We start from the raw sequence: 72089 nt of genomic DNA, 5'->3' as shown, positions 1-72089 counted from the left end.
TTTCCTCAGCAAAAAAATGAGTGAAAATAATGCCAAATTCAATGAGTTGTTAATAAGATAATTATTAACAACTTGGAATTTGATAAATTCCAAAGCACTATGGAAATGTTAATTATTGTTACTAGTAGTATCGTGTAATTTTTCAAGTTAAAAAATACTGTTTGTCTCTCTGTGGAAATCTGGCAACCCAGATAGAAAGTTTTTTAACAGCGTACAAAAATGACCAATTTAATCCCTAGGAAAATCCATCCCCGATCATCAGCCTGTCAAAGGTGCCTTCTGTGCGTAAGAATGATCTATAGAAGCCCGAAGGTTGATTATAAAATCTCAAGTGTCTGCTTGCCTCGAGCCATTTTAGATGAGCTATTCAAAACGCATCCAAGTAATCAGTTTGCTCTGATAGACAGGAATAACAAGGAGGAGGGCTTGATTTCCCCTGCTGAAGACGAGACACGTCCATTGTTGTCTACCTTTCCATAGATCACATATTCAGCTCTTTGTTCTTACTTTACAATATGGCTTGAGGCTTAAAATCTGTGTTCAAATTTATATGCTAGGGAGGACCATGTTAGTTACTTTACAAAGAATTCCAAAAACTCACAGGCAGAAATGAAACCAACCAACTCTGTTGGTATGCAGTGTTTTCTACAAATTAAGGGCATATTTGGAGTTTTGGAAGTGAATTATTATTTTATATGCATATGTGATAGTAAGGTCATGAAAGTAGAATCTTACTAAATGCATCATCAAATATTTACTCTGGTCTTGTCTGTTCTGTCTTAATGAGAGAATACTTCCCATACAAATTATTAATATCCAATTAAAATCCCAAAATCTTGTTAACCGGAACTTGGGTGCACTGCGCATGTCCTAGTAGTCACGAGTCATCACAGTGCACTGACAGAGCACAGAATTCAGACCCAGACTGACTGCATGTTATGTCAACTTGAGGAAGTCTATGTCATTTCTTGAGTCTCCATTTTTTCATCTATAAAATACAAGTAAAAATGCTTCCTAACAGAATGAAATGAGAAAATGGAGGTGAAAATATTGGCATCATTATATAAATGTTAGTGATTGTTGTTGCTATTATTGGCAAGCCATAAGGACAAGAACTGTTGGCCCAATTATTCTTGGTGGCCCAAATGCAGTGATTGATACTGAGATTATTGTCACTGCTCTCACCACCTCAGACGAGTATGAAGAACCTTAGGGAAAAGATGGGTGTATTCTGCAATATTTACAGAGGAAACTATGTAATTCCTGGGATTTGCTTCACAAATGAAAAAGCAAGTTGTAAAACAATACAAGCTATATGTTTCCTCAGAGATAGACATAAACATAAAAACAGACATGAATATAGGTACATAGACCACAGAGAAATTGATGCAGAGATGATTGTAGGTATAATGTCTCATAATACACAGGGATTATATGTAGGTATAATAAGAGGAGAGTTCTCTCCTTTGTGACATGCCTATATTTTCCACCTCCTTTGTAATGAATGAACATTTTTATTTCTACAATTTTTAAATAGTTATTTTTTTCATTGTTTAGTTTCTTTTTCAAAAAGATATTAGAAAAAAAGTTTAAGTTACAATATTCATGATAAGAATGCAAAGCACTAACTCCACTCTGTCGTAAAACTAACAAGACCTCCTGGTAATTTTAGCTTTGAACAGGCTAGTCCCTCCACTTGGACCATTCTCCCAGCTTCACAATCAATCCTGTTTTGCCTTCACGTGAATATCTAAATGCATCTCCTCAGAAATCTCCTAGCTGGTCTCTCAAGTGAACCTCATTGACTTTACTCATAGTGCCTGATATAATTTTATAATTATATATTCTTTTGTTTGTTTCCTTGTTTATTGGTAGTCTCACTTACCTGTGAGACTCAAAGTGCCAAGGCACAGAGACTGTGGTTGTTTTCTTCATCACTGTGTACCCAGTGCCTAGCGTAGAGCCTGGTGCATAAATATGTATTGAATGAATGAATGAATGAATGAGCGAGCCAACCAGGATCCATGCAGGAAGGCAGATGTCTTCACCCAGATAGACCCAGGTGCATCAGACTCTTAAGGTGACCGCAGGGGTTAAGTCAACAGGCATCAAAGGGCTGGCATATCAATAAATATTTGCCTGCTGTACTAGAAATGAAAATTGAAGTGGTCATGAATGACTTCTATTTAAACTCAAAGTACTCCTCAGGGCAAGGCTTACTTGAAAATTCTGGAGCTAAAACAGACCTTTAAAACCAAACTCTCTCCTGCAGACGGAGAAACTGAAACCAGAGAAATCTCATAGCCAGGATCTCTGGTCCTGGTCCCAGGTCCCACCTGCCAGGCCAGCAACCTGTCCCAGCTGCCCCTTGCTGACCCCAGTGTGATGGCAATATAACCCAGGCACTCACAGACTGAGAGCCTCAGAGGTTCTTCTTGGCATCTGCTAGCACAAGGAGTCTGAAAGTAAATGAAGAGACTTCCTTTTCCAATGCCCTTTTTTTTTTTTTTTTTTAACGTTTATTTATTTTTGAGACAGAGAGAGACAGAGCATGAACAGGGGAGGGTCAGAGAGAGAGGGAGACACAGAATCTGAAACAGGCTCCAGGCTCTGAGCTGTCAGCACAGAGCCCGACGCGGGGCTCGAACTCACGGACCGTGAGATCATGACCTGAGCTGAAGTCGGACGCTTAACCGACAAGCCACCCAGGCGCCCCTCCAATGCCCTTTTTTTTATACGTTGTTTATTACCCTAAATACAGATTCATATCTAGTTTGACACCACCATTCTTTTTATTGTAGAGCTGCCTCAGATCCCAAACCAATACAAAGCTCACTTTCTCCCCAGACTTTTCTACCACACGAACTCGCTAGTGTCTCTCAGAGCCACGTCTGGGTTTAATCATTATTTGGCTTCTCTTGGCATTTAATAATATATTTAAATACATGTGGGGCGCCTGGGTGGCGCAGAATGGTCCGACTTCAGCCAGGTCACGATCTCGCGGTCCGTGAGTTCGAGCCCCGCGTCAGGCTCTGGGCTGATGGCTCGGAGCCTGGAGCCTGTTTCCGATTCTGTGTCTCCCTCTCTCTCTGCCCCTCCCCCGTTCATGCTCTGTCTCTCTCTGTCCCAAAAATAAATAAAAAACGTTGGGAAAAAATTAAAAAAAAAAAAAATACATGTAGTAAGTGCTTACTGTATGCCAGGCACTACTTTAGACCCTTCACGTGTTGTGATCATTCAACACCCACAACCGCCCTATAAGATAGGTGATATTATGTCTATTTGAAATGCGTAAACCGAGACAGAGAGAGCTTTAAATAGCTTGCCTAATCAGCAAGCAGTGAGCTGGAATTGGACCCAGGCAATCTGGCTCCAGAAAACACATTCAGAACTACACATGTTTTTTGGAGGCGGGGGTGGGGGTGAGGGTGTTGTTTTGTTTATTCCCTGTTTAAATAAAACGTGTTGATTTCTGTGTTGTGCATTATAGTACAGGGTACATGATCCAGGACTGCAGGGAAGAATGTTTTTTCCTCAACAGTGGCTTTTATCTCTAAATGCAAGGCTGTCACTCAACTCATTTCCACTTCCCAATCAGGGAAGGTGGGAGGAGGAAGGGGAAGGCAAACAGCTTCCCTCTCTTCCAGCAACTTCTCATTTTGAAACATTTTGAACCTACAGAACAAAATAGAAAGATTTTTTTTTAAATGGAGCCAAGAGCCTTTTAGCTAGATTTATTAATTGTGGATATTTTGCCATCGGTTTTTAACTCTATATAAGTAGGATAATGCTGAAAGTTACACAAAGGAGCATGTCTTACCATATAAAAGGAAGATCAACAAGCCAGTTAGAAACATTCCAATGGAAACGGTTGATTTGATAAGAAATGTTGTGGATGATTTTCCTTTTTATTCCCTTTATTATTAGAATGCTTGCCCCACAAACAAAAACACAAATAAGAGAGAAGATTTTTTTAAAGAAGAAAAGCATCAAATCCGCAGCAGAACGCTAGCAGCCTAGCCTCTCCAAGTGAAGAAAAAGAAGGTAGGTACCTGGTAGTGTGGAAACAGAAAGGGCTTCGGCTCTGGGTACAAACCCCAGCTCCATCACTTGCTGAGCTTTGCAATAAGCAGGCAAGTTATTTAGACTTTCTGAGCCTGTTTCCTCATATATGAACTATGTGAGGATTTAGTACAAATCTGTATTTCCAATGATTCTAGGGTGGAACCCAGCAGTTAGTCTTTTTAACAGATCCAGTGTAGGTGGTCCACAGAACAATATTCTGAGAAACAGTGAGTAGGAAGAGAACTAACTCGGTGTGTTTAATGGAGACCAATTACAAGAAAGAATCTAGAATGGGGGAAGAGGCCACCCCAACCCTTCACATGGTCTCCTCAGGTCTCTTCCTCCACCCCCTCTGCCTGCTCCCTTATCCTCTCCCACATTGGAGGCTGCACACAATTTTGCCTCTATGGCTCCAGTTTGGGCTTCTCCAGGTAAAGGCCTCCTATACCATTTTCACCACCACACCTCATCCACGTTTTCCACTGGTGTCCAACAAAAAGCTTCTGCTGCAGACAGCCCAGTGTGCTGGGCACCACTGGGACCCTCCCACCGGGCCTCACCCTCTATCTCCTATTCAGACCTCAGCTTCAGTTTTCTTCTTCCAAGAAACTCCCTACCACAGCCACTCTGAGTTCTCCCCTCGACCTTGCACTTAATTCTACTTTCCTTTATTCTCCACCTAGACCGTTATTTCATTCTGGGCATCGCTACATGTGCTCTGAGCTCCATCAGAACAGAAGCAGTGATTCTCCTTCCTCTTCTTTCTTTGTGACGCTTAGCACAGTAGTACAGTACACATAGTAGGCACGCAACTCAGCCTCTATTGACTGCCTGATTATTTAGATGACGTACTGAGGAAAATGAGATGGGATAAAGGATGAGCACAAATGTGGAGCCTCTTGTAGTCTGATGAACCCACACAGGGGCCCTTGAGTATGGCTGAACCAGTCTTCAAGGGTGTTTTAAATAATGAGCTATATGTGGCTGAATAAAAGTAGAGTTCAAGATAAAATCAGAAATAAATGAAAAGCAATTGGTAAACAGCTGCTGTCACATGCTCTGTTGTGTCTTTGATGAGTTTCAATTAAAAATAGCCCTAATACATCAAAAAAAAAAAAACCATGGTGAATTCCCTTTATTGTCCCTTTAATGTGTTACTAAGGAGTTATTGGTATCATTTCATGGCTCCAGCACAAATGCCTCTAGGATTTATTGCTGGGTTCACATCTCTGTTCTTTTATGGATTTCTTCCAAGAGGGGCTTGAATACGGGGCTCCCATTATATGTCCCTTGTGGTAGGTTGGCTAGAGCAAGCTGCATCAGCAAATGGCAATAAAGCTCACCAAGGCAACAACTGTTCCTCACCAGTGTAGTTTGATTTAGAGCAGAATGTTTCCAGATGGATTCTGATGTAACCCTTTTACTTCCATCTTTCGACAACACTGAAACTGAAAAATCAATTACAGCACCCAGGTTCTATAGAAGTTGCTGAATTTTGCTGAGGGTGGGAGGGGGTGGTAAAAAAAAATATACATACACATATATACACATAGATATATACATATACATTTCCCTGTAGACAAAAGCACATTTTGTAAATAACTAAAAAACAATGGGAGAACGTCCAGGAAGGTGATCGGTGTGTTTAATGGAGACCAATTACAAATAAGTACTATTAGAAAAGACCTTATTTATTTAAGAGCTTAAAAACAACTTTAATCACAAACTCTTAGTTTGTTATGTCAACAGGCTGTCAATAAAAATCTGGTTCCTGGGGTCAGTAGAGTCACTAGTGCATTCATCAGTCCTGCTTCTTTAACCAGAGGCAGAGGCCAAATCTCATTAGCTCGCTCTGTCTCCGGGAGGAGGGAGATCATCTATCAGTTACGTTACTGCGTGACAAACCATACAAAAAAGAGCTTTAAATCTGCTGGCGCTCTAAACCCAGGAAGGAGAGGATAAATGTCCTTGGATATCAGCTCTAACAGAAAGAATCTGCAGAAGGCGACCGGATGATTGCCTGTGGGTGGGTTGGGCTGTATGGCTGTTTTGTTTTAAATTAGCCAATGATTGTGAACTTCATACAGCAGACCTGACTTGCCCTTTCTGGATATTTTCTAATCTCAATCTCCATAGAGGGCTGCAAAACGAATGTTGTGAAATTAGCATGAGTTTAGTGACCCTGTAATTAGATAACTTTCTCCCATGGAAATCCAACTCCTGAATCACTAAACAGATGTGATGGGCTGTTCACTGTGCATCTGGCTATAAAAGAAGGCAACAGATACAATACGTTTCTAATTATGTAAGTGACAGTGCAAGGAAGGACCATGATCAGACTGCCTTCTTCATTTCAATACCCTTAGGTGACTTCCTTTAATAGAAATCAACATGCCATTTGACCAATATTTTATTCCCACCTTATCCAACCTGTATTGATCTAAACGACTACCAGTCAAAATTGACTACCCCACCTCCCAGATGCTTAGCAAAATCTCAGTTCATTTGATTGTCCATTTCATAGAGTGATGTTTCTCGAATGCATTTACAAATCACGTGGGTATCTGGGTAAAATGTAGATTGTGACTCAGGAGATCTGGGGTGGAATGTTGAGAGTCTGCATGTTCTCAGGTGATGCTGATGCTGCCAGTCTGAGAGTCACACACTGGACATAAATCACGTTAATAATATTCTCTAAAATTTCCAACAGGAAATATAAACACAGTTACATAATTTCATGTAATTTGTTTCCTGAAAGATAAGGATATGTTTACAGAGAAGTCAAAATGCGCCTGGGTGTCTCAGTCGGTTAAGTGTCCAACTTCTGCTCAGGTCATGATCTCGCGGTTTTGTGGGTTTGGGCCTCGCGTCAGGCTCTGTGCTGACAGCTCAGAACCTGGAGCCTGCTTCAGATTCTGTGTCTCTCTTTCTCTCTCTGCCCCTCCCATGCTCATGCTCTGTCTCTCTCTATCTCTCAATAATAAATAAACGTTAAAAAAAAATTTTTTAAGAGAAGTCGATATTGGGCATGAATTTTAAAACACAGTTGTAGTCGCCCTAAATGTTATTACCATGGATAAACATCTTTTGAGGCCTCAAAGAGGTCCTTTAAGGTCGATGAATATTGACTTCAGGAAGTGATCCAAAACAGAACACAAACTGATTCATTTAAAGCAAAGCTTGAATTCAATACTTTTCCCCAGCTGCTCTATTGATGACTGCTTGGCTTTTTCTTTGCAGTAAATATACATAAACAAATCGAAATATGCTCTCCTTATTTTTAAAACCTCTTCCTGAGAATAGGATTCAAGTTCATTTGCTTACCTACAGCGTCTGTTGTGCAACATGTGTTTAAATATGACATACTTAAATAAGATTTCTGTTATATAAACTAATTTCCTTTGAAATTGATTAACCTAATACAGATTCAGCTGTGGAGATAAATGTAAGACACCAGAATATTCTAGTTCACCTTTAATCATATTAGGGCCCTGTACTTAATAACTACTTTCTTCTGAGGCGCTCATTACACCTCATATTCATCCTCCCACTAACCTTTTCTGAGCTTGGTAAAAAAAAAAAGTTTTCTTTTTATAGATTTGGATTTGCAAGGCTAATACCTAAAGTCTATTTAATTTTTGTGTAATTTGAGAAAGTAGAACATAGTAACACCTTGGAGGTGAGTCTCTTATTGAGCATAACTCAGTTTTCCAAAAGCATGGTTAATGGATTCTTGGCCCTAGGACAATTTCCTATGCACAAAAAGAACACTGTAATAAAACAGCTAAATATACACACTCCACAGATATTTATTTAACATCTATACTACTACTATTACTACTAATAATAATAATTAATGCTTATAATAAACTAGGGACAATTCTAAGCACTTCACACATAAATCGTATTCTTTACAACCTACATGGTAAATACTAATATTATCCCCATTTCACAGATAAAGAGAGTGAAGTACCTTGAGACTAAAAATTTACCCAAGGTTACAAAGCTGGTAAGTTGCTGTTACGGTCTCAATGTTTGTATCTTCCCAAAATCTGTATGTTACAATCCTCACCCCCCAAAATTATGGTATTAGGAGGTGGGGCCCCTGGAAGGTGCTTAGGTCATGAGGATAGACTTCATGAATGGGATTAATGTTTTATAAAAGTGACCCCAAGTTTCTGAGAGACACCAGGAAGAGGGATCTCACTAGAACTTGACCATGCTGGCTCCTTGATCTTGAACTTCCAGCCTCCAGAACTGTGAGAAATATATTTCTGTTGTTTAAAACCCACTCAGGCTGTGGTATTTTGTTATAGCAGCCCAAACACATTAATCTGACTAATCCTGCTCAATCCAGAATTAAAACCTAAACAGCCTAGCTTCTGTGTCCAAGCTCTGTCACCATGCTAGATAATGATCACAACATAAGTGCTTATGGGGATAACAAACATGTGGTATCCACAATACCTTCATCCCACTTCTAACCACCAGTAGTCATTACATTCTATAAATTTAGGTCGCTATTTCCCACAATATAAGTACATTGAGGTTTTAAAATTTTGTGTTATTTCAAAAAATCATACTGAGAAAATATGAGATTTTAGTTTTACAGTCATGGGGAGAGGACACCTTTCTCAAGTGTGACAAGAGTCTATAAAATACACAAACAGATTTCATTGTTTAATATTGCAAAACTTCTGTACACAAGGATACTATAAGCATAATTAAAAGATAAATGACATTACCGAATAGTGCAGGTAATGGTGGCCACCTAAATCTGAATCTCTCTACACATACTCCAAAAAACTATACAGGTCAACAAAAAGAAAAAAAAAAAGCACATACACAAATCCTGCACCTTCATTGTAACTAGAAAGCCAAAAATACTACAAACTTAAAATGCTCTTTAATGCAGAAAAAACACAGGTTACAGCAGCACTACACCTGGATCTCCCACCACCAGCCTTTGGAGAGACCTCGGAGTGCATCTCCAGAAACTCTGCATGGAAGAGAAAAGAGGGAAGGAAGCTGTGATAGTTCCCGGAAGGAGAAAGGCCACCGTAAGTGTGAAAATAGTAGAAGAGTTCCGGTAGCTAAGAGCATTGACTACAGGAAAGAAACTGCAGAGTGACCTGAGATTCAAAAAAGCAGTTCTGGAAAGACTGGGGAAGGAAAGGATGGAAAAGTAGAAGGAATCTTCATATACTTCATAGAGAAGGCAAAAAGAAACATCAGAGAAAGATTCAAAGACTCAAGATCCTCCAAGACAAAAGAAAACAAACAAACAAACAAACAAAAGGACACACAGACACTATTTGGGCCAAATAAAATTTTTTTCTTATTGAAGTATAGTGGGATTTATTCTGTGCATTGAACAATGTTTGGCAATACCCTTGGCCTCCAGGCGTCATTAGTAGACCAACCCCCCTCCTGCCCCCCTGCCCCCCCCCCCGCCAATTATGACAACCAAAAATGTCTCCAGTCTTTGGCAAATGTCCTCTGGAGGCAAAACCACTGACATAGAGCAATGATTTATTGCATTGCTGATTGGTTTGTTTGTTGTTTGAAGACTCATCTTTTTTTTTTTAAGATTTATTTATTTATTTATTTATTTATTTAAAGAGAGAGAGAGAGAGAGAGAGAGAGCGTGCTTGCATAAGCAGGGGAGAGGCAGATAGAGAGGAAGAGAGAGAATCCTAAGCAGTCTCCACACTGTCAATGTGGAGCCCGATGCAGGCAGTCCATAAGATCATGACCTGAGTCAAAATAAAGAGTCAGACATTTAACCAACTGAGCCACCCAGGCACCTCTGAAGACTCATCTTTATTATTTTTTTTTTACTCTTATTATTTATTTTTTAAATTTACATCCAAGTTAGTGAGTATATAGTGCAATAATGATTTCAGTAGAATCCAGTGATTCATCCTATTATTTTTTAAGTTTATTTATTTACTTTGAGACAGAGTGAGTGAGCAGGGGAGGGGCAAGAGAGAGGGAGAGAGAAGATCCCAAGAAGGCTCTACACTGGCAGCGCAGAGCCCGATGCAGGGCTCTGACTCACAAACCGTGAGATCTTGACCTGAGACAAATTCAAGAGTCAGACGTTTAACCGAATGAGCCACCCAGGTGCCCCTTGAAGACTCATCTTTAAATGTTTGCCTTTTTGTGGTAAGTCGTTGAGAGGAAAAAAAGTAAAGAAAATCAGAGGAAGGAAAAGAAGTTCTACTCTCTCATTCATTTACTCATTCAACACATACCTATGGAATGCCTAAGTAATGTGCATTGTGTAAAAGATGAATAAGACATAGTCACAATCCAAATTTTATGCTTTCCATATTATTTCATTTAATAATATCATGGCTTGATTAACTTCTGTATGGCTTTGTTCCTTCTATCGTATCTTCTTCCTTCTATAGGCAGACTAGACTATGAATATTCTTCTCATGACAATGGCAAGGGCTCAAGAAAGTGGAATCACATGAGCCCTGGGCTCAGAAATGAAACACCATCACTTCTATGCTGTTTGCTTCAGTCAAACACAATATCACAGGGCAGAGAAAATGTACTTCACGAAGGGGGTTAAGGAGAACTACAAATTCACACAGCAAAGGACATGGACACGGAGTTGAAGAATTAGGGCCTATGCTGCAATTTGCCACAGTGGAGAAAAAAAACCTTAAATCTAGTTTTATTATCTCAAAGTTAAGATTTCTTTGTTTTTAAGTTCTTATTTATTTATTTATTTATTGACAGTACATGCATGAGCAGGGGAGGCGCAGAGGGAAAGGGACAGAGAACCTAAAGCAGGCTCCACACCCCGTGCAGAGCCTGATGTGGGGCTCAATCTCATGACCATGAGATCATGACCGGGGCTGAAATTAAGACGCTTAACTTTGATTAAGGTTAGCATGGCTGAGCCACCCAGGCACCCTTTAAGTTTTTATTTTAAGTCCAGTTAGTTAACATGCAGTGGTATGTTAGTTTCAGGTGCACTATATGGTGATTCAGCAATTCCATACATCATCCAGTGTGCATCACAAGTGCACTCCTTAATCTCCATCATCTATTTCATCCATCCTCCCACCCACCTCCCCTGGTAACCCTCAGTTTGTTCTTTATAATAAGGGTCTGGTCTGTTTCTTGGTTTCTCTCTCTCTCTCTCTTTCCCTTTGCTTGTTTGTTTTGTTTCTTAAATTCCACATATGAGTGAAATCATAGGGCGCTTATCTTTCTCTAACTTACTTCACTTAGCGTAATACTCTCTAGCTCCATCTGTGTCATTGCAAATGGCAACATTTCATTCCTTTTTATGGCTGAATAATATTCCATTATATATATATATATATATATATATATATATATATGCCATATATTCCATATATATATTCCATATATATATACACACCATATATTCCATATATATACACACACCATACATTCCATATATATATTTTGTATATATATGGAATATATATTCTATATATATATTTTTTCTATATATATATTCTCTATATATTCTAATATGTTCTATATATATTCTATCTATATATCTATATATTCTATATATAATCTATACTCTATATATTCTATATATAGTATATATATATATATATTCTATATATTCTATGTATATATTCTCTGCATATATGCTATCTATATATTCTATATATATGCCACATCTTCTTTATCCATTCGTCTATTGATGGACCCTTGAGCTGCTTCTGTATCTTGGCTATTGTAAATAATGCTGCTATAAACATAGAGCTGCATGTATCCTTTTGAATTAGTGTTTTTGTATTCTTTATGTAAGTACCATGTAGTGTGATGGCTGAGTCATAGGGTAATTCTATTTTTGACTTTTTGAGGAAACTCCACACTGGTTTCCAGAGTGGCTGCACCAGTTTGCATTCCCACCAACAGTATAAGAGGGTTTCTTTTTCTCCACATCCTTGCCCACACCTGTTCTTTCTTGTGTTGTTGATTTTAGCCATTCTGACAGGCATGAGATGATATCTCATTGTAGTTGTGATTTACATTTCCCTAATGATAAATGATGATGATCATCTTTGTATGTGTCTGTTGGCCATCTGTATGTCTTTGGAGAAATATTTGTTCATGTCTTTTACCCACTTTTAATTGGATTATTTGGTTTTTGGGCATTGTTTTGTAAATCCTTTATATATTTTGGATACTAATCCTTTATCGAATATGTCACTTGCAAATACCTTCTCCCATTCAGTAGGTTGCCTTTTAGTTTTGTTGATTGTTTCTTTCACTCTGCAGCAGCTTTCTATTTTGATGTAGTCCCAGTAGTTTATTTTTCCTTAGGTTTCCCTTGCCTCAGGAGACATATCTAGAAAAAAGTTGCTATGGCCAATGTCAGAGAGGCCAGTACCTGTTATCTCTTCCATGATTTTTATGGTTTCAGGTCTCACATTTAGGTCTTTAATCCATTTTGGATTTATTTTTGTGTATGCTTTAATAAAATGGTACAGTTTCTTTCTTTTGCATATTGCTGTCCAATTTTCCTGACACTGTTTTTTTGAAAAAACTGTCCTTTTCCCATAGAATATTCTTTCCTGCTTTGTTGAAGGTTAATTGACCATATAGTTGTGGATTTGTTTCTGGATTTTCTATTCTGTTCTATCTATCCATCTATTTATGAAAGTGATCATACAAATGGGAGGAAGAGAGAGAGAGAGAGAGAGAGAGAGAGAGAGAGAGAGAGAATCTTAAGCAGTCTCCCCACCCAGCATGGAGCCCAGTGCAGGGCTTGATTTCACCGGGGTGGGATCATGACCTGAACAGAAATCAAGAGTTGGATGCTTAACTGACTGAGCCACCCAGGTGCCCCTCTGTTCTATTGATCTATGTGTCTATTTTTGCACCAGTACCACACTGTTTTGATTACCAGAGCTTATAATATAACTTGAAGTCCAGAATTGTGATGCCTCCAGATTTGCTTTTCTTTTTCAATATTGCTTTGGCTATTCATGGTCTTTTGTTGTTCCATACAAATTTTAGGATTGTTTGTTTTAGTGCTGTGAAAAATAGTCTTGGTATTTTGATAAGGATTGCATAAGTGTGTAGATTCCTTTGGATAATATAAACATTTGAAAAATATTTATTCTTCCAACTCACAAGCATGAAATGTCTCTCCATTTCTTTGTATCATTCTCATTGTCTTTTATCAGTGTTCTATAGTGTTCAGAGTACAGGTCTTTCACCTCTTTGGTTAAGTTTATTCGTAGGTATTTTACTATTTGTTTTGCGATTTTAAATGGGAATATTTTCTTTTTTTTCTAAAGTTCACCCATTTAATGGGGTGCCTGAGTGGCTCAGTCAGTTAAGTTTCCGACTCTTGATTTCAGCTCAGGTCATGATCTCACAGTCGTGGAATTGAGACCCACATGGGGCTCTGTGCTGACAGTGTGGAGCCTGCTTGGGTTTCTCTGTCTCCTTTTCTCTCTACTCCTACCCTGCTTGTGCTCCTGTGTTCTCTCTCTCTCTCTCAAAATAAATAAATAAACACTAAAAAAATAAAACATTGCTCAAGTTCACCCATTTATTTGGGGGTGGGGGTAAAGGAGAGAGGGAGAGAATCCCAAGTAGGCTCTGTGCTTTCAGCACAGAGCCTGATATGGGGCTCAATTCCACGACTGTGAGATCATGACTCAAGTCAAATCAAGAGTTGGATGCTCAACTGACCGAAACACCCAGGTGCCCCTGGGATTATTTCGTTAATTTCTCTTTCTGCTGCTTCATTTTTGGTGTATAGAAATGCAACAGATTTCTCTACCTTGATTTTGTGTCCTGTGACTTTACTAAATCCGTTTATCAGTTCTAGTAGAGTTTTGGTGGAGGCTTTGAAATGTTCATTATAGTATCATATCATCTGCAAATAGTGAACGTTTTACTTCTTAATTGTGGATTTGGATGCCTTTTACTTCTTTTTGTTGTCTGATTGCTATGTCTAGGACTTCCAATACTATGTTGAATAAAAGTGATGAGAGTGGACATCCTTGTCTTGTTCCTGCCTTAGGGTAAAAGCTGTTTTTCCCTACTTAGGATGATGTTAGCTGTGGGTTTTTGATACACAGCCTTTATTATGTTGAGGTATTTTCCCTCTAAATCTATTTGGTTGAGGGGTTTTATCATGAATGTATGTTATACTTTACCAAATGCTTTTTCTGCATCTGTTCAAATGATCATATAGTTCTTACCCTTTCTCTTATTGATGTGATGTATCACACTGATTGATTTGTGAATATTGAACCACCCTTACAACTCAGGAATAAATCCCACTTGATCGTGATGAATGATATTTTAATGTATTGTTGAATGCAATTTGCTAGTATTTTATTGAGGATTTTTGCATATATGTTCATGGGGGGATATTGGTTTGTGGTTCTCTTTTTTAGTGGGGTCTTTACCTGGTTTTGATATCAGGTAGCTACTGGGTCATAGAATGAATTTGGAAATTTTCCTTCCTTTTCTATTTTTTGGAATAGTTTGAGAAGAATAGGTATTAGCTCTACTTTAAATGTTTGATAGAATTCACCTGTGAAGCCGTCTTGTCCTGGACTTCTGTTTCTTGGGAGTTTTTGATTTCTGATTCAATTTCTTTGCTGAGTATTGGTCTATTCAAATTTTCTATTTCTTCCTGTCTCAGTTCTGGTAGTTTATATGTTTCTAGAAATTTATCCATTTCTTCTAGGTTCTACATTTGTTGGCATGTAGTTTTTCTCTTATAATTGTATTTCTGTGGTGTTGGTTGTTATTTCTCTTCTCTCATTTGTGATTTTATTTATTTGAATCCTTTCTGTTTTTCTCTTGATAAGTCTAGCTAGAGGTTTATCAATTTTATTGATTTTTTCAAAGAACCAGCTTCTGATTTCATTGATCTGTTCTATTGTTTTTTCAGTTTGTATATCATTTATTTCTGCTTTAATATTTATTATTTTTTTCCTTCTGCTGGTTTTAGCTTTTGTTTATTGCTCTTTTTTCTGTCTCCTTTAGGTGTAAGGTTAGGTTGTTTATTTGAGATTTTTATTGCCTCTTGGTATAGACCTGTACTGCTATAAACTTTCTTCTTAGAACCACTTTTGCTGTATCTCACAGGTTTTGGACCATTGTGTTTTCATGTTCATTTTTTTCCATGTACTTTTTCATTTCTGCTCTTAATTCCTGGTTGAGCCATTCATTGTTTAGTAGCATGTTATTTAACCTTCATGCATTTGTGGTCTTTCTATTTTTTCTTGTGGTTAACATCTACTTTCATAGCATTATGGTCAGAAAAGATGCATGGTATGACTTCAATCTTGAATTTGTTGAAAATTTTTGTATGGGCTAATATGTGACCTATTCTGCAGACTGTTCTATGTGCACTTGAAAAGAATGTGTATTCTGCTGTTTTAGAATGCAACATCTGAATATATCTGTTAAATCCATCTCTTCCAGCATGTCATTCAAAGCCATTGTTTCATTCTTGGTTTTCCGTTTAGATGATCTGTCCATTGATGTAAGTGAGGTGTAAAGTACCCTACTATTATTATATATTATCAATTAGTTGATCTAACAGTTATTATTAACTGTTTTATGTATTTGGGTGCTTCTACGTTGAGTACATAAATATTTACAATCATTATATCTTCTTGTTAGCTCGACTCCCTTATTATTATATAGTGTCCTTCTTTGTCTCTTGTTACATTCTTTCTCTTAAAGTCTATTTTTTCTGATGTAAATATTGCTACTCCAGCTTTCTTTTGACTTCTATTTGCGTGGCACGTGTTTCTCCATCCCCTCACTTTCAATCTCTAGGTGTCTTTAGGTCTAAAATGAATCTCTTGTAGGCATCATATAGATGGGTCCTGTTTGTTTTTTTTTTTTAATCCATTCTGTCATCCCATGTCTTTCGACTGGAGCATTTAGTCCATTTACATTCAAAGTAATCATTTATATATGTATTTATTGCCATTTATTACTTGTTTTGGGTTGTTTCTGAAGATTTTCTCTGATCCTTTCTTGTCTTTCTCTCTTTCATGTTTTGCTGATTTTCTTTAGCAATATATTTGGATTTGTTTCTCTTTATTCTTTGCATATTTATTAATGGTTTTTGATATGTAGTACCATTAGTTTTGTATATAACCTCTTCTGCAAATAGTAGTCTATATTAAATTGATGGTAGTTTAAGTTTGAACCCATTCTTTTCTCTCCCATCCACATTTTAGGCATATGTTATTATATTTTATATCCTTTGTGTATGTGTGTGTTCCTTGATTGATTTTTTAGGAAATATTTATACTGCTTTTGTGTTTCCTTACCTTTATTTGTCACTTTTGGTCTCTCCTTCCCATTCAAAGAATCCCCTTTAATATTTCTCGTAGGGTTGGTTTAGTGGTCATGAACTCCTTTAGTTTTTGTGTGTCTGGGAAACTTTTTATCTCTCCTCTGTTCCAAATGATAAGCTTGCTGGATAGAATATGCTTGGCTGAAGATTTTTCCCATTTAGCACTTTGAATAGATCATTCTACTCTTTTCTGGCTTGCAAAGTTTCTGTTGAAAAATCTCCTGCTAGCCTTATGGTTTTTCCCTTGCAAGTAACTCACTTCTTTTGTCTTTCTGCTTTCAAAATGTTTTCTTTACCACTATATTTTACAAATTTAATTACAATGTGTCTTTGTGCAGGTCAACTTTTGTTGATTTTGATGGGAGTTGTCTGTGCCCCATTTCTCTCTCTTCTTCTTCTGAGACTCCTATAATATGAAAGTTATTACATTTGATTGAGTCACTGAGTTCCCTAAGTCTATTCTTATTTTGCATAATTCTTTATTCTCTCTTTTGTTCAGTTTGATTACTTTCCCTTACTCTATCTTCTAGATCATTAATTCATTCCTCTGTTTCTTCCATCCTGCTGTTCATTTCATCAAGCATGTTTCTCATTTCATTTATTAGGCCCCTTATCTCTGCTATGCTATTCCTTATCTCTGTGTTAAAGATCTCATTAATGTCTTCCATTATTTTCTCAAGTCCAGTGTGCATCCTTATGATCATTGCTTTAAATTTTCTATCAGGCATGTTACTTACATCTGTTTTGCTTAGATCTCTGGCCATGGCTCTGTCCTGTTCTTTCATTTGGAGTAAATTTCTCTGTCTCCTCACTTTGTCTACCTCTCTGTGTCTGTTTCTGTGTGTTAAGAAAGTCACTTACATCTTCTGTTTTTGAAAGTAGTGACTTTATGCAGAAAGGGTCCTAGAGTTCCCTGCAGTGCAGTGTCCCTGTTCACCAGAGCCTGGCACTTCAGAAGAGTATTCTACATGTGTTGCTTACACCCTGCTGCTGAGTCTGAGTCACTTTGCAGATTACTGCACTGACTCTCCGCCTGTTGTGGACTATGCTGGCTCTCTGTGTTGTTAGTGGGACCCAGGCAGACCAATCCTGAAGGGGCACGCCCATTGGGGAAGTTGGAAGCAGGGCAGCGGTGTTAAGAAAATTCGTGCTGGGCCACTAGTCCTATGCCATATTCCCCAAAGCTCTACAGTGGCTAGGGACTGCAGGCTGGGGTAGCTAGAGGTGTAAGGCTGTGTCCAGTGCACATGGCACCAAAATTTGCCCTGAGCTTGGGGCCAAGGCTAGCAAACTTGAAGTGGGCAAGTCCTCAAGAGAACTCATGGGAGTGGCACACTGCTGGCTGGTTAGGTACCAAGTGTCTGTGCTGCACTGCCTCCCACAGGTGGCTCTGTGTTTATGCTGCTGGGCAGGGGAGGAAAATGATGCCTGCCAGCTCCCTCATGGAGAAGTCCCCCAACAAGCTCCTAAATCAGTATGAATAGATCTGTCTCCGTTTCCCCACCCCCACCCCCGGTGTTGTATAAACTGTCATTTTTACATTGCCTCTCTGCATAGGCTGCTGTCTCTTAGCGAGTGGTGACCCAGCTATCATTCACCATCCTGGCTCACCCAGTGCTGAGTCAGCTGACTTTTAAAGCTCCTGGTGCCAAGTCCCACTGGTTTTACAAACTCACAGAATTCAGTCCCTCTGGTTAAAGCCAAATGTTATAGGGATTAGTCTTTCTCATGTCAGCTCCCTGATGCAAGGGCCTGTTTCCCTGCCCTCTCCATGGACGCAGCTCCCTCCCTCCTGCCAGTGGCTTACCTCCACCTTTCTGACTTTCCTAATCTTTCAGATGCAGCTTCTGCTGTATATTTAGTTTGGAGTTTGCTCTGCCAGTCCTCAGATTGCTCTCAGGTTTATTGACTTGGATGTGGATGATACCTAGTTGTAAATGTGGGACAGAGAGAGCTCAGGGTCCTCCTACTCCACCATCTTCCCACCAAATTAAGATTTCTCAACACATATCCTCAAGTTAAATGAATGACTACAATAACAGAATCATAATTTTCAATGATGCAAAAAAAAAAAGATTAAATAAGCCATCAACTTCAGAGGATTTATTTTTTCAGTGTATTTTTATTAGAAGAGCAGCAATACACAATTTACCTATATTAAAGCAATTCATTTCTAAAGACCAATGTTTCAATGACAGATGCCAGTAAATGACTTTTACTATCATATATGTTACACCTTTTATAGCTGTTTTAGCAAGAAACTTTTCAGATGTCTTCATTTATCTTCTCTATTTGTTCTTAAAAGGAATTTTTCTGAAACATAATACTTCTTAAAATCAAGTCCTAATCCAATAGATTTAAATTTCTACATTCTGTATACTCCAGGGGAAAAAATAATTGGATTATGCTTTCTCATTCATGACTATTTAAGTATTCTGTTTCTGAGGTTACATTTTAGTATGTTTTTATGTTTTATTCAGGACACAATGTTCCAGCAAATATCACAAACCCAAGTCAATGGCTTATACTGACATTAAATATGCTATTAACATGCTTGCTCCCAGAAAAGTTCAATGAGAAGCTGTCAACAAACCTGTAGAGAAAGCCTTACTGCATTCAAAATAAATGATAAAAGAGGAGCCAGAAATAACTTAAAACTTTTAGGATAATGAAGAGAAGAAAAAGTAGTATGAAAATATCTAGCTCTCTGCTTGGCAAACAAAAATTACTCCAATTTTCATATGCCTTGAGCCGACAACAAAACAAAGTTCATGTCATTTTCCACAGTAATCATGAGGCTGTTCCTTTCACCTCTGTGACCTGGGTGCTTACAGTGTAATGACTAACACCAGAGCCCTGGTCTTTAATGTCCCCATCACCATGAGCAGCAATGAGATCCCACACAGCAGCTCTCTAAAAAATAGCATCAGAAGCTCATCAACTTGAATATAGCAACAAAAAAGAAGATAGCATATCTCAGATTATAGAATTATTTAATTGTTTTTTTATTCATTCACTTACGAAACAGAGAATGTGTGCTGGCCAAGTCTTTGAAAGGCAATACATGGCCCACCAGCTGAGATTCACCTTTAATTATTCATTTTTTTAATGTTTTATTTATTTTTGAGACAGAGAGAGACAGAGCATGAGCAGGGGAGGGGCAGAGAGAGAGGGAGACACAGAATCCGAAGCAGGTTCCAGGCTCTGAGCTGTCAGCACAGAGCCCGACATGGGGCTCGAACTCACGGACCGTGAGATCATGCCCTAAGCCAAAATCAGGCGCTTACCTGACTGAGCCACCCAGGCGCCCTGAGATTTACCTTTAAAATTAAGGAGAAGGAAGGCTGGGGATAACCCAAGGAAGCTGAGTGAGTGAGAGCTTCTCAGTACTGGGGAGTGAAGAATGAGATCTTCTGCTGAGATGGCTTCTGAGCTCTTTTCTGTAGAAGACTTTGACAACACACCTGAGGCCAATAGTGCATTCAATAACGTTTCAGTTCAGAAGAGGATGCACTGTTGACAGAAGGTCATGGAATATATATATATGGAATTATATATAATATATATATTATATGTTTATATATATATAAATATATATATATGCAAGTTTATTTTATATTTGTTTTTGAGAGAGACAGAGACAGCACAATTTGGGGAGGGGCAGAGAGAGGGAAAGAGAGAGAATCCCAAGCACTGTGCACTGTCAGCACAGAGCCAGATGAAGGGCTCTAATTCATGAAACTGTGAGATCATGACCTGAGCCAAAACCAAGAGTTGTACACTTAACCGACTGAGCCACCCAGACACCCCTGTTTGAGTTCATTTTTGAGGCTGTCTAATAATAATTCGCATTCATAATGATGACCCCAGAGTCAATCAGAAGGTATTAATCATATTCATTTAACTCTTTTAAGAAATGCAAGATAAAGGAAATTCTTTTTTGAAAGGTTTTCATTAAAAAAATTGTTGCATATTTTTAACATCTTCATTGAGGTATAATTTATATACATATTTAAAGTATACACTTGGGAGTTTCGACGTAAGTATTTATCTGTGAAACCGTCACAACTAAGATAATGAAAATACTTATTAATTCTGAACAATTATGCATGCCCCCTTAGAATGCCCCTTTCTTGTATCTCTGTCCCCATGACCAATCCCAAAACAACTACAGATCTATCTTCTATTTCTGTAGATTAGTTTGCATTTTCTACAATTTTATATCAATGAAATCATACCTTACATACCCTTTTTTGTTTGTCATCTTTCACTCAGCATGATTATTTTGAAATTCATATATACTGTGTATATCATTAGTTCAGTCTTTTAAAATTGCTGAATTAAATAAAAAATATAAATAATAAATAAAAATAAAATAAAATAAAATTGCCAAATAGAATTCCATTATATGAATATATCACAGTTTCTTTGTCTTTTCACCTATCGTTGGATATTTAAGTTGTTTCCAGTTAGAGTTATTAAAATTAAAGCTCTAAGAACAATTTGGGTATAAGTCTTTGTATGAACATAAGATTTTACTTCTCTTGTGTTAATAGCTAAGATTGGGATGACTGGATCATACAGTAGGTGTTGTTTAAGTAACCACCAAACTTTTTGGGGGTTTTCTGGGGTTTTTTTTAGTGGTTGTACCATTTTACTTTTCTACCAGCTGTGCATGAGAGTTCTGGTTGTTCCACATTCACACCAACACATGGTAGAATCAGTCATTTTATATTTACACATTCTAATAAACAATGTAATGGTATCTCAATGTAATTTTAATTTGTATTTTCCTAAGACTAACGGTGTTGAGCACATTGTCATGTGCTTATTTGTCATCCATATATCTTTTTTGGTGAAACGAGTGTCCAAGTCTTTTACTCATTTTTTAACCCGGTTGTTTGTTTTCTTATTATTAAGTTTTTCTTATTATTAAGAGAGTTCTTTATATAGATCTTCCTCAACTTATAATGCGGTTATGTTCTGATAAACCCATCCTAAGTTGAAAATACTGTTAAATTGAAAATGCATTTAAAACGGATTTTGCTAAGCTTTCTTAGCCCAGCTGCCTTAAACATTCTCAGAACACTTATATTGGCCTTCAGTTGAGAAAATCATTAAACACAAAGACTATTTTAAAATAAAGTATTGAATTTCATGTAATTTATTAAATACTGTACTGAAAGTGAAAAATAGGATGGTTGTCTGGGTACAGACTGGTTACAAGTTTATCAGTTGTTGACCCTGGTGATCATGTGGTTGACAGAGCTGTAGCTCACTGCACTTCCCAGCATCATGAGGGAGTATCATCACTAGCAAGCAAAAAATCAAAACTCAAAATTCAAAGTATAGTTTCAGCTGAATACATATCTCTTCATACCATCATAAAGTGGAAACATTGAAAGTCAAACCATCCTAAGTCTGGGACCATCTGTACATTCTTGATACATAAAAATCCTTTGTCAGATATATAATTTGCAATTATTTCCTCCCAATGATTGGTTTGTCTTTTCATTCTCTTAACACTGTCTTTTGAAGAGCAGAAGTTCTTAATTCTAATCCAGTACATTTTCATTTGTTCTCTTATGAATCATGTTTTTGATGTTGTCTCTAAGAAGTCTTTGCCTATCTTAAGGCCAGAAAGATTTTTGTCCCATGTTTTCTTCTAGAAGTTTTTTTTTTAGTTTTAGGTTTTACATTAATGTCTGTTGTCCATTTTGATCCAATTAATTGAATAAATTTTTATATAGGATGTCACGGCTTTCTTTTTCATGTTCTATTGTGACAAAATCATTTGTTAAAAGGAGTACCTTTCTGGGGGTGCATGGGTGGCTCAGTAGGCTGAGCGTCAGACCTTGGCTCAGGTCATGATCTCATGGTTCATGGGTTCGAGTCCCACATCGGGCTCTGTGCTGACAGCTCAGAGCCTGAAGGCTGCTTCTGATTCTGTGTCTCCCTCTCTCTCTGCCCCTCCCTGGCTCACACTGTCTCTTTCTGTCTCCCAGAAATAAATAAACATAAAAATTTTTTTTTTAAAAAGGAGTTCCTTTCTCCATTGAAATGTCTTTGCTACCTTCTCAAAAGTCAGTTGACTCTATATCTATGGGTCAATTTCTGGACTCTCTATTATGTTCCATTGATTTATTTGTCCATTTTTATGCCAATACCACTATTGACCTGATTACCGTAGCTGTATAGTAAGTCTTAAAATCAGGTAGCATTAGCCTCCAACTTAATTCTTTTGGAAGTTGTTTGGCTATTCTAGTCCCTTTGCATTTTCATATGAATTTTAGAACCAGCTTATCAATTTATATTTAAAACCTATGGGAATCTAGATTTGGGTTGCATTGAATCTATGAGTCAATTTGGGAAGAATTGAAATCTTGAAAATTGTGAGTCTTCCAATCCATGAAGACAGTGTATCTCTCCATGGTTTTGATCATCTTTAATCCTTCTCATCAATATTTTGTAGTTTTCAATGCAGGGTCTCACCCATACTTTTGATGCTGTTGTAAATGGTATTTTTAAAATTCAATTTCACATTGCTTGCTGCTGGTATATAGAAATACAGTTCTATTTATATATTGATCTTGTAACCTACAAGCTTGCAAGCTCACTTACTAGTTTTAACAGCTTTTTTGTACAGTCCATAGGATCTTCCGTAAGACGTGGAAATGTGAATAAATGTACAATCCAAAGGATTTTCCATGAGACATGATCTGTGAATAAAGGCAATTTTACTTCTTCTTTTTTAATCTAGATGCTTTTTATTTCTTATTCTTGCCTTATTGCACTGACTGGAACATCCAGTTGTAGAGAAGTGTGATCCAGTTGTGTAGAAGTAAGATAACAACTTTGTTGCTTATCTTAGAAAGAATTTTGCATTTTTGTATTTAAGTATGATATTAGTTCTATATTGTTCATAAATGTCCTTAATTGGTTGAGGAAGTTCCTCTTCTATACCTACTTTGCTAACAGGCTATTTTTATTGTTGTTGTTATTGTTACTGTTTTTAATCAGGAATGGACATTGAACTTTGTCAAAGCTTTTTCTGCATCTTTTGAAATGATTGTATGGTTATTTTTTTAATTTTTTAAAAATGTTTATTTTTGAAATAGAGAAAGAGTGGGGTAGGGGCAGAAACGGAGTCAAACGCTCACCTGGTTACTGCAGGGGCGCCTGGATGGCTCAGTCAGGTGAGCGTTTGACTTCGACTCAGGTCATGATCTGGCGGTCTGTGGCTTCTAGCCCCGCATTGGGCTCTGTGCTGACAGTTCAGAGCCTGGAGCCTGCTTTGGATTCTGGATTCTGTGTCTCCCTCTATCAAAAGATGCAGAAAAAGCTTGGACAAAATTCAATGTCCATTCCTGAATAAAAGCAACAACAACAAAAATAACTAGTTTGCATCTGGGAGTAGTTTGCATCTGGGTGCCCCTTATATAGTTAATTTTAAGGTTGTTATTATAGTAAAATATATTGATTATATTAGTGTTCAAATGTTAAACTTGCTTTGCATTCCTGATATGATGTATAATCATTTTTTATATTGCAGGGTTTGATTTGCTAAAATTCTGTTAAGAATCTGCATCTATGTTCATGAAGGATATTAGTTTTAAGAGCTGAACTGAGCTGGAGGGAGCTTAGCTGCCAGGTGTCAACTAAGAAAAGCCAGAATGAAAGTCATAGTCAAGCCTGTAAATCAATTACTGTTAGCAAACTGCTAAACAGGAGAAAATGCCAGCTTCTTCAGTGTTCCACTTTTTTCCCCAGGAACATGGCCAGTGAGGGTCAGATTTATCAGCACAAACTGAGAGAATGGTCTCACTGCTGAGGGAGCCCCATACAAAAGACTGCTGCCATTTTATGGACCCAGAGAGTGGGGTTGAGGGAGGAGGGAAGGGCCAGGAGTGGAAAAGTACGGAGTACTAAGTCAGAGTGGAGAAAACAGTCCTTAAGTCTTCCCCTTCCTCTTTCCATCCCAGTAAAAAGAGTGATGTTGGCAGAGATACCTGAAGAAGGCCTTGGCCAAAGGACCCCAATAAAGAGGCCCTAAGTGGAGGCACCTGGGTTAGGAACGCATCTATGATTAAGAGTTTGGTCAGCGAGGGGAGTCTGAGTCCTTGATTGCAACTTCCTTCAGGGACTGCGGTGTCCTGTGGAGGCGGCAGCTTGTTTCCATAATGCCTGTGAGGTAAAGCCTTTGTAATTACCTATGGTCAGAGCTGGAAGATCTGGAATTCTGGTCAGGAGCCAAACCTTAGGTTTGTGATTTTTTTTTTTCTTGTAATATTTTTGCTAGATTTTGATGTCAGAGCAATGCTGGTCCCATGAAATGAGTGGAAATATTCTCTCCTTTTCAATGTTCTGGAAGAGTTTGTGTAGGTTTGGACTGTTTTTGTCTTAAATGTTTGGTAGAATTTACCAGTGAGGTTATCTGGGCCTGGAGTTTTCTTTCTGAGATTTATATACTACAGACCTGATTTTAGTGGCTTATAGGGATATTTAGGCTATCTATTGTTTTCTTGAGGGAACTTTGATAATTTGTGTCTTTTAAGAAATTTGTCCATGTAATCTATTGTTGACTTTACTGTCAAAAACCTATTCATGCTTTTCCCTTATCCTTTTACTGTTTCTACAATCTGTAGTGATGTCGCCTCTCTCAATCCTGATCACTCTGGCTGTACGGTTATCAATTTTATTGATGCTAATCAGGTTTTTGCTTCATTCATTTTTCTCTATTATTTTTCTCTTTTTTTTCTTGTCATTTCGTTTACTCTTGTTTTACAAGATTCTTAAGGTGGACATTAAGGTCATTGATATGAGACCTTTCTTCTGTTCTAACATAGTTAATTAGTGCTATATATTTCCTTTTGAATCCTGCTTAAACTGCATCCCACAGATTTCGATATGTCATATTTTCATTTTCTTCAGTTCAAAATGCTTTGTAGTTTCTTTTTTAATTTCTTCTTCTGGTTATGGCTTCAAATTCACTACTTCTGTAGTAGCTAATCTGCCATTAATATGATCTAGTATATTTTTCATATTATTGGTTTTTTCACCTCTAGAATTTCAATTTGGGTCTTTTTAAATATATTTCATGTTTCTAATTAATATGTTCAATCTTTCATTTAGCCTTTTGAATATATAGCATATAGCTATTGCTATTTTAATGTCCTTTTCTACCAATTCCATTATTTGTGCCATTTTTGGTCCATTTCTTTTGATAAATTTTTTATGGGTATTTTATTTTATTTTATTTTATTTTCAATATATGAAATTTATTGTCAAATTGGTTTCCATACAACACCCAGTGCTCATCCCAAAAGGTGCCCTCCTCAGTACCCATCACCCACCCTCCCCTCCCTCCCACCCCCCTTGACAAATTTTTTAACCTTATGAGTTGTATTTCCCTCCTTCTTTGATCCTCTTGTTACCAGATGCCAAGTATTTACCATGTTGTTTAGCTTTGCTCTGGAATGTAGTCCAGTTACTTGTACACTTCAGGTCTTACTTTAAGGTTTTATTAGGCAGGACCAAACCAACATTTAGAACAGAACTAATTTTGTTCTGCTACTGAGAGAAAACGTCTCTGAGTACTTCATCTGATGCCCCAAGAATTACGTTTTCTGCCCCTACTGGTGAAAACAGGCACGATTCCCTATGCTGGGTGAGCCAGAGAGATTGCTGCCTCTACCTGTTTTGAGTGGTTCTTCCCTCCATTACAATTGGTTTGTACATCTGCATGGGTGGGCCAGTACTCCACTAATCCTCAAGGAGACCCTGAGCAGACCTCTAAATTTCTGTGTGCATCTCCCGCTTTTCTGGTACTCTGTCCCTTGAATTCTTAACCATCTGGCCTTCCTGGACTTCTGTATTCAGCCCCTTATATTCAGGGAGTCTGCTCACCTCTGGTCTGGGTTCCCCTCCCTGCACCATACATAACCTAGAAACTATCTTAAGACGCTAAGTTGGGCAATTATAGGACTCATGTTGCTTCTGTATCATCTCTCAGAGATAACTGTTTTTCATTATCTAATGTCTAGTGTCTTGATAACCATTCTTTCATGTATTTTGTTCCGCTTGTCAGTTATTTCAGGTAAGAGGGTAAATCTAATCATTATCACCCCATTTGGGCCAGAAACAAAGGTCCAAAAAATAGGTAAATATCGTAATATCAGCAAAATAGCTTTTTTTTTAAGTTAAAGTATTTAAAAATAAACTTCCATTACACAAACATCTACTTTTTCCTCCAAGATGGCAGGTAAACCAGATTTTAATATAAATTGTCATTCATCATGAAATTGTCCAGCTGTAAACACCAGGAAATAATGGACTTTGCACTAAGAGTTTTATAGATCGTGATGCACATTTTCAAGGAGCAACAGGAAGAGATCAATAAACAATTAACTTATTTGAGAAGTCAACCTTTGAGATGTTACCAGACTGTTGAGCTTTGAATGTCTTCTCTAGATGGTGCCTAATAAACACGAAGGAAGCCTCCGCACCTGGACGCACACCCCTTGTGAGCACCTCCTTGTGAGGTGCCTTTCACCTATTCAATAAATATTTACTGAGTTCCTTCTATCTGTCAGCGACTTTTCAAGGCTATGAAGATAAAGTAGGGAACAAAACAAAGGTCTCAACCTTCATGGAACTTGGTAGATAAAACAGACTCTACACCAACAAAAGATAGTTCCATTGAGAAAAATGAAATCGGGGTAAGGGGTTAGAGAGCTTCAATTTTAGCTTGGGTTGTCAGGGAAAGCCTCTCTGAGCAGGTTACATTGGATGTGAATGAAGTGAGAGGATGCCATGTGAAACTCTACAGAAGAACATTCTGGAGAAAGGGAACAAGTGTAAATATCCTGAGGTACAAATGAGTTGGGCTGATTTAAGGATTCTGGTAGTAACCTAATCTAAAATCAGCACGAGGAGGAACCCCTTAGTTTTGTTTACCCACATCTATTCATTCATTTATACATATAAACTACATATCAAGCACTCTGCTGTATGTTTGAATGCAAGGATGAGCTTCCAAAAAAAATCATAAACACAACTTAATAGGAGATAATCTGATACATAAATAACAAGAATGGTCATAATAATGGATGTAATTGGGCTTCAAGTTTAAGGGTCTAAAATGTATACTAATTGTAAGAGATCTGCCTACTTGGCTATGTGTGACTGTCCCACAGGGCCCTATTTTCATGAAACGCAAAAGTGTGTGCTAAGCATGGGAGATTTGAAGGACATGATCTGTGTAAAGACGAGAAGCAGCTGTTCAAAGAGAAGAACAATTTTGACCAGAGCAAAGGGCATGCTAGTCAGAGCCCTTTGCCTCTCTGGGTCCATGCCCAAGTTCTTGAGAAGAGAGATAAAGAGCTTTATTGCTGAAATCTCTGTAAGAAACCAGAGCATGAAGCCATGCTGCATGAGGAATAGTTCACACTGGACCCCCTTCACTGGAGTGGCTGCTGGAGAAATGGGGACAGGGATGAGGCAGCCAGAACCACCATGGACAGAGACCCATACCAGCCAGGGCCAAGAGTCAGAGCAGCCCCATGGGACCACTATCTGGGAGAGGAAATGCTTTTGTAGCCAGTAGGGCTGTGCTTCTGAGGATCAGAGGACATTCCTGGGGACTCCTAAAATTAGTCCCTGAATTTTTTCCTGATGCAAATATGTGACTTTGGGATTATAAAATCTTTGGTTATAATCTTACAACAGCCACTTCTCACTTATTAGCTGTGTTATCTTGGACAAATTACTAACCATCTCCAGACTGCATTTTTTCATTTGTTAAGTATAAATAATAGTATCTGTTAGGTGTTAGGATTGCTATGAGGTTTAAAAAGCATGTGGTTGGGGTGCCTGGCTGGCTACGTCAGTAGGGCACACGATTCTTGATCGCGTTGAAAATTCAAGCTCAGTGTTAGGTGTAGAGATTACTTAAAAATAATAAAAAGTTCTTAAAAATAAAATAAAAAGCATGTGGTAAGTGTTAAAATAATGTTGGCTGTGCTTTTATTATAATTGCTATTATTATTAGTAGTATTAGTATTACTAAATTTTAGGAAACCTGGAATCCCCAAAAGTTGGTGAGTAAAGATTAAATTAATACTACTTAAAGACTACTATTAGGATCCAGTTCTCCCCTCAGGCTCTTGTGCCCTGGGAAGCATGGGATAACATTACAAGTAAGTACATGGCTTGGGCAATTTATTTAAGCCCCTTGAGCTCACTTTCTATGTAACAGAGTATTAGTAATATCTGCCCTTTGTCCCTCCTGGGGTTGTTGTGAGGTCCACTTCCAACAATGGGCACGGAAAGCATTTTGTAAAGAGCTGTTCAAATATCACTGATGTCCAGCTGTCGTCTCTCTCACCAGCTCTGCCTTATGTAGCTCTTGGGACAGAGAAAACTCATTTTCAGGCTATTTTCAGGTCTGCAAGCTGCAGCTGCTCAGAGTCAATCACTATATGGCTAGAAGGTTCTATAAGCCACCTGTTAAGGCTGCTGCATGCAGAAGCCTTGGGACAATCTTCCCTTAGCTCCTGACTCGTGTTGCTCAAGGGACCAAAGGTAAATATCTTTTTCCTACTGTTTTGTTGTATTTACTTCTTGTTGCCTGACTACTTGCCTCTAGCATCAGTAATAGCCTCTAGGCCCTTGAGTATATTTATTTTCCATCCTCTCCTTCCTTGCTAGCAACAGCATTAAGGTGCCCCTAAAGATCCACATTCTGGAAATTATAGCCCAGAAAAGCACTCAAAATACTAGAGTGATAATTTTCTCCCTTGGGTTCTCATACACTGAATAGTGTGACTCCAGCCCTCAGGACCCAGAAAAACCGACTTGATATCACTGGGCTCACTTTTCTTGCTCAGATGCATACATGCAAAAGGGACAATACTGATTCCCTGAGAAGAAAATTAAATCCAAGTCAAAGGAAAAAAAAAAACACTTGAACTTTAAATAACATTTAAATTTTGAATTTGTAGAAGAAGGAACATGTGAAGAAGTAAAAAATGCAAGAAGGGAGGTTGTAAGAACTTACAAATTTGAAATATGAGTTAGGGAACAGTAAACCAAAAAAGATGTGTGTTTATATAATTAGAAGGAAACACTGAAGATGATGCATAGCTATTCGGGGGCTTAAAAAAATTACAAGAAGGAAGAACCAGAATGATAGAAATCGTGGTCAGAGGTGCTGAGAATAGCTGAGAATTTGGAATGGAATACAGATTTGGGGACAGGGAGGGCAGACTCAGAAGTTCCTTCCAATCTTTCATGAAACTGAAAGAAACAGCAGACAGCTGGTGTCCACGCAAGGAGGGGCTTAACTTTCAATAGGAGGGATTTAGGATAGACGTTAGAAAATATCTGGGCATAAGAATTGTGAGAAAAATGTGAAAACTCCATCTCTGAGGGTGTTAAGAATTAATAAGGGTAGCCACTGTCTTTTAGTATTGGCTTAAGGGCAAACCTGGATACCTGAGCTTTCACCGATACCTCCATCCATATGCAACCATGATTCTGTGTTAGGTTTTCTGCACTCCAGTTCCTTCTTTATCATAGTATAATATAAGGAGAGTCTCTTAGAAGTCTTTGCTATTTTCTGAGTTTATCTGTCCTGAATCAACTTTTAAGTCTAGTCTGCTTCGCTGACCATCATCTCAAGTTCTCCTTAAAAATGTTTCCCATAGATCTTCAAGGGCAAGAGTCTGTGTTTCACTCTGTATCCCTGGTCCACACTGTGCCTGGCACACAGATAGTACTTGATAAAGAGCCCCCAAACAACTTTCGACTCTGAGAAGAAAAGAAAATCACTACAATAAAATAAAATAAGGGTCATGGAAACAACAGCAACAGCAAAGAGAAATGGATTGATTCCTGCCTCCTCCACAGAAAGTTGGCTGAAAAGAGCCCTTGACTTTCACCCATAAAAAGGCTGCAGGGCAGAGATCCCAGTAATTCTGCCTAAGTCTTTATGACTGCCCATCCTGAAGGGGAGAACTGACACATCAGGGGCCCGGTTTTCTGATTCAGACAACTTTATTGCATTCTTGAACACTCCAATCTGGAATAACTGAAGTTGCAAGAAGACTGCTAAAGTCCCAGAAAGTGAGTGAGCACTGATCCAACAATAATTGACACAGACCAGCACATACCTCTGGCCTTACCTCTAGACCTCAGGCCCGGCAGGGACCCCGTCTCCCCAGTGCCAACTGCTCACATATCATCTTCAAGATTTTGTCTTTTCTTGGGGTGCCTGGGTAACTCAGTTGGTTGAGTGTCCGACTCTTGATTTCGACTCAGCTCATGATCCCAGGATTGTGGGATTGACCCCATGTCAGGTTCCACGCTGAGTATGGAGCCTGCTTGAGATTCTCTCTCTCTCTCTCTCTGTCTCTCTGTCTCTCTGTCTCTCTCTCTCTGCCTCTCCCCCTGCTCACATGCTTTCTCTAAATAAATAAATAAGATTTTGCCTTATCTTTATAATACCTGTTCCTGTTCCTTACTCAGTATTCATATTCATTACTTAACATTTGTCTTTACATTGTCTTTAAGTCAATCACCTCTGGGTTTTGGCTTCTACTGATCCTATGTAATAAGAAATTGTGGCTTTATATACTGATCACAGTTTTTTTTTTAATGTACCTTAAATTAAACACATAATTTTAAAAATAAAAATATATATGAATGCACTACCCAGTATTTCCCCCAGTGGTAGGAAATTCAAACAGGGCTAAATTTTACACTATAGCCTAGCCCTTCTCAATTCTTTTTTCCCACCAAGATATCTGTAGGTGCTATTCACAAGCCCACCATACTCCCACATGAGTGCCTGAACTTCTGGGTAACTTCTAACAGAAAATCTGGAGCACCACTCTATTTTTCTCTCATTCAAGGAAGTGTATTAGAATGCAAGTGAATAAAACACAATTATACGGATAACCATGAAATCACAAGTATCTTCCTCACAGAACTGTTGAGAGGCTAGAATAGAACAATGAGCATTTAGCATTGTGCTTAGCACATAGTAGATACTCAATAATTTGTTCCTATTTGTTTACATGAATTATTCATCAATTTTGATGATTTTTATTCAATTAAAAAAAATTGAGATGACCTCATTGTTCATGGTCACCGTGTCTGAACCCTGGCCACCACTCACACCAACAGGAGTTGCTCCAAAACGAGTGGTCACAACCCCTGCAAAGAGCACTTTCTGCTAGTCTCCAGGAAATTATTTTTCTATTAATTCATGAGCACCATGAATCCAGATTTATTTTCTGCTTACATTTGAGCTGAGAAAATTGAGATCCTTATAGTATCTTTTCCTTCTAGAACTTTATCTTATGTCTCCATGTAGAATTATTCTGGCTCTGACATGCTAGTGGTTTCTTTTTCTTTTTTAAAAAATGTTTATTTATTCTGAGGGCTCGAACCCCACAAACCATGAGACCATGATGTGAGCAGAAGTCAAGAGTTGGACGATCAACCGGCTGAGCCACCCAGGTGCCCGAGACATTGCTAGTGGTTTCTAAAGAAATCAACAATCACATCATTAAGAAAAATAGGCGCTTATGTTGGAGATTTACAAGGGATAAAATAGTTACCTCAGCTGCTATTACCACTTGTAATATATGGAATAGGGAAAGATAAACCCCAAAATTGTTATTGTAAATGAAGCTGCTCTGAGACACAAGCAAACTGTGACCAAGTCTAAAATAGTCATTGTATTCCAAAAGAATATCCATTTATTCTTTTACTAGTTCATTTTGTTGAATACATCATTTTTGGACCAATATTTTTTAAAGGCACTGTGATAAAAGCAATAGGGAATACAGAAACATTCTTTTTTATCAAATCATTTACAATTAGCAGGGAAGACAATACATGTGTAATATGAAGCAACATTAGATAAATGTCTTAACATCTGGCTTCTAACATCCCATCATGAAGATACCCTCAGAGCTTTGGGTTTCTGTGTTTGTGCACCCCCTAGGAATTTTTACTGACTGCTCTAAAGTACCCATGGTTAAGTACTAGTGAGCCAATTAAATTTTGTCTTGGCACAAGGCATCTTCAGACATAAAGCCAACATATCTCACCTGAGTTTTTTTTACAATTTTAAATATGTTGAAGAAAAACAAAATTAAAGAAAATAACATAACAGGCACCCATATTGCCATATTTGCATTAGACTTGTCTTTTCAAAAATAATTAAATAAAACATTACCGATACAGCTAAAGCCTCCCTCTGAACCTTCTCCATCCCTTTCTCTCTCCCCACAGGAGGTAACTACTACAGGGCAGCTGGAATCATTCCCATGTATTTTTCATATTTGTGCCACATATGCCTAAATCTATAAACAATCTGTGCTATTGTTTTAAGCTTCAATTTTTACATGAGGGATATCGTACCTTGCATATCATTTTGCACCTTGATTTTTTTCTCAACAATATTTAAGTTTTATGCAGGTAGACCCCAGTTCATTTGTTATAATTACTTCAGATTATTCCACCATATGAAAAACCGTAGTTTATTCAGCCATTTCCCTACCAAGGGACAGCTGTTTCCACTTTTGTTCTGTACAAGCATTGCTCCCTGAATGTCCATGTGCTTTTCTCCTGACACACGTGTGCATGTGTTTCTCTAGAGTAGCTACACCACAGTGGGTGCTGTATTACAGGACATAAACATCTTCAAATATACCCAGTATTGCCAAAGTTGCCGCCCAAGGTGACCCTAGCAATTTATACTCCCACTTACAATATAAATAGTAACAATAATAACTCTTTCCTTACATTCTTGCTAACATTAGTGCTATCAGGGTAATTCATTTCTGTGAGTCAGTGGGTGTGAAATAAATTTTGTAATTTTACTTTGCATTGCCCTATTGCAGAGATGGGCATCATCTTTTTATATGCTCATTACCTTTTGGGAATTTCTTCTATGAATCGCCTGATCATACCATTTGCCCATCTATCCAACAGGCTATTGTTTTAAACCTGATTTACAGGAAGCCTTTTTTTTTTTTTTTACATATTCTGATTACTTATTTTTATATTAGTTACATACTTAACAAATATCTTCTCCAAGTCTGTGGCTTGTCATTTAATCTTGTTTACAGTCACATTTATCATAGACTTAGTCCTTAAGTCTAATATAGGCAGAAAGGTCAACCTTTTCCTTTATGATTTGTGCTTTTCCTCCTGATTGTAACCCCTTTCCTAATCCCAAGTTCCTTAAAAATATTCTTTTACTTGTACCAAAAGCAGCTGAGTTGTTAAGCCCTGCTTGTTAATGGTTACCATTCTTGGATTGCAGTAGTCCATCATATGAAGGGCTTGGTCTAGAAAGGGGGGAAAGAATAATTCTATATTTCTTGACACGAGCCTCCGCCAGAACCTGGAAATGTAGGGGGTGCTGCACAGCCCACCCTAGCCCATAGGATTCCCCCTGCCCATGTCTCTTTGAGTTGTGTTCCTAGACTCACGATCATTACAAAGAATGTGCAGCAGAAAACAGAGCCAGGCTCATGTGAGCAGTATTTATTGGGGGGGGGGGGGGGAGGTACTTCACAGATTCTTACAAAAAACAAGGACCTGCTCAACTCCAGGAAGAGACTGTCCAAGGAACCCTGCTAAATCCACTAAGGCTGCAGCATGGGCATGTGCTTTGTTACAGTAGCATAATCAGTGGAAATTTCTAGACTCAGCTTTACCAGACTCCTAGGTATCTGCCTTTGTAGCAAGGGGCATAATGTCTCCAAACGAAATTTCATCTGTTAAGCAGTTGGGCTACCCTGCCTACATCAACGGTTGTTGGGGAAATGGAAGGAGACGGCGTTTAAAACTTCTTTCCATTTGGTGGCCTCAACTTCCTCAAGATGATTAGATTCTCAACAGTGAAGATAAAATGCCATGAAGACAAGATGTCTCCTGAATTTGCAGGTCTGTTGGAAGCACCACTCAGGGAAGGACATTATTATTTCAGGTTCCTCAGTTATATCACAACCTTCCTCATCTGCACAGCTGAGAAACAGTAGTACTGCTAAGGTGTGTTCCATTGACCAGAGACACGTGGTAACAATATTCTCTGGTTCCGAGACAAGCCCACATGAGCAAGATGTCCTCTCAACCCGCCTTGTGGAAAAACCATCCATTCTCCTACGAGAGAGAAGAGGTACCTCATCAGGGAAACTGAGCAGGCCCACTAAAGAATATTATTCTTTGAATTCCTAAATTCCTGATACTTTGGAAAGTATAAAGTGCTCTGCAGGTGTGAGTCACATATTAGGATTTCAGGACACAACGGAATGGAGAGATCATGTCCTCAGAGGACAGCTTCCAGCATACTCCAGAGCAGGCTGGCCTCACTAACGCCATCATTCCTCCATCACTCCTCACTAATGCCATCATTCCTCCTCCATTCTGTAGTGACACAGCCTTGCCTAAAGAGATTAAGGACAGACTGTACTACACCCAAGGCTGGTCCTAAAATAAAACTCAGTGACAAAAGCATTGGAAACCAGTGCTGGTGTGAATGTCTTCAGTCTGAGTTGTTGAAAGACTTGTATTCTTTCACTGGGTTCGGGAGAGACAGTGGACTGGAGTATTGGGATTTGATTAATTTTAAGAACACTGGGGATTTTTTTCTCTGAGTATAACCAAGCAAGACTTTATTGCATCATTTAGGATGGGAAACAATTTTATGTACTTAAACAAAGAAACGTTGCAGGTCCTGCTTTCTTCTTCAGCTGTCTTGCAGTGAACATAATTTTCTTTCTGTGCTTATCAGCCTCTAATTTTGTGCTGCTTGAGATGTGTCTTTCTGGCTTCTTTGTCTGGGAACCAGCTTGAAAGGGCGTCACAGGACAAGTGAAGAAGAGATGTTTTAAAACCTTATTAGGATTCTCTGAGTATAGTTTCCCTTCCTAAAATCCCTTTTTCCCAATTTAGAATCAATCATTGTTTCCCTCTAGGAGAAGGTGTGTTTTTTCATTCTGACCTGTCTAGAATGTAAAGCTTTATGACGGCTGTCAGAATCCTCCCCCTTGTTGAGGAAAGGAATGATTCCTTCTTTATGTACACCACAGCCTCAGGGCCTCTAATGAATGTAAGGTGAGAAAAGCAACTTCCTGAGAGTGCTTAATATCACATTTTTCATCCTAAATTCTAAAATTACATCTTCTCCATTGCTCCAAATGTACTATTTTGGTTAATGAACTTTACTTTTTTTTTTTTTCCTGATAGTAATCTAGAGATGAGGCTTTGGCCAGAGCCTAGAAGTGGAGTCAGAACATCTGGGTTCCAGCCTTGGTTCTTCCACTTATCTGTTGGCAACAGCCCAATTCACAGCGGTGAGGCAGGAGGTGCTGGTGTCCTGCCTGCTTGCCCGACTCTCCTGCAGGTGGAAAGTAGATGCAGTGGTCAAAAGCACGCAGCATGTAGAGCACCATACGTATAAGAGACGAGAGACGCAGGATGCTTGAGAGTGAGAAGCACGGGGCCTACAGCCAGGTGCTTGGGTTTGAATCCCATCCCGGCTACTCACCAGCTGTGTGATAGGACACAACTTACATCCCTGCTCTGTGTCTTTGTTTCCTCGCCTGTGCCAAGGAGATGCCGATGATGACGGGATCCATACCATAGGGTTGTTGTGAGAACTCACTGAGTTAGTATCTGGGAAGTACTTTGAACTGTGCCTAGATACATAGTCGTTGCTCAGTAAAGGTCAGCATGATAGCAGAGGCTTCCTTCTCCTTTCTTCCGAGTAGTAAATCAATCATCAAATCTTACCAACTCTCTCAAAAATAGCTTTCTTCCCATTCCCACTACCCCCAGTTCAGACCTCTATTGTCCGACTCTTGGGCCATTGCAATGACAATGCTGGGCTCTCTCCTCTCCCTTGTTCTAATCTCTCCTGCACCTGGCACCAGATCACCTCTCCCCAAATGTCACTTTGAATCAATTATGCCATGTTTCAAATTCTCAGTGACTCTCAAATACTTACAGAATAATTTTAACACTTTAGACTGTAATTTAAGACATCGTACAAATGAAGCCCACCTTTCTGTCTCTTTCAGCACTCTTAGACATAACCCTCCACCTGAGCAAACCAGTTTTCTCTCATTCTTGGATAGAGCTCTGGATCCATGCCTCCATGGTGTTGCTTATCCCTTTTCTCTTGCATGAAACAGCCTCCCTCCTTGGCCAACTAATGAGAGGCCATGTACTTGGTGGTTAAGAGCCCCAGCCTGGATGTCTGTCAGACCTCTCCTGGCTCCCCAAGTTCCTGGCCAGGTGACCTTGAGCAACTTTTATTCCTATTCTGCGTGTTTGGCAAAAGCACTCTTACTACCGTTAGAGGAAAATCCATTTTACAACGATAATCTATTGATTCAGGAGGTGTTTCATTACTTTTTACTTAATTGATGTTTTACTGTAATGTGCGAACCAGAACTCAAAACAGAATTAAAGTTTTTCTTATCTCTGTTGTCCCAATACATTTTCTGTTTTGTGCTAAAGAACATCAGACTCATCAGGAACTTCATCAGGAATTGACAACCTTCTTCTACTTACTTTCAAAGCTAATTCCTTTATGCTCTTACTCTGCACAAAGCTAATCTAATTACTCTTCCTCAGGTCACCTGAGAACAATGACCCAGCTTTCAGATTAGCCAAAGCAGGACACAGGTGACTCCGCTATGGGAGGGCGAGGGCTCTGCACCAGTGAGGTTAGGAGTGTCAGCCTCAGGAAACCAGCAAAAGCAAAAGTAGAATAAAAGCAAAGAGAAATGACCTAAGCCAGAGAATTGTCAACAAATCAGTCAAGGGGAACATGGAAAGTTTGCTTTACTCCCCTTCGAATGGAAATGTAACACGGGTAAGACACCACAACAAAGTGGGCCTCAGCCTCGTTCCCCTGCTCTGTTCTCCCTGGTAAGTTCCTTATGAGCACTGAAAGAGCTTTTTGGCAAAGTTAGCCTCAGTTTAAATGCACTGAAACATGTTTGCCTCAAAGTCTGCCTGTCTTCATGGCTCTGAACCTAGAGTCCCATGACAAGAGAACATGGGTCACCCTCAGAGACACTCTCCATCACCCATCGGTTCCTCCATTCACCTCTCTACTCACCCGTATTCTCTACTCTCTTCCTCCAAACTGGTCCCCCCTTTTTTATGGTTACTATACGATGTTGTATTAGTTTCAGGTATATACAACATAGTGATTTGACAATTCTACGCATTACGAAATGTTCACCACAATAAGTATAGTCACCATCTGTGTCCATACAATGGTATTACAGTAGTATTGACTATATTCCCTATGAGGTACTACTCATCTCTGTAGATGGAATGGGAACTTTGTACTTTTGAATCCTCTTCATCTGTTTTACCCACCCCCCCCCCCCACCCACCTCCCTTCTGGCAACCACCAGTTCTCTGTATTTAAGAGCCTGTTTCTGTTTTGTTTTGGTTTTTTATTTGTTGGTTGGTTTTGTTTTTTAGATTCCACATATAAGTCAAATCATATATTTGTCTTTCTCTGACTGATTTCACTTATAATACACTCCAGTCCAACCATGTTGTTGCACATGACAAGATCTCTTTCTTTTCGTGGCTAAGTAGTATTCCATTGTATATGCATACCACCTCGTCTTTATCCGTTCCTCTATCAAAGGACATTTAGGTGGCTTCCATATCTTGGCTCTTATAAGCCTTGTTGCAATAAAAATCAGGATGCATATATATTTTCGAATTAGTGTTCTTGTTTTCCTCACGTAAATACTTAGAAGTGGAATTGCTGGATCATATGGTACTTTTATTTTAGTTTTTTGAGGAGCCTCTGTACTGTTTTCCAGAGTGACTGTACCAATTTACATTCCCATCAACAGGGCACAAGGGTTGACTTGTCTCCACATCCTCACCAACACTTGTTGTTTCTTGTCTTTTTGATACTAGCCATTCTGACTGGTGTGAGGTGGTACCTCATTTTGGTTTTGATTAGCATTTCCCTGATAGTCAGTGATAATGAGCACCTTTTTATGTGTCTGCTAGCCCTCTGTATGTCTTCTTTGGGAAAATGTCTTTCTAGGTTCTCTGCCCTTTTTTTATTGGGATGATTTGTGTTTTGGGGTATTGAGTTGTATGAGTTCTTTATGTATTTTGGATATGAATGTATTATCAGATTGAGTTGTATGAGTTCTTTATGTATTTTGGATATGAATGTATTATCAGATTGAGTTGTATGAGTTCTTTATGTATTTTGGATATGAATGTATTATCAGATTGAGTTGTATGAGTTCTTTATATATTTTGGATATGATGTACTATCAGATACATCACTTGCAAATATCTTCTCCCATTCGGTAAGTTTCCTTTTCATTTTATTGACAACTTCCTTTCACTGTGCAAAAGCTTTTTAGTTTGATGTAGTCCTAATTGTTTTGTGTTGCTTTTGTTTCCCTTGCCTAGGGTCACTTATCCAGAAAAATATTGCTAAGGTTGATTTCTGAGAGACTACTGTCTATTTTCGTTTAGGAGTTTTATTCTGTCAGATCTTACATTTAGATCTTTAATCTATTTTGATTTTATTTTTGTGCATGGTATAAGATAGTGGTCCAATGTCTTTCTTTTGCATGTAGCTGGCCAGTGTTCATGGGTTGAAAGAATTAATATGGTTAAAATGTCCACACTCCCAAAGCAATCTACAGATTCAATGCAATCCCTATCAAAATACTGATAGTATCTTTCACAGAACTAGAGAAAAAAAAATCAAAAAATCTGTATGGAACCACAAAGACCTTGAACAGCCAGATCTTAAGAAAGAAGAACAAAGCTGGATGTATCACAATCCCAGATTCTAAAATATATTCCAAAGCTGTAGTAATCAAAACAGTATGTTACTGGCACACAGAAGAGTACATCAATCAATGAAATGGAATTGGAAGCCCCAAAATGAACAATTATGGCTGATTAACCTATGAGAAAGGAGACGAAAATATACAATGGGGAAAAGATAGTCTCTTCAATAAACGGTATTGGGAAAACCGAGCTCCCCTTCTTTTTTCTCCCCTCCCTCTTAACCCTTGCCGTTATAACTCCCATTCCAGTGTCTACAAAACACTTCCCAACACCTTCAAATATTTTGCTCTATCTTAGCTCAACCAATGACTTTCAATCCTGGCTGCACATTAAAAGAACTTAAAAGAAAAAATGCCTGAACTTCACCCACTGCAGAGGCTGATTCAGTCAGTCTGGGGTCTAGCCCTGGAACAATTGGCATGTTTGTCATAATCTCCCTAGGTGACTTCAGTGTGCATCCAAGCTTGAGAATAAATAGCCTTAACTGAAACCTGGATCTTCCTCTGCACCCCTTTATCCCCACCCTTATCTGCCTGAATAACTTCCATTATCCATCAAGATTCAACTAAAACCACCACCTCCAAGAAGGCTGCCCTGGGAGGCTTAGTGATCTAGGTACCACCCTATCTTCCTACTATGCCCTGTGTATGCTCTGTCATAGCCTTTATGTCCCTGTTCATAGTAACTTCTTACTTTCACGTCTGTCTACCTCAGTAAGCTCTGAATTCCTTACGAGTAGGAACTATATCTTCTTCATCTCTGTGTCCCCACAGTGTAACTTATGCAGTGCTTAGCACATGGTTGTCATCCAGAGATCCTTGTGAGAGAGCAGGCAGGAGGGAAGAGATTGAGAAGGGAATTTGAGAATGACGGTGGAAAGAAAAATCTCTCTCCCTGTACTGTCAGCCTTCGGCTTCCAAGGATAAAATTGATTTTATTTAGCATGCTTTGGGGACTATAAGGTAGAGGCAAAGCACACAAAGTAAAAATAGAAGACAACTTTCCATTTTTAGAAAAAAAGTAAATTACATGAAAGCTAGCCCATATATGGAAAGTATTTTTAAAATATATTTTTGGTGATCTACTAAGGACATTATCATTCATCCCCAATTTCTGTGCAGTTGGTGACCCAAATCTTCTTTGACATTCTCATTCTGTTTATGGTGGCTATATGGTGGGCATAATAATGCCTTAATAATGCCTCTCAAACCTGTGCGTATCCCCAAACCCCAACCTTTGAATATGTTACCTTACCTAGCAGAATGGAATGTGCAGATGAAATTAAGGATCTTGAGATGTGGAGAATATCCTGGATTATCCAGGTGGACCCAATGTAATCACAAGGGTCCTTATGAGTGAAAGAGGGAGTCAGGAGTCTCAGTTATCTGTGTCACTGATACAGCATGAGAATAACTTGACCATCTGTTACTGGCTTTGAAGTTAGAGGAAAAGCCAAGAAACACGTCTGCAGAAGCTGGAAAGGGCAAGAAAACAGATTTTTCCCTTAGAGCTTTTAGAAGGAACACAACCCTGTTGATACCTTGACTGTAGCCCAGTGAGGCCTGTTCAGACTGATACCACCGCCAGAATAGTAAGATAATTTGTGTTGTTATTTTAAGCTGCTAAATTTGTGGTGGTTTGTTACAGCAGCAATAGGAAACTAATACAGTGGATGTAAAATGTTTCCAGAATACACTCACACCTGTCTTGCATGTTTTCCGTTTTGAATTAATGTCACCTCTGCCACAGCTGTTGTGAAATAATCACTGCAAGTCATGATGATGACCTTGAGTCATTACTAGACCATCAATCATAAGTGAAAGAATAAGCAGTTGTCACCCCAGAAGTCCACATGGCTCGTTCATGGAAGACATACAGCCCATGCCCCAAACAGACACTGTGATCTAGCGCAAAATAGGAGCCTGGAAAAATTCACAAAATGGTTCCTAACTTTGGATTCCAGCTGCACTTGAGCAGCTCAGAGACCACAGACCCCAGACCTCCAGTACGTTGGTCATCACCCCTTTCACTCTCCCAGGTCTCCTGCCAAAAGGACATCAGGCTTTGTTCTAAGTGCAGACCTTGAGGGTGAGGGCAGAGGAGAAGGCGACAGAATGAGGATTTTCCAGTGCTCGTTCCCAGAGATAGATGCAAGATAATCAGATTTGCTCCATTGTCCAAATTGATCATCCAACAGGCATCTCCTGAAGGTCATTATGCTAAAAAGGTGTCTGTGCCTTGTTCCAGACTGTCTGGAGGAGGAGGAAGGGAGAAGGAAAAGAAAAACTCGCCTATCGGTGGTGAGCTCATACATATTTTAGAATGATTCATTAAATTTTAAAAGGGAATTTGGGTTAACCCTAAAGTAGCCAGAAATTTTATAGAATCAGTATTCCCCATTTTCTGAACTTTCTGATGGACCAGTATGTTAGCAGACATGCTGTCTGCTAACATCCTGTTTTGGTTTGAAAGACTTTTTCTTTTAGCTTCTGTAATACACCCTTCCTTCTCTTCATGCAGGCGCAGAACCGAGTGAGGGTCCTAGGGATTAAAATGTCACCTTTATTACTGATTAACTTTTCTGGAGGATAGCCTTTCTGAATGGGGCAACAGTAAGCTTTCTTTTATAGCACCTCTGAATTCAGCAAAATGACCTCCTCAGCTACAGCCAGCTAGTACGAATGATCCGGCCCCAGGAGCAGCGCTGCCCGCAGTCACAACCAGCAAGAGTCCAAAAGGGGCAGAGATAGGCTTGCCTGCCATCTCCCCCACTCAATGATTCCAAGGAGGGTTGTCCCAGGGAGGAGGAAGTGAGGGGCAGAGGGGCCAGGAGCGCTATGCTAGTAAGAGCTCTTCAGCACGGATTCGTGAAGAATAGGGAGTGAACACGCTCCACCTGATAGCTTCTTCTAAATGTTAGCAAGTAAGTTATGCTGTCATTAAGCTAACTAAATAATTATATCTAGGGAAATCCCGAAAGCAAAATGAGCAAGAGCTGACGAGAGATCCATCACCGCAAAGCATGCGTGGAAGCAGCAGCCTTCCACTCAGTGTGGCACATAGTGTGAGGTGTGTTGCTGGTAATAAATTAAGTACGGACATGACACTGTCTTTAGAAATTAGAACCTGTTCAAAATGTTCCCTCTAAATGCCTGGGTGGCTCAGTAGGTCAAGCGTCCGACTTGAGCTCAGGTCATGATCTGGCACTCCATGAGTTCGAGCCCCGCGTGGGGCTCTGTGCTCACAGCTCAGAGCCTGGAGCCTGCTTCTGATTCTGTGTCTCCCTCTCTCTCTGACCCTCCCCAGCTCGTGCTCTGTCTCTGTCTCTCAAAAATAAATAAACATTAAATTCTTTTTTTAATTTTGCCTATAATAACGTTATTCCCACTCACCTCATTTCAGATCTACTTTCTTGAATGACAGAAAAAGGTGAGGAGTTACAGATAGCATTCCAGAAATTACACATAGCCTAGTCTATCTTATCTGTGAGGAAGCTTATAGTGAAGGATTTTTTATAGTAGCATTAATAGTTGTGCAGTTGTGAACTATTGAAATACCTGTGAGTTGCAATTTTTATAGTTGCTTCTGTTTATTTTTTGTTTTATCCAGGAATGAATTTGATTAAGAAGGTGAGATTTTTTTTTTAAGCACAAATATCAGCAGAACACATGAACAAGAGTGACCCTACACTTTTGGTTAACAATGACAGAAGAACTACAGTATCAGGTAAAGACCACAGCATGTACTTAAATGTGTGAAATTTTCAAGAATGTTATTAACATCATTATAAAAATTGAATGCACATTTTCACATATAATAATTTAAATCGTAAAATAGGGAAGTTTTTGTTTAATTTTTTTGTACTTAGTTGCTCATAAGGAGTTGGGAGTCAGATACATTTTAGTTAGGATTCATTTTTAAATTAATTTCTAAAAGGAGATTAGCTATACATATTTTTATTATACAATCATCACTTCAAGGTTTTTAATGGCTTATTGTTCATTTGCTTATAAAATGACTTAATGAAAACTTTTACAGAGATTCTCCCATAAAAGGCTCACGGTTCTTTTTCCTTTATTTCCCTGCTACCAACTCCCTGGTTTGATGAGATTTGTCCAATTCTGAAAATATTGTGTTATGCTTGTAAACTGCCAAGAAAAAACGTAGGAAAAATGAGCACTCTTTTCTGCCCTGAAGCCAACCTCAATCCTTCTCCAACACTCTGTCCTCTTAGGAAAGCTTTAGGTTGGCCAAGAACAAGATTTTCCCTTAACAACAAATCAGGCTGTTGCTAGGTGATTGTGACATAGGATGAGTAACCTCCAATCAAAAAGCAGCCCCCAAAGTGTGATTGTGGCATATCAATATAAATATGAGAGCTCTCCCCAGCTCTTAGGCCCTTCTCCTCTCCACTCGTAACTGATAAGGAGACCAACATCTGCAATGGCCAGATCCACCAGCAAAAAGAACAAGTGCTCCAGAGGACTTCAAAGCCCAATCTCCAGAAAGAAATTACATTCCAGCACCGACTTTGGCCATAGAAATTATTCACTCTACGTAAACAGGGTCCTAAAGGAAGTGATTCCCCAGAGGGGCATATCATCTCACACCTTGGACATCATGAACACCCTGATCAACGACATCTTTGAGCGCATTTCTATGGAAGCCTGCAGTGTGATGTGTTTCCGAAATCGCTGTACCCTCACCCTTGAAGATATCCAGAAGGCAGTGTACTTGCTGTTACCTGAGAAACTAGCTAAGTATGCAGTGACTTTTGGAAGTGAAGCTGTCCAAAGATATGTCCAGTCCTAAACTTTACATGCCTGCTTAATTAAATCTTGGGGAAAGTAAATCAAACTTACTACCCAAATGATCACTTCACTATAGAATTCGTTCTTTTTTATAGCATGGCAATATTTCCTGGTTATTTCCCCCATCCCTCTTATTTCTAGAGAAGAATTACTCTCTCACTATTTTATCTTTGAACAATTTGATTATTTAGGATTTCCCAAAACCTGCTCCCTGCCCAAGTCCCACCCACTCTTATTTTTCCTGTGACTGCGTAAATCTCATTATATAAATTCAACGTTTATTGTATTGTTAAGGTATCGTTAACTATGTATGGGATGATTTAAACTAGTTCTTCTGACCACCCCCCCCCCAGCTCACATGGACTAAATTTATGAAAACAAACATTTTACTCAGAAGTATACCGGCATTGATAAATTTTCATCAAAAAAGTATTTTCTAGAGCCAACTACAACGAATTCAGTTCCTTAATGAAGTCTCTATACAGCATGTTAACGATTTCCTTTGCTTTAATTCTTATTTCTTGACTTTCAACAAGTTTGGTTCACATCCGTGTAAATTTTATCTTTATGTGTAATTGTCCTTCACATTCAGATTTGGTTCTCTAGGATTTACTGTTCTACATTTGTGCTGTAATAAGAACAATACCCAGGAAACTATACTCAATTTATAAACTTCAAGAACTTTACAAATGTCACTGGAGGTGTTTCCCATCTCCCTGTCCACTATCCCGAGTTTTGTTTCCTTCCTGTTCCCTTGCTTTTCTGTGTGCTTTTTGTAAACATCTCTACATTATAAGCTTAACTTTGCTTGTTTCATAACATGGGGGTATACTATCTGTGTTCTTCTGTGCCTGCCTCTTTCTTTTAAACTTGTTTCTAAGGTATATACCTGTTGATATATGTATAGCTCCAACCCATTCTTTTCACTGATAGGTTGTATAATATTCAGTAATATGAATATACCATGGTGTACTTTGCTATGTCCCCAGCATTTTATGTAAGTCAACTTACTGAATCCCTACAACCTTGTGATCATTAATAATTATCCTGTTCTACAGATGAGGGAAATGGGGCACAGAGACAGAGAAACCAGCAACTTGTCTGTGGTCACACTGCTGTGTAAGTGGCAGAGCTGACCAGGTTAACAAGAGTCCACTGTGAGCACGTATTATCTGCTGTGAGCATTCTTTTTTTTTTTTTAATTTTTTTTAATGTTTATTTATTTTTGAGACAGAGAGAGACAGAGCATGAACGGGGGAGGGGCAGAGAGAGAGGGAGACACAGAATTGGAAGCAGGCTCCAGGCTCTGAACCATCAGCCCAGAGCCCCACGCGGGGCTCAAACTCACGGATCGCGAGATCGTGACCTGAGCTGAAGTCGGACGCTTAACCGACTGAGCCACCCAGGCGCCCCTGCTGTGAGCATTCTTATGTACATATCTTCTGTTACAAACGTACGAGAATTTCTCTAGGTAAAATACCCAACCATGGAATTGCTGGGTCATTGATTTGCTTATATTCAACATTATTAGATATTACCAGACCGTCTTCCAAAGTGTTTGTACCAATTTACATTTGCAGTAAATGAGAGTAACTCAGGTTCTTCTGGTTACAAGGATCACTTAAATTTCGTCAAGGAAAGGGGATTTCTTGTATGTAAAGCTAGGATGGGAATAGTGAGACTATTCTCGGTGTCTTACTGTTAACACCCACTCTGTTTCTCCTAGGTTGCTCATTTCTAAATGCTTCCTTCTCAGAGTTCCCGCCAGGTCCGTTGGATTCCACTTACATGAAATACCACAGTAAGATTTTACCACAATAAAAAAATGGTTTAAAAAAAATTTAAGTGGGTATTTTATACACATGCATTTATATCATCAGACTTGAAACTACCCAGTTTGAGTTAGGCCCAGAAGGAGGTTGCTGACCTCACTAAAGATTAGCTGACCATGATTATATAGCTGCCCACATCTGCCACTCTGCTCTGGGTTGGACCCAGAAGGACCTCAAAGGTCTACCACAGGTCAGCAAATTACAGCCATTGGGCCAAGTCTGGAAGCAGCTCTTTTTGGTATGTCCTCACAAGCTAAGAAGGTTTTTAAAAATGTATAGGGATATTTTAAAAGAAAAAAAAACCACAAGATTATTCAACAAGCCTAATGTGCCCCACAAAGCCTAAAATATTTATTGTCTGGCTCTTTGTAGAAAAAGTCTCCACCTGTGGTCTGTACAGTGCTGCTTCTCTTGCAGGTTGTGATAAGGCAGGTTTTCTATGGCTTTGCTTGGGATGCGCTTGTCTGTATAAAAAAACTCACAAATATGAAAAGTTCATTGTTGGCTTTTCAAATCATTCCAGTAAGGATAGTACCTACAAATGGTACTCAACAACTGGGGCAAGGGAATAACCATTCACAGAAACAGTCTTCTAAATTGAGGTGTTTTAAAGATGGGTTAAGGGAACAAAAGTGTTCTTTATGTGTTATTCTCTTTGCCTCTGTATGTTTTTGAAATATTTTAAAATGATTTCAAAAGAAGGTCAAGATGCTTGGCAAAAACTCTCTGACACTGGTTTTAAGTCGCATTATATAAAGGCATGTACGTAAAAATACCCATATTTTCAAAAGACTTTAACCATCTTTATTGTGGCAAAAAATATATATAACATAAAACTGCCATTTTAATCACTTTTACGTGTACAGCCAGCCACACTAAGTCCATCCACGTTGTTATGTGGCCATCACCACCATCCATCTCTAGTACTTTTTCATCTTCCCAAACTGAAACTTTATAAACATTAAATAATAATTCCACATTTCCCCCTCCCCAGCCCTTTCTTTTTTTTTTTTTTTAATTTTTTTAGCGTTTATTTATTTTTGAGACAGAGAGAGACAGAGCATGAACGGGGGAGGGTCAGAGACAGAGGGAGACACAGAATCCAAAACAGGCTCCAGGCTCTGAGCTGTCAGCACAGAGCCCGACACGGGGCTCGAACTCACGGACCGTGAGATCGGAACTCACGGACCGTGAGATCGGAACTCACGGACCGTGAGATCGTGACCTGAGCCGAAGTCGGATGCTTAACCGACTGAGCCACTCAGGCGCCCCTCCCCAACCCTTTCTAAGTGTGATTCTGCTTTCTGTCTCTTCTGTCTTAGAATGTGACTATTCTAAGCACTTCATTTCAGTTGAGTTCAACAGTATTGGTCCTTTTGTGACTGGCTTATTTCACTTAGCATAAAGCCTTCAAGATTCGTCCATATCGTAACACGTGTCAGAATTTCCTTTCTTTTTAAGGCTGAATAATATTCAGTATATGAATTTATTACATTTCGTTTATTCATTCATCCATTGGTGGTCACTGGGGTTGCTTCTACCTTTTAGCTATTGAAAATAATGCCACTATGAACATGGGTATACAAATATCTCTTCAAGTCCATGCTTTCAATTCTTTCAGGCATATATCCAGATGTGGAATTGCTGGATCATATGGTAATTCTAATTTTTTGAGAAACCACCATATCATTTTCCACAGTGACTGTTCCATTTTACTGCCTCACCAGCAATGCACAAAAGTTCCAATGTCTCCACATCCTCATCAACCTTTGTTATTTTCTGTTTTATGTTATACATGTGTATATATATATGTATATATATATATGTGAGATATATATCATATGTTATATACATATATGATATATATGTATGATATATAATAGCCATCCTAATAGATATAATGTGGTTTTGATTTGTGTTTCCTCAATGATTAGAGATGTTGAGCATCTTTTCATGTGTTCACTGACTGTTTGTACTTTTTCCTTAGATGAATGTCTTTTGTCTATTTTTAAATTGTTTTTTGTTGCTGTTGAGTTGAAGGAGTTATTTACATATTCTGGATATTAATCCCTTCCTCCAGATATATGATTTGTAAATATTTTTCTCCCATTCCATGGGTTGTCTCCTCGATGTGTTGATAGTGTCCTTTGACACACAGAAGTTACTAATTTTGATAAATCCAATTTGTCTACATGTTCATTTTGTGTCATATGCCACTTAATATTTTTATTGTTCCTTTATGAGAAAGTTATTTGCAACATTATACATATATATATATATATATATATATATACATATACATGTATGTATTATATGTATATATGTAATGTTTATTTGTTTATTTTGAAAGAGAGAAAGTCAGCCAGGGAGGGGCAGAGTGAGAGGGAAAGAGAGAGAGAATCCCAGCAGGCTCTGTGCTGTCAGTGGAGAGCCTGAAATCAAGAGTCAAATGCTTAACCGACTGAGCCACCCAGGCACCCCTCTATATATTCTTAATTTTGGAGTCAATTCATAGTGTCAACATGGCTTCTAAAATTTGAAAATAGTCTCAAACTAGCTAACACATTAAAAAGGGTTAAAAATATCTCAAGGCATAATTTTGCCATCAATAGGACCATTTTACCAGTTTTTCAGTCTTGCGCCCTAGTTACCTGAGACAGTTAAATGACAGTAAGACAAAAAGTAGTACACACTGCTGGTAGTCCTCAATATATATATACCCCTTCTTCTCCGAAATAGGGCCCCAATTTTTAGCTGAGCTCATAGCCACCCTGTACAAAGGCTACATTTCCAACCCTTCCTTTGGCGAATGTGTCCATGTGACCAAGTGCCGATGAATGGGAGTGTATACACAACCTCTGAAAAGTTACCTTAAGTATCATCAAAGTGCTCTTTTCCCTTTTCCTCTCTCCTGCTGACTGGACTGAGGATGTGGAAGCCGGGGCTGGAGCAGCCACCTCAAACTAGGAGCTGAAACCTGTATATTAAGGATAATAGAGCAGAAAAGTGAAAGAGCTTTGGTCTCTGATGATTGAACTCCTGGGCAGCCTAGCACTGCCTGTGTTTATGTGAGAGCGAAATCAATTTCTAATTTGTTTCAGCCAGTATTATTTTGGTTTTCTATCATTCATAGTCAAATCTAATTCTAATGTAGACATCCAGAAGATAACTGGCTGCTACACAATGTGGTTAGTCTCAAAATGATTGTACACTTATTAAATAAAAACATAATAAACTATAAACGGAGGATGACGAATGCCTTGTGTATTTACCAGAAGGTGTTTCTGTGCAATGAAATCTCATGCGATGTAGCAGCCCTTTCTTAGAAATGTGTAATGCAGATGGCAAAAGCTTGCCTGTTGTTAGTCTGTTGGACACATGATGTGATTTTGAAACACTACTTAAAATACAAAAACAGTAAGATATTCAAAGAAGATAGGAAAAGCATTTCCCACTAAGCCAACAACATGACCAACCTACCAATTCTGTGGTAATTTCCGGATAGTGATATACAGTATCATAAAAGATGTCTCCCACCCCCAAGAAAGAATAGTGCTGATTTTGTAATACAAATTACCCAAATGATAAATTTCTAGCAAACTTAGATTATTCTTCTCTGAGTTTAGAAACCTTGTTTTGGAATTGAATAATGTAATCTCATACAAACATATATTGTCCCTATAATTATTTAAAGTCTTGCTGTGCACACCGCTAGCTTGTTCCCATAGGAACTAAATGTGTTGGAAATTACCAGAGGATAGAAAAATACCATTAAGTGTAATACCTTGCATGTGGCACTTATAGTTCATTTATATGTTCACAGAAATCCCTTCTTTGCAATAGATGCTGAGAAAACAAAGGCGAGGTCCATCCCATTAAAAACTTAAAATCTTATGGAATAATCCAAAACTAAAACTATTGGGAACAGCTGACAACAATAAGTCTAAGCTGTGAACTAGGCATTACTCTACACCATCTATGTCAACTCAATACAAAAAGCCAAGACAACATGAGAGAGGCACTGTTACCATTTTAGTCAGGGAAACTGAGGCATTAAATAGGCTAAAAAACTTGCCAGAGGTCACATACCTAGTAAGAAAAGAAATGTGATGAGTATGGTACTGACACAAAAACAGACACTCAGACCAATGGAACAGAATAAAGAACCCAGAAATGGACCCACAAATGTATGGCCAACTAATCTTTGACAAAGCAGGAAAGAATATCCAATGGAATAAAGACAGTCTCTTCAGCAAGTGGTGCTGGGAAAACTGGACAGCAACATGCAGAAGAATGAACCTGGACCACTTTTTTACACCATACACAAAAATAAGCTCAAAATGGATGAAAGACCTAAATGTAAGACTGAAGCCATCAAAATCCTTGAGGAGAAAGCAGGAAAAAAACCTCTTTGGCCTTGGCCGCAGCAACTTCTTACTCAACACGTCTCTGGAGGCAAGGGAAACAAAAGCAAAATTGAACTATTGGGACTTCATCAAAATAAAAAGCTTCTGCACAGCGAAGGAAACAATCAGCAAAACTAAAAGGCAACCGACAGAATGGGAGAAGATATTTGCAAGTGACATACCAGATAAAGGCTTAGTATCCAAAATCTATAAAGAACTTATCAAACTCAACACCCAAAAAACAAATAATCCAGTGAAGAAATGGGCAAAAGACATGAATAGACGCTTCTCCAAAGAAGACATCCAGATGGCCAACCGACACATGAGAAAATGCTCCACATCACTCATCACCTGGGAAATACAAATCAAAACCACAATGAGATACCACCTCACACCTGTCAGAATGGCCAAAATGAACAACTCAGGCAACAACAGATGTTGGCGAGGCTGCGGAGAAAGAGGATCTCTTTTGCATTCCTGGTGGGAATGCAAGCTGGTGCAGCCACTCTGGAAAACAGTACGGAGGTTCCTCAAAAAACTAAAAATAGAACTACCCTACGACCCAGCAATTGCACTACTAGGAGACATGCCTGTATCCCTAGGCATTACAAGGGATACAGGTGTGCTGTTTTGAAGGGACACATGCACCCCCGTGTTTATAGCAGCACTATCAACAATAGCCAAAGTATGGAAAGAGCCCAAATGTCCATCGATGGATGAATGGATAAAGAAGATGTGGTGTATATATATGGAGTATTACTCAGCGATCAAAAAGAATGAAATCTTGCCATTTGCAACTAAGTGGATGGAACTGGAGGGTATTATGCTAAGTGAAATTAGAGAAAGACAAATATATGACTTCACACATATGAGGACTTTAAAACACAGAACAGATTAAAATAAGGGAAGAGAAGCAAAAATAATATAAAAACAGGGAGGGGGACAAAACATAAGAGACTCTTAAATATAGAGAACAGAGGGTGACTGGAGGGGTTGTGGGAGGGGGAATGGGCTAAATGGGTAAGAGGCATTAAGGAATCTACCTACTCCTGAAATCACTATTGCAGCATATACTAACTAATTTGGATGTAAACTTGAAAAAAAAAAAAAAAGAAAAAGAAAAAGGAAACAAATGTGATGAAACCCACTTATTCTGGCTCCAGAGTCTATAACTTAAAGCACAATGCATACTGCATCTCACATGGAGAAAGACATGTGGAATATCATGTGGAACATGGGAGGGGCATCTAATCCAGAACAGAAAGGGGTCTTACAGGAGATAAAACCTGCCTGGGTCTTGAAGTATGAATAGGAAATGCACATAACATAGAAGGAATGATACTTGCAAAAGCACAGGGCATCAAACAGTATACATTTAAGATAATTGCAAGTTGAATGACGGCCAACAGCACAGGAGGAGGGATGGTGGAAATGAGGTCAGAGAGAATGGCAAAAATCTGTGGGCTGACTTATAACCTGAATGTGATGCTAGAACCTGTGAGGAGACCCATGGAGAAACTTTTATTTTATTTTATTTTATTTTATTTTATTTTATTTTATTTTATTTTTAGAGAGAGATAGCCTGAGTGGGGGAGAGGGGCAGAGGGAGGGAGAGAGGGCGAGAGAGAAAGAGAGGGAGGGAGAATCCCAAGCAGGCTCCATGCTTAGCTCAGAGCCCAACACAGGGCTCAATCCCACAACCCTGGGATCACGACCTAAGCCGAAGTCAAGAGTTGGACACTCAATCAATTGAGCCACCCAGGCATCCTGGAGAGATATGTACCCAGGAGAAAGATACGCTAGCATTTGTATTTAGAAAGATTATCCTACCAGCAGAGATGAGGAGAATGAATTAAAACAGGGAAAGACACGTTTACCTATTGATTGGAGTGATCCATGAAAGACATGTTGAGGAGTTGAACAGAGTCCGTGGCAGCGGAGAAAAGGAAGAAGCGATGGATGCAGAAAGTACTTAGGAGACAGAATTCTCAGAAGATATGTGGGATTCCCAGGGCCCTGGCCCAGGAGACTTGATATAGCCAAGACATGAAGCTCAGTTAATTTAGTACTGACACATAAAACATCTAGATAATACATTAAGTGCTTGCTGTAAATGGTGCCATATGTGGGGCATCACAAGAATGCTCAAAGTGCAGAGGATCTAGCAAAAGTCAAAACAACCTTGAGAAGGATGTTTAGCACTTGTTTAAAGCTTAGCTAGAAGAGGACAGCTTAAATTTTAATACTTGAGATCAGTTTTTATCACAACCTTGCGCTATGCCACACATCATGTGTTGACAGATTTGCTTAGCTCTGACAGCTGATTTTTTGGAAGACATTTGGCAATACGGGGAGAACCCAGCAGACTATGTAAATCATGGGGAGAAAGTAGCAGCCTGTAAATACAAGGTGAAAGGTTAATTATATTCAAGATGAAGAGAGCAGAAGAATAAAACTGCTGCTTGTCCTTGTGTGCGCTTGGAGGAGAATTACTCTGAGGCAAAGAGGACCTGTTTTCATGAAAGACTCTGTGATGGTCAGGGTACAGGCTGTGGGGCCACAGGGCCCTGGCAATGCATTGGGACATAACAGGTAGAGAAAGGGCCGTTCCTCCCCCCCACGCCGCCACCCCCTGCCCTGGGACCAGAATCCCAAAGTGGAAGCTGCAGATAGAGCCTGCAAGAAGCTTGTGGGGAATAAGGAGAATAAAGCAGGGTCCTGTGAAGCTTATTCCCAATAGGCTGGTTTGTGGGCACGTGTGAAGCCAGGCCTCCTTGTAAGAATCACAGACATTTCTGTGGGGAACTTTGCCAAAGGGTGAGTCACAGGAACTTTGAGTTACTAAGGTGTTAACTGAAGAGAACTTAGGGTTGTACCCCACATAACTCCTTCCAAGGGCCATCTCTTTTTTTTTTTTTTTTTTTTTTTTTTTTTGGTCATCTTGTGGTGGTTGCAACAGAGAAGGCAGAAAAGTCACTTGACATCAAATGAATCTTTGCAGAGTTGCATGCTGATTCCCAATGAAGTCACCCTTTTAGAATATTATTATTAAAGTGAGTATACCTTGTCCCAGTCTGATATATTTTCATTTGAGCTACTCCACAGTTAAAAGACTTTCAAGAAAAATAACCAGCACTACTTAATGTGTCAGTCAGTCTCCAAGATGGCTCCTTACTGATTCTCTTCTGGTGCGCATGCTCTGTACAGTCCCCTCCCACAGTCTATTAGAGTTGGTCTGTGTCACCAATAGAATGTATTCTATTGTAAGTGACAGTGTGTGACTTTCAGTGCTGCTTCATTTAAAAAAAAAAAAAAGGAAAACAGTGACGCTTCAATGTTTTCTCTTGGATTACTCACTCTGGGGAAACCAGCTACCCTGTCATGACAACATCAAAGCAGCCCCATGGAAAAATGCAAGTGGTAAGGAACTCAGGTCTCCCGCCAACAGCCAGCATTGACTTGCCAGCCATCTGAGCATGCTACCTTTAAAGTAAATCTTCCCGCCCCAGTCAAACCTTCTGAGGATGACAGCTCTGGCCAATCTCTTCACTGAAAACTCCCAAGAGATTCTGAGGCAGAAACACTCAACTTAGCTGCTCCAAAATTCCTGAGCCTCAAAAATGTTAGGAAGTAAAAATTGGTATTATTGCTTCAAGTTTGGGATAATTTGTTAAGCAGCAATATTTAACCCACAGACTTAATTTATGCCCACGTGAACAAGACACCTCACCAAGGTAATCCCACCAAAACAAAGAGATTGCCCCAACAACAGGATTTACCTTCTACCTTTAGGCAACTAAAGCAAATTTCTGGTATCTTTCAAATACAGTCATGTTTTTGTCTCCACTTAGAGACAATAATGTTCAGAAATATTAAAGCGTAAGTCCAAACCACCCATTATAGCACCATGTGGATAGCTAACTAGGCTGCAGAGTCTGCTAAATCAGTTTCAAAAAAGCCGGCAAAAAATTAGTCTAGACAGTATCTATGGACAAACAACATCATTGCATTCAATTATCTGACTGGAGAGAGAAGGAAAAAAAAAATTCTGACAGTAATTTGATTTTAGGAAAAGGGAACTATGATAAAATGCTATTATTAAAGAAAAACTGAATGGTGCATTTTCCAAAGCAAAGTCCCTACAGCAACATGAACACATTCAAAATCTGTGATTGAAACCCCAAGGAAAATGCTGGCCTCCACATAAGGTGAGGAGGAACTCTGATCTCAGAGGTCTACTTGTAATGTTGTAAGCAAATTCAAGCAAAAATTCAAGCAAAACAAATCCAGACATTTCAATTAGCACAAAAAATAATAATAATAACCATAACTGGAGACAACTACCCAAGTTTGGGAAGATCTCAAAGATGAGATTGTATGTTGTTGTGCACAGCTTTGTACTGTGGTTCATGCTTTCTGTATCAGTCTCTTGACCTGAACTGTAAGTTCCTAGAAGGTATGGGCTCAGTAACTCTCTCAAGTCACTGCCTAGAGTTAGCGCATTAGTCTGAGTTCCCTAGGAAAAAAAATTGATTCTGAAGCAAGGCTTCCTTGGCAAGTTCAATCACTGAGAAGCGAGAGTGAAAGAAAAGACAATTGAGTCAGAGGAGTATGGGAAGGAAAAGCAAGGTAATGCACTGACCACGCTGGCTACTGTTCCATAACAAGCAATTGCCTGACTGGTGTTGCAGTGTGACCATGCAGGACATGTCTGGACAGATTAAATGGAAAAACCATGACTCAGAACAGTCTCTGGTCGTGGGGAAAAAATGGGAGAAGGAATTTATCCCCTGGCTTCACTTTTTACTAATCAAAGTTTGTTCCATGAGGAGTTTATGCCTCTAAACACCAAGGTTGTGGCCCTTTCAGCAACCAGTAGGGAAACTACATCCTATGACCTCTGGCATAGGACTTCGTACAAATCTGGAAAGGTAAGAGGGACCGGAGATCCTGGGCATTCGTCTTGGGTAACAGAAAGGCAAGACCCCACAGAAAGTCCTTCATCACAGTGGCTGTGGTGAAGACATACAACCCTGAGGTGTCAGGGGTCAGGTGAGCTGGAAACATGTATTCGATATAGCCAGTGTTGGTCGATACGATAAGTTTTGGATAGAAACTTCTTGTAGTCTGAAGGACAAATGGGAGAGTAACAAGTATCCATTAGAGCTATAAAATCAGCGTCACCCAATTTCGTATGTAAATTTAGCTTATCTCTTCAGCCCTAGCCTTTTTCCTCCAACACCAGCAAAGCACTGTTGTCTCAGAGACAGGGCTAGGCAATGAAGGGTTCTTACTGTCAGTGCTCCTTCTAGGCTGATCTCTGCAGGAAGAATTATTAGGTTTGGGCCAAACTGCTCTTCTTAAGCCTTCCTCATGATCCAAGCTGGCCTCAGAATCCCCAAACTGCAGTCCTCTTTTGGGTAGCAGCCCGGGTTAATTCATTTGCTTCTATTTTATACAAATTTCAAGTACATGACTTTGAAAAATAAATAAGGGAAAACTTTGTGCATAAAATCTGAAATAGTTCAAATGTACTGATTGTTGATAATTGCCTACTTTTGAAGCTGGTGAACTATGCTTATACTATCGTCACTTATTGGAACTACTTTAGGGTCATAAACAAGCAAGCGCATGATCATTTTTCAGAATGAGTCATGGACTATGTGAGATCTTTCAGGAAAAAATACTCACAAAAGGCATCTGCCTGGTCCTTTTACCAGTGTTATTATTATTTTACAGATGAGGAAACTGAGTCATTACATGATTGAATTTGGGGACTCAAAGCCAAGTCCTCAGTCTTCAATCCCCATATCCTTTCCATTGTTCTAGCCCTCCCAACTTTGTGTTACCATCAAATGTAATAAGAAAACTTTACTTTCATGCATGGTGTCAGTAAAAATATTGGCTGAGCCCACTATACTGTACCTAACATGTTCCTTTAGGTTGACATAAAGCTTTTAATGGATATTCTTTTTACAGTGTGGTTCGATCACCCATCCACTTAGCTACTTTAAATGCAACAAGCCACAATTGACCATTTATCCCCAAGAAAGTAGTAATAGCAGTAACAACCACAAGAATACTAATATTTACCATTTTCTAGCACCAGGTACTGTCTGAGAGTCTTCACATATGTTATTTCACATCATTCTCACAGTAGCCCTGTCAGGCACTACTGTCATTTTTCTTATTATACAAATAAGGAAACTAGGCTTCTAACAATAGGAGAAAATGGTATTTAACTCCTGTTAGTCAGATGTTAACTAATTTGGCCAAAGTTACACGGCTAGCAAGTGTACACTTAGTTCTGAGCCCAGATTGTTTTCCACTGACCCGAAATCCTTTACATTGGCAAAGTACACTATAAAGCTGACAGAGACATGTTCTTTTTACGTGTGCATTAGCACTTTTCGTCTTGATCACTACTTACTTTATAGATAAGGAAATTGAGGCTCAAGAAGTTGAGATATTTTTCCAAGTTCACATAGCTATTAACTGTCAGAGCTGGGAGTCAAAGCTTAGTTGGAGTTTTTTCTATTCTCTGCTTCTCACGGGAGACTATCAAATGCTTGATTAAATTGACAACTGCCTGCATTCAATTGGTGTTTGCTAATTTATCATCATAGACACACTAAAAATTAGTTTCCACAAATCCTATTAAATAAAAAAAAATCACTTAGAACAATTGTTGTTGTGAGTTCCTACCCTCTGAATTAATGAGAAACTTCTATGTTCATTGATGGAAGTGTAATTTGACGCTGGGGCCTCATGAGGACTTAAGAGAAGAGACAGAGGAGAACTAAGGAAATTGTAATACCCATACAAAGATACTGAAAATAGGAGTATAGCGAAACAAAAGAAAAGAAAACAAAACAAAAAAAGAGCCTCAAAACAGCTCTCATCTTAACAGGGAACCTAAAAGATTATCGAAGGAGGGAAGATAGGACCAAAAAGCCGGAGATGAACAGCAACAAAACGCCACACAATGGAAGTACCTTAATACATGGATAGATAGAGTTTTCTTGAAAAGTTTCTGTTACTTTCTTAGAATACTTCTTAGAATTGGGCTTGGCTGTGTATAACGAAGATGCAAACTGACAGCAGAAATAAGGAAAAAGTTTTCATCTCTTTCATGTAATGACCAGAAATTAGCCATTCAAGACTACTATGGAGGCTGTACATTGTTAGGGACCCAGTCTCTTTTTTTGTAGCTGCTTTGCCATTCATGGCTTCCATTTGCAAAGCCACCTCACAGCCCAAACCAGCTGCTGGAGCTCCAGCGTTTGTATTTGCATTCCAGGCTACAGGAAGAAGGAAGAGGGGGCAAATGGGGTCTCCTTCCTCCCTCTTAATGAGATTTTCCAGAAATAACTCACGACACTTCCACTTCTATATCATTGAGCAGAATTTCATCACATAATCACACTGACACCTAGTTGCAAGGAAGGCTCTTTTAGCTGGGTATATTGTTCCCATCTAAATGCAGAGTTCTGTTACTGAGGAGGAGACAGAATAGATATTGGGGTGTGCCATGAGCAGATTCTGCCACAAATGGATAAATGATTAATATAATTATAACAACAACAATAAAAGTAATAAACTCTTTCACTCTACCTACCTCCTCAAAGACACCCACAACAGGATATTCCAAATGCCTTAGGTAAGTTGGCACCATTGGACAATTTTCTATTTAGAAAATTTTTAAAGCGAAATCAATTTAGATACTTTTATAGCAAGAACAATGGGAATGGATTGACTATAAAGCCAAAAGTGAGAAAGCTTGAGTTTTGTATTATACTAAAATCATAATATTCCTCTAATCTGGCGGTTGGCTTTTGTCCTTAGGCTGTGATGGCTGGAAGCCTATGATAAGAAACCCTTTTACATTCAATGTCATCTATATTCTCACGTTGTTACACTGCAGATTGCTTACATTGAATTTGCAGCAGCCCTGTATCCTGCTTAACTATATTCATATTTCAAGCAAACACCACTCACATTTCAAAGGAAAATTCTATCGAAAATGGTATTTAACTCCTATACATTCAAAATACTCTGGGGGTGCCTGGATGGCTCAGTCTGTTGAGTGTCCCACTTTGGCTACAGTCATGATCTCATGGCTTGTGAGTTAGAGCCCTGCGTCCAGCTCTGTACCGACAGCTCAAAGTCTGGAGCCTGCTTCAGATTTTGTGTGTCCCTCTCTGCCCCTCCCCCACTTGTGCTCTGCCTCTCTGTCTCTCTGTCTCTCTGTCTCTCTCTCAAAAATAAAACATTAAAAAAAATACCACAGAGAAACTAAATGCTCACCTCTTTCTAAAATTGTATAGAAATAAGCAATCAAAGTAAAGGACATTATGAAAAAAATAAGATGTCTGATGCATTCCTGTGCAAAAATAAGTGTTCTCTTAAATGTATTTTTATTTCCAGTAATGATAATAATAGCTAACATTTACTGAGTAATTATTATGTGTCACAAGCAGAGGTGAGTACATTATTTTATTCATTTGTACACTGTAAGAAAAGCGTCAGTGTATTTTCTTAAACTTTGGCTCCTTAGGCACTATCATTCATTCATCCTTCCATTAACATTTGCCAAACATTTGTTATGTATCTAGCACTATGCTAAAAGATAGGGAGACAGAGATTTAAAAAATACAGATACTATCCTAAGGAAATTCACATTTTTAAAAAGTGAACAAAGGGAGAAGTAAAATGAGTACATTTTAATTCCTACGTGCACGGATTCTGGAACAGGACTTTGGGATTCACATCCTGACTCTGAACGCCTAGCTGTGGGACTTCAAGCAATCATATAACTTCTCCAAGTTTGAGTTTCCTCGCCTGAAAAATGGGAATACCAAAGTACTGAATAGATAAACCATTTAAGTACTTAAGTCACTGTTTGGCACACTGTAAGCAGTCAATAAATGTTATTATTATTTGTGTAATAGCACCCAGGGTGTCGAAGGAACAGTAAGAAAGATGCTGAACTCAGACACCAGGCTGAGCAAGCCTTATGAAGATACCTGAGTTGAGTGTTTAAGACTATACAACTCAGGGGTACCTGGGTGGCTCTGTCAGTTAAGGTCTGACTCTTGATCTCAGCTCAGGTCTTGATCTCAGAGTCATGAGTTCAAGCCCTGCACTGAGTTCCATGCTGGTGTGGAGCCTACTTAAAAATAAAAAATAAAAAAAGACTATACAACTCAGACACTCTCCTAAATTCTCAGCTCTTTGGGGTCAAACTTCTCTTATGCCCAAATAACTCTGACACACATGCCTATAAAAGCAGAAAGTCTCATCTTTCACTGGGCTACCCCTCAGGGGTAGCAGTGAAAACTTGAGGAATAAAGACATATTCCACAAATCCTCAGGCTCCCCCAGCCAAACACTCTCTCTAGACTATTGCTCTACTTTGTGCACAGGTTATCTGCTCACACCTAACCATCTTCCCCCCCCCCCCCCGGGCAGTTTCTGCTTTCAGGTTTTACTTCCTCCCTAAGTGTGGACAGAGCTGCCTCCATCAATGTTTCAAAGCACATCTCAAAGAAGCTGTCCCTTTAAATAAGCCTTCGCTGAAAGATGAGGGAGAACAGAAATACAGTAAAACCTTGGGTTACAAGCAACTTGTTTTATAAGTGTTGCACAAGATGAGCAAACCTTCTAATAACTTTTAATTTGATAAATGAGCAATGTCTTGAAATAAGAGTAGTACCTGACACCGTAGGTCACATAATCACAAGTGAGACACTGGTTATTGAAATTCACTTTGATGTACAAGTCCTTTGGATTACAAGCATGTTTCCAGAATGAATTAGGCTCACAAAGCAAGGTTTTACTTACCCCAAAAGATAGCCCACAACTAGGACTACAGATGGTTGCCCTGAAAGTCACAGCCCAAACCTAAGTTGACTATCCCTGCCTTGCTAGCCCCCACAGGTCTTTTCCCGATGTGGGGAGGAGCCAGCTGCACCCTTTCAGCAGGAATTTTCGGGTACCTCTATATTCCAGCATCCAAGCTCAATCCCCTTTTTGCCCCCAGGGAAGATGCAAAGCCTCTCTTCCCAGGCTAAGCTCCTCTTTCCCACCTCAAGATGGCAGGTGCACACTCAAGGTGCTGAGGCTCTCATCTCTGGGACAATCATGTGAATCCTCAAACGTTGCCCCAAATCAAGGTTATCCATCTTAACTCTTGGGTAGGACACCAGTGGTCCAGTCCATCTAGTGCTGCTTCTTGCTGATCTACACCCACATCATAGACTTCCCTTGGCCTTCAGGTGAAAGAAGGTCCAGGCCTGCATGACCTTCCTGGTGGTTCCCAGTCTTGAATGGACACTGCTTGGATAAAAATACACATAACTTCACCAAGGCATCATTTCTAGGCAAAGGACAGTACAAGTTCACATTTAGGAATGTTTTCATTATCTTGCAAATATACTACATTTACATTATTAAACAGAACATTTAGTAAGTTACTCTGAAGGTTTTGCATTTGGGGTTATTACACTACTTTCTGGGCTTCCCTAAGAAAAAATGGATAGGTATTTGCCTTACAAATACATTACTAAAAGGATTCATTCAACTGGTCCATTCTCAAACAAAGGGAAGTCTCACCCCAAAGACAAATGTTTACCTGTCAGATGTTTCATTTCCTCAGAGTTCTGCTCTCAACCCGATTATCTGTTAGGTATACTTTGCTTTATATAAGTGTATTCCATCGTTCAGAATGGAAATAGCCCAGAGCACTTTACAAGCAATAAAGAAATGTCTTATTAAAAGGCATTTTAGTGTTCTATGACTATTGAACATAATAATACCTCTTGGCCAGACACTCTTTTAGGGATATTAGACCTATAAGGTAAAGTCCCTATCTAGAAACCAAGGAGAACGACTTTTTAAATAGTCAAGAATCCTTTGGCATTTGAACATGTACACAAAAAGATTTTTATTAATATTACTCAAGCAATCATTTAAAAGTTAGTGACTCTAGGGGCGCCTGGGTGGCTCAGTTGGTTAAGTGTCTGACTTCAGCTCAGGTCATGATCTTGTGGTTCGTGGGTTCAAGCCCTGCGTCAGGCTCTGCACTGATGGCTCAGAGCCTGGAGCCTGCTTGGGATTCTGTGTCTCCCTCTCTCTTTCTGCCCCTCTCCGACTTGTATTCTGTCTCTCTCTCTCTCTCTCTCTCTCTCAAAAATAAATAAATATTAAAACATAACTTAAAAAATAATAATAAAAGTTAGTGACTCTTACATTCCTAGAATCATAGCACCCAGGGCACAATTCAAACTGTCTTCCATCGTCTGTTCCCTGACATCTCCCCTCTGCTTTACACAGGCAAGTTTAGACAAGCTTAGCCTTTCCCACCAATCTGTCCAGTTTCCGTCTTTCCTTTCTGCAGAAGGGAATTTTAAAAATATTTTTGTTACTATTAAGTGTTACTATTTAACAGAAATTTTAAAAAGAGTGTTTTGCCAGGTATTTCAATGGATTGTTGGAAAAATCAGCTTAAGGAATAGGGCAATGCATAGAACAATTTTTCAGAAACTGTAGACCATGTATAAATAATTATCATTATTGCTGTGTTAAGTTAGGAGGAGGGTAGATAAGTCTTAATTGTACAGATGGCATTTAATACATGGCCTAGAGAGATGAAAGGAAGAGGAGCTAACTCATACCTAGACCAACTTTGTAATCACTTAGTCTTTCTTAATCCTCACAACCAATCTCTGAATTAAATATTTCTATTTTACTATAAAGGAAACTGAGAATAAGAGGGGTTAAGTGATTTGCCACACAACTAGTAAAAGCCTGAGTGGGACTTAAACTCAAAAGGGAAGTCTCACAAAGTGTTAACAGAAAAGTAGCAAGAATGGAATTGTCCAACCTGAGTCTCACTATTGCCAGGTCCAACCTCACCTGATTTCCCTCGTAAGTGAAGAATGTGATGGCCTTCCTTCTCCAGCCTTTCCTGCTTAGCCTCAGCCCCTAAGATCACCCAACCAGTCAACAGTGAGAGGAGGACCAGCACATGGAATTGGCGTGTGGAGTGGCTGGTGGGCTTGTTCTCAAACCCCGAGCATCCACAAACCCTATATTGCTATAGTTGTCTCCTGCTTCCACCATATTGTCCAGGTTGTAGAACTGAGGTTCTTCCAGACTTTCCTACCTTCCCATTTCCCTGCTGAGGTTAGAATCTCGTCCTGAGTTTCAGTACCCTAACTTCTCACAGGTTGAGAACTTTTCCTTTGGGTTCCAAGGCAAGTAGATGGGCCATCTTGAACCCATGCATGGCCCCTTACCAGATTTTTAATACTGCCACCAACCGGAAACTCCCGTTATGCTGCCTTATCCATTACAGCATTTCTCTGGGCAAGGATTCCTGGTTATATCAGTTCTGAATTGTTTGCTTTGGCTTTTTCGATGTTGCATGTTGGCCAACAGCTAACTCCTTGGGGTCCAGGCCAACCCTGCCCTTCCTTTACTCTCTCCCCCGGCTTAGGAAGACTCAATGTGCCTCATGGCTAAGCCATCTGAGTTAGGGAAGGATGAGGCATTGCCTCACCATGAAGTCCCTATAAGGCTTTGCCATAAATGAAAAGTGCCCAAGCTGAAAACAGGTGACCTGCTGAAAACACCCAGGAGTGTCACAATTTGTCCAGACATAGCTTGACTGGAGAGTCACAGATTAAGAACAGACATCTGAAAACAAGTAGGAATGAGGAGTTTGTTCCACTTACAAGCTCTGTGACCTTTAGCCCGTGTCATTAGTGTCACTGTGCCTTGTTTTCTTTATAACATAAGGGCAAGGATACCTGAGTCAGTAGGTTTTTATAAGGATTAATTGAGAAGGGTCCCTGAGTGGCTCTGTCAGTTAAGTGTCTGACTTCGGCTCAGGTCATGATCTTGCAGTCTGTGGGTTTGAGCCCCACATCGGGCTCTGCACTGATGGTGTTGAGTCTCCTTGCGATTCTCTCTCTCTCTCTCTCTCTCTCTCTCTCTCTCTCTCTCCCCCCCCCCACTTGTGTGTGTGTGTGCACTCTCTCTCTCTCTCTTAATAAATAAATAAACTTAAAAAAAAGAATTAATTGAGAAAATGTTTGTCAAGGCGGGAATAGAACCTGGTATACAGTAGACACTCAATAAAGGCCATATGCAATCGACTCTAAAATGCACATTCAGCTTCACATTTTAACAGTCTGAAACTGGAATGAACCTTATATTGTGTCACAGTTTAATCAACAGGGGCTTTTGTCTTCTTTTTTAATGGTACATAAAATAACAGTACGTCTTACAGTCAATGACATCTTAAGTTCTATGAAATGCAGTACAGATGGTTCCCAACTTACAATGGTTCAGCTTACAATTTTTTGACTTCATAATGGTGTGAAAGCAATACACATTCAGTAGAAACTGTACTTTGAATTCTGAGTTTTGATCTGTCCCCTGGCTGGCAACAGGCAGGGAAACTCTCCCGTGATGCTAGGTGGCCGCAGCTCTGTCAGCCCGAGAGCACAGTGACAGCCACTCTGTTTCTCACTTTCAGTGCAGTATTCAGTGAATTACATGAGATACTCAATACTTGATTATAAAATAGGCCTTGTGTTAGATGATTTGCCTAACTGTAGGCTAACGTAAGTGCTCTGCCTGTTAGTAAGGCAGGCCAAGCTAAGCTGTGATGTTCCGTAGGTTAGATGTAGTAAGCGCATTTTCAACTTACCTTGGGTTTATCAGGATGGAACCCCATCACACGCTAAGGAAGATCTGCAATATCTCTCTCACCACAGTATCCACAACCGCATTTTACTCCTTCCCAGACCTGACAAGTCACGTAGCAAAAATAAAAGCAGGGCTATAATGGATGGTGCCTTATAACCATTGAGAACAATTTTTTCCCCATTTTGCCTGGCAATTCCACTGTGAAAAGAGCAACTGAAATTTTTGTGAAATAACACGATCTTTAAAGAGGGCTCTTCATTTTTGCGTTTTTCACAGACAGGCTTTGGTTTTCCAAAAGTTTTAATTGCTACCTCTGGATAATGTAACTCTATGAGACGAAATACGCTCTCCTTGTTTAAAAATGTTGCACTTAGACTGTCCTGGTCGGTTCTGTCAAATCATCAAACATTTCTAAACAGATCGAATTGTTTTTGTCCAAGTTCTGGTTTTAAAACTGATTCAGCCATGAGCAAATGAGCCCCGCAAATGCACCCACTCTCTCACTGGTTACCGATCCCTTTCTTCTTGGGAAGCCCTTTCTCCTTGCCTCCCCTTCTGCTGAATTCATACTCAGAGCCAACTAATGAAATAAGAAACCACAGAACTTTAGAGTTGAACTGAAGCATTCGCAGCTATCCCCAACTCAAAGCCAACTGTTCTTCTACTGGGTTTCCTAAACACTTCAGCCTTATTTCCACACCACTACTTATCTGCCACAATTATATTTTTAGGAAGTCTGTGTCTCTTTTCGTTTCTCCTCATTGGCTTTGAAAGTCTTCAAGGGCAGGGGCGCGTGGGTGGCTTAGTCGGCTAAGCATCTGACTTAGGCTCAGGTCATTATCTCACAGTTCGTGGGTTCAAGCCCCAGAAGCAGAGCCTGTTTTGAGTTCTGTGCTTCCCTCTTTCTCTTCCCCTCCCCCACTTACACTCTGTCTCTCTTTCTCTCTCAAAAATAAATAAACATTAAAAAAATTTTTTTCTCCACATCCTCACCAGCATCTGTAGTCTCCTGATTTGTTCATTTTAGCCACTCTGACTGGCTTGAGGTGGTATCTCAGTGTGGTTTTGATTTGTATTTCCCTGATGAAGAGTGATGTTGAGCATCTTTTCATGTGTCTGTTGGCCATCTGGATGTCTTCTTTAGAAAAGTGTCGATTCATGTCTTCTGCCCACTTCTTTGCTGGATTATTTGTTTTTCAGGTGTGGGTTTGGTGAGTTCTTTATAGATTTTAGATACTAGCCCTTTATCTGATATGTCATTTGCAAACATCTTTTCCCATTCCATCGGTTGCTTTTAGTTTTGTTGATTGTTTCCTTTGCAGTGCAGAAGCTTTTTATCTTCATGAGGTCCCAATGGTTCATTTTTGCTTTTAATTTTCTTGCCTTTGGGGATGTGTCGAGTAAGAAATTGCTGCAGCTGAAGTCAAAGAGGTTTTTTCCTGCTTTCTCCTCTAGGGTTTTGATGGTTTCCTGTCTCACATTCAGGTCCTTTATCCATTTTGAGTTTATTTTTGTGAATGGTGTAAGAAAATGGTCTAGTTTCATTCTTCTACATGTTGCTGTCCAGTTCTTCCAGCACCATTTGTTAAAGAGACTGTCTTTTTTCCATTGGATGTTCTTTCCTGCCTTGTCAAAGATTAGTTGGCCATACATTTGTGGGCCCAATTCTGGGGTCTCTATTCTATTCTATTGGTCTATGTGTCTGTTTTTATGCCAATACCATACTGTCTTGATGATTACAGCCTTGTACTAGAGGCTAAAGTCTGGATTGTGATGCCTCCCGCTTTGGTTTTCTTCTTCAATATTACTTTGGCTATTCGGGGTCTTGTTTGGTTCCATACAAATTTTAGGATTGCTTGTTCTAGCTCCGAGAACAATGCTGGTGCAATTTTGATTGGGATTGCATTGAATGTGTAGATTGCTTTGGGTAGTATTAACATTTTAACAATATTCTTCTAATCCATGAGCTTGGAATGTTTTTCCATTTCTTTGTATCTTCTTCAATTTCCTTCATAAGCTTTCTATAGTTTTCAGCATACAGATCTTTTACATCTTTGGTTAGATTTATTCCTAGGTATTTTATGGTTGTTGGTGCAGTTGTAAATGGGATCAATTGCTTTATTTCTCTTTCTGTTGTTTCATTATTGGTGTATAAAAATGCAACCTATTTCTGTACATTAATTTTGTACCCTGTGACTTTGCTGAATTCTTGTATCAGTTCTAGCAGACTTTTGGTGGAGTCTCTCGGGTTTTCCATGTAGAGTATCATGTCATCTGCGAAACCCCTCTTGCACTGCTGGTGGGAATGCAAACTGGTGCAGCTGCTCTGGAAAACAGTGTGGTTGTTCCTCAATAAATTAAAAACAGATCTACCCTATGACCCAGCAATAGCACTGCTAGGAATTTACCCAAGGGATACAGGAGTGCTGATGCATAGGGACACATGTACCCCAATGTTTACAGCAGCACTTTCAACAATAGCCAAATTATGGAAAGAGCCTAAGTGTCCATCAACTGACAAATGGATAAAGAAGATGTGGTTTATATATACAATGAAATACTACTTGGCAATGAGAAAGAATGAAATCTGGCCATTTGCAGCAATGTGGATGGAACTGGAGGGTATTATGCTAAGTGAAACAAGTCAGGCAGAGAAAGATACCATATGTTTTCACCCATATGTGGATCTTGAGAAACTTAACAGAAGACCATGGGGGAGGGTAAGGGGGAAGAAAAAGTTACAGAGAGGGAGGGAGGCCAACCATAAGAGACTCTTAAGGACTGAGAACAAACTGAGGGTTGATGGGGGTCATGGGAGAGGGGAAAGTGGGTGATGGGCATGGAGGAGGACACTTGTAGGGATGAGCACTGGGTGTTGTATGGAAACCAATTAGACAATAAATTATATTTTTTTTAATTTTAAAAATTAAAAATTTTGGCATACTCTTAAAAAAGTTTTTTAAGTTAAAAAAAAAAGAAAGTCTTGAAGGGCAGGGCATATCGATTGCATGTCTGTATCCCCACAGTAACTTATAAAGTATCTTAAATATATTAGTTGATCTATTTTGGCTGAAATGTATTGAATTGAAATGGACTATGTACAAGTGCTTTTCACCAAATACAATGGACTTTTGTCAGTATCCTTATAATATGAATAATATCAGGGAGCTCACATGATCACAAACGACTGTGTATCCTGATTAAGGAACTGGACCTTCCTTGAAACTTGGTTGGTCTTACCTGCAAGACTATTCCCAGAAAACCCGAGACCCTCCATAAATATTGAATGAAGGAGCATCTACTCTGCCTTGCTTCTCACTGTCATCCTATTTTTCCAAATATTCTTCCAGGTAGTTATAGCATTTTCCTTTGTCTACTCAAGCGAGAGCAGACTTTCTTTAATCTCCACATCATAACCACTGTTGCTATAACTGTCTGAGCCCGACACCTGTCTGCAGTCCTCCTTTTTCCTTCTCACCCCCAGGTTCTACAGCTTCAGGTTGTCACAGCTACTTAAAAATTTTCCTAATGACCTTGACCAAGCTATACATAGGTAGATGACAGATGATGATAGATGATAGATAAATGATAGGTAGATAGATAAATAGATAGATAGATAAGATACATATCTTTTAAAACACTATAACTAGGAAAAACTGGAATAATAAACCCCAAACTAACATTTTTTAAAAATGATCTATGGGAGGGGCACCAGGGTGGCTCAGTTAAACATCCAACTCTGGATTTTGGCTCAGGTCATGATCTCACAGGTTCATGAGATCAAGCCCCATGTCGGGTTCTTCACTGGCAGTGCTGAGCCTGCTTGGGATTTTCTCTCTCCCTCTCTCTGCTCTTCTCCCACTCACACTCGCATGCACTCTCCCTCTACCTCTCTCTCAAAATAAATAAATAAACATTTTTTAAAAAAATTATCTATGGGAGAGGGAGAAAATAGAGACAGAAGCAAAAGTTACACTAATCCAAATATATTTTATTTTGTATATTAGAATTTGAGGCCCTGTATTTTCTGTAATTATAAAACAGTATTAAATTTTAAAACTTCTAAAAACAAAGACAAAATTTAAAACTTAATCAAAAATTATTTCAAGTGAGGGGCACCTGGGTGGCTCAGTGGGTTAAACATCCAAGTTCGGCTCAGGTCATGACCTCATGGTTTGTGGGTTCGAGTCCCACATGGGGCTCTGTGCTGACAGCTCAGAGCCTGGAGCCTGCTTCAGATTCTGTGTCTCCCTTGGTCTCTACTCCTCCCCCGCTCACACTATCTCTCTTAAAAAATGAATCAACATTAAAAAAAAAATTTTTTTTAATTATTTCAAGTGATTTTACAACAAATAATTTGATTGTGCAACCCTAGTAGGATAAAGCCTAGAGACGAAAAAGACCTATACAAACAATTGTAAAATTGTTTACAGTAAACATATTTTTGGTATAGTGGTGATACCGTTATTGTGTTAAGTATGTTTTGTGGGACAGAACGGATGGGTAATGATGTTGGTATCACTGGGAACCAATCAATTGTGGCATGGGAGAAAGGAGATAGAGGTGATGTGAGATTGACAGTGTTAAATAAAAACTCTGTAATCCTGAGTTTGAATTGTAAGTATCAGCATGAAGTCACCATGTATGTTATCTTAAAAAAAGTTTTTTCCTAGTTCTGTCCACTGAAAAAGACTAGAAACCTGATAGTAGTTCAGGAATACCATTTTCACTTAAAAGCACAGAGCTTCTTGTAGAAATGGCTGATTCCTGGTGTAGGGCAGAAAATGTGCCAAATGAAGCTGGACTATCACATCGTACCACAAGCAAGGAAGTCATAAGAGAGTAATAGGGTCCTGTCAAAAGGACTCAGAGCCAACCCGAAGATGCTCCCACTGGCCAAAGATGGGACATTTCAGCATCATCGGCAAGGATGGAAACACATCAAATAAGTCTGAATCCAGAAATTCAAAATGATGCTTTACTCACTGGTCACTTTGGAAGGATGCTGGCTAAACAATTTATTATTTTGAAAACTGCAAAATACAGGGAAAGAATCAAGCACAAATTTTCTATTTTACACATATTGTATCTCAGACTACGAGAATCATCTTTTATATAGAGAAATAAGTAAAGAATGATATAATGTAAATGTAACCATTTTATAACCCCTCATGAAATAATGGGCCTGAAAAAATGTTATTAATGACTGTTAACATCATGCAAAAAAGAGACATTACTGTGCCCATTTGGAAGTACCCAAGACCACTTACGAAGCAGCCACATACCAAATAATCAAACCTAAATCTCTCAAACCTTTATACTCAAATACCAGCTTACAAGAATACAAGGAACAGCAGAACATGTTAAACAACACCTAGGGAAGCAACTACCAAAATCCAGACCACAGATATTTCTACAAGACAAAAAGACCCAACTTCTTCAATAGATCAGTTGCAAAGGACAAAAGGGGAAGTGGGGCGATTCTATATTAAGAGGCTTACGAGGCATACCAGCCAGTGAGTAGTACATGGACCTTGTTTGGAGAGAGATTCGAACAAATTCTGAAAAAAAATTTGAGATAGAGAAATTGAAATAACTATTTTATAATGTTGAGAATTGTGGCTAGATTTTTAGGTGAAAGAAGGGTACCCAAACTTTTAACCATACGTATTGAAATATTTGCAGATAAAATGATATAATGTCTGGGATTTGTTTCAAAAGAATCTAGGACTGAGGAACGTGGGTGGAGGTACAGATAAAACTCGGTAGTGAAATTATTGAAGCTGAGTAATAGTTACATAAGGAGAGGTTCATTATACTATTCTCTCCACTTTTGTATAGATTGGAAATTTTCCGTAAGAAAGCATGCTTCTAACCTACCCCTGGAAAAAGTGCTACAACTTATTTCACACCTAAGGTGAATGAATCGTGTAGAGGCTTCAAGAAGTACTCGAGATGGCATGCCTGCATATCAGTAAACGCCTGTTTCTTCAAGGAGGTCAGATATTTCTAGATAAAGGACACCACAGCCTGAAGGAAGTACACATTTAGGTCAACATAAACTGATTCAGCTCGACTTTTTATCCAAAAATGCACCTTTGGATACATGTGGCTCCAAAGACACCAGTTCTCGTGCATGATCACTTCCAGAAGATTATTGGTCATCTCGAACACCAATTATGTCATTGCAACATCTTGGAAACAATCACGGGTCTCCTGGCACTACTAAGGTTTTTCATCAGCGTCTGTAGCCTCAAATGTGAGGCTGCAAACATTTCTTAGGTAATCTCATAAAGAAGATAAATATCCCTGGACCCTCTTCTCTAGTATTTTGCTCATCTTTTCAAGGCCTTAGGCACACAAAATTATTTTCTTCACCCAACCGAGTCGGCTTGGCCGGCACACGGTACCGAACTGGCAGCAGTGATGGTCGCTGCACAGAAGCAGTGGCGACAGCAGCAACGGCTGCAGCCGCCGGAGGCAGGAGGGGCTCTCGAGGCCGGTACTGTGGGGGACCCAAGGTGGGAGGCTGGCTTGCCCATCAGTCCCGGGAGCCTGGCTGTGGCGTCTGCACAAATATTAACTCTGGCCAGACGACAACCGACCGAACAGGAACTGCTGGAATGCGGGCAGTAAACTTGGTCAGTAAATTATTACAAAATAAAAGTTTCCACATCGACACTGCAAGAAAACATGTCACGCGTTCGTAATCCTTTGAAGACTTTAGGATCTCAGTTTTTAAAACTGCTTCAACGTTGCAAAGCACATATCCACAGACTTAGAAACAGAAAATAAATTTAAAGACAGAAATTTAAAGAAAGAGAAAATAAATTTAAAGACATTTGCCAGTAAACCGTGCTCCATTCATCTTACCAATTACTAATGTGGAATAATAATTTTACATTAATTTTTCCTTGTAGCTGAAAATTCATTGATAGAATGCATAAACCAGGGTTTTGAATTCTATACAAATCATGAAGGCACGTTTGATTTCTTGTATAACCTCCACAAGTTACAGGAAATGTCGGAGGAAACATTAAAATACCATTGCATAAATTTACATTTAAAATTAAATTTTAACTTACACAAAACTGATTTGTATGAAGAATGAAATATTTTTAGAAAAGTTGGTCCGTGAGAATTATCAGCTCTACATGTACTAAAATTTTTATTTCAAAATAATTTATCAGACATGTATCCCGAATGTTGTCACAGCCTATGAAATACTCTTAACAGCTTTGATAACAATTGCATCAGCAGAAAGATCCTTGTCAAAATTTAAAATTATCAAAAATTATTTGCAATCTTTCATGTTTCAGGAGCAACTAATGTCTTTTTCAATTGCATCAACTAAAAATAAAATTGCTAAAAGTATATATTTTAATGATCTAGTACATAAATTGGAAGAAAAGCAAGCCACAGAATAGTGATTAATCAAGATATCACATTAATAGTCTTATTTACTTACTATATTATACAGAATTATGACACCAAAAATATTTTTCACACCTTGTACGTTGTATTGTTACTCATAAATCACTATTACCTCTGTTGTATTTTATAAGTAAAATAGTTTAAAAGGAAAAGCTTTATTTCTAATACTCTTAATGGCACTGTTTTCCTGCTTTTTCAGCAAGGACCCTGCATTTTCATTTTGACTGGGCTGCTCAAGTTATGTAGCTTGCCCTGTGCATAAAAAATGGTGATTTTATATGTTTCATTTGGTTGGTGGGGGGCAGCTATATTTATAAATGTAAACATGGCCTTTAAGGCAGTTTCTAAGCACTATTACGTGGGAGAAGGGAAAGGTTATAACTGTTACAAATGTTCAACCAATTCTTGCTGAGCGCAGTATTACAGAAGGTGGGCAGGGTGGGGAGACCTTAAATATCAACAATTCCATCATATCTAGCAAAACTGAGGCACCAAACTGTGATTGTTTTGAAGTCACAAGTGATTTAGAAGCAGAGTTGGAGGGGACCCTCGGTGGCTCAGTCGGTTGAGTGTCTGATTCTTGGTTTCAGCTCAGGTC

General features: G+C 39.0%; 1 long non-coding RNA gene across 4 annotated transcripts; it reads left to right on the top strand.

Moving 5' to 3' along the window:
* The first annotated feature begins 39782 nt into the window (after positions 1–39782).
* On the top strand, positions 39783–70817 carry LOC132681281 (uncharacterized). 4 transcript variants are annotated; one of them, XR_013556480.1, is made up of 4 exons: positions 39783–39907; positions 41813–42215; positions 42902–43018; positions 69899–70817. It is a non-coding gene; the product is annotated as an uncharacterized LOC132681281 (long non-coding RNA). The 4 variants fall into 4 exon arrangements; XR_009610975.1 differs by lacking the exon at positions 41813–42215; XR_013556481.1 differs by lacking the exons at positions 41813–42215; positions 69899–70817 and adding an exon at positions 43527–43739.
* Positions 70818–72089: the final 1272 nt, after the last annotated feature.

The sequence above is a fragment of the Panthera onca genome, chromosome A1 (assembly GCF_046562875.1).
Source record: "Panthera onca isolate mPanOnc1 chromosome A1, mPanOnc1 haplotype 2, whole genome shotgun sequence".
In the NCBI taxonomy this organism is placed as follows: Eukaryota; Metazoa; Chordata; class Mammalia; order Carnivora; family Felidae; genus Panthera; species Panthera onca.
This window is presented reverse-complemented; position numbering and strand designations above follow the sequence as displayed.